At 45.3% G+C, this 72,089-nt stretch overlaps 1 protein-coding gene across 1 annotated transcript; it reads right to left on the bottom strand.

Annotated features, from left to right (window-relative positions):
* Positions 1 to 16,597: 16,597 nt before the first annotated feature.
* On the bottom strand, positions 16,598 to 49,657 carry LOC309558582 (uncharacterized protein; the record flags this gene model as incomplete). Its single annotated transcript, XM_082261659.1, has 4 exons — positions 16,598 to 16,722; positions 35,210 to 35,250; positions 39,395 to 39,802; positions 49,632 to 49,657. The coding sequence occupies 4 exons, from the start codon at positions 49,655 to 49,657 to the stop codon at positions 16,646 to 16,648; spliced, it is 552 nt and encodes a 183-aa protein (XP_082117785.1). The 3' UTR covers positions 16,598 to 16,645.
* Positions 49,658 to 72,089: the final 22,432 nt, after the last annotated feature.

Below are 72,089 nucleotides of genomic sequence, written 5' to 3'. Positions count from 1 at the left end.
AGCAGAGACGCCGATTTATACCAGGAGGTTTTTATCTTGCAGCTGTCCCTTTATGTATATACAAGCGGACACGCTCCTATCCCTCGTCATCTATAGGAATGCCTAGTTTGGTCTCCCAGTAAGCGCGGTCAGATCACAGGCTAGCAGGAGGATCACCATTAGGCATATAGAGGTGAGATTACATGATCTTGAGCATAAAGATTACAGCATCTAGGTGTCCAAATAAAGTGTTCCACGTGAGTCAGATCGTTTAAGCTGGAGATAGGGCCAGAAAGGAAACAAAGGGATGTTCGAAATCTCCCCAGCTCTGCCAGCCTCAGAAAGTACCCTCTATGGAAAAATGTTTGGCCAACACCTCTGTGTAGGACCATATATTAGCCAGGAAGGCTTTGGGTAGTCTTGGAGGGAAGTTCAGATTACCTGGACAAAGGGCAAAGTTTAGAGGACACCGCGTAAGAGTCACAAGCTCTGTCAAAGGTAGAGTGGTCCTTATAAGTGGGTGCGAGAGAAGAGCTGATGGCACGTTTTCTGGGGACCCAGAGTGCCAAACTCACGTCAAGCCCTGAAACTAAATTTTCCAAGCCAGCTCACCCTTCGCAGTGAGCCTGTACCTTCCAATCCACCACTTGGGTCAGTTGTAAAGCCCAGTAATATCGCTGTAGGATCTGGTAGGCCAATACCCCCTTTAGACTTGGGCAGCACCAGCTTTGCCCAACTAGTCTGCGTGGATTTGTTATTTCACTAGAAAGCCAGACACGTTGCCTTGTAAGAAGCAAAGAAAGAAGGTGGCAGAATCAGAAAAGTTTGTAGTTTATAAAGGAGGTGTGGAAGGACGATCATTTTTAGAATAGACGCATGCCTGGACAAGGAAAAGATGGGCTTATTTCACCAGTGGGAGTCCCGTCAGACGTCATGAAGTTCTGAAAGGAAGTTTCTAGTGTAGAATTTTGATAAGTCCACAGGCAGTGGGTGGTATTTCCAAGTAAGTAATGCTGTCCACTTTCCAATGGAAGGAAAAGTTAGCCCGACATTGCTTAACTATTCCAGATGGGAGAGAGACATTCAGGGCACATTATTTGGAATAGTTGGTTTTAAGGTTGGCGAGGAGGTTGAAGTGTTCAAGGTCCTGACTAAGATTTGGCAAGGACGTCAGAGATGAAGAAAGGAACAGAAAAACATCATTAGCAAAAGCTGCAACCTTGAATTCTCGGTTCCTTACCAGCACCCCTTTAATATCAGGATTCATCCGAATACAAGGTAGCATAGGTTCTAGGGTAAGTATATTTTAAAAAAGTGGACAACGGGCACCCTTGTCTGGTGCCGTTATGGATGTCGAAGGTGTTCGATAGGTGGTCATTAACTCTGGCTTTGGCTCTGGGATTTGCATAAAGGGACATGACGAAGGCCCGCATGGTCGGCCGTAGCCCCAAAGCCCCCAAAACTGCTTCCTTATAGTCCCAGGCCACTCTATCAAATGCCTTCTGTTGGAGGTAAGTCCAGGGGTTGCTCACCATAACATCATATTTTATATTTTAAAAAAAAATTGGGTTATATATTTTGTTTTGTTTTTTTGCATTAAAATTAGTTAAAGTGGAACTATATTGGATAAAGTAAGGGAGAGTTTTATCCCTGTAGTGTATATTTTTTCTGTCTTTGTCCCATTTGGAAGATTTACTTTCACTTCCTGTCCCATAGCCATAACAGGAAGTGGGAGGATATTCCTGCAAATTAAGGGAATTTCTTGGGGACCCCCAGGTTACCGGAACTAGTGTCCTCATTGGAAGATTTCCCCTCTATTACTTTTCTGGGGACAACCCAAAATGTGGGATTTTCCTTACTTTCCATTTTAATGATAATGGTAAACAGGACAAATAGAGGGGGTGAATTTCCTTAATGAGGGCACAGGCAGCAATAAGAACTGACAGGTTTTCTAATCCATCTCCACTCTGTCCAAAACTAACAAAAAATGGAAATTGAGGGGAAAGAAGGAGAGAGAAGAAAAAAGAGAAAAGAACAAGGGTATAATACAAAAATAAGATAGAAAAAAGGTAGCTGCCTGGGAGTTAGCGATTCGCAAATGCCATTTAGAAATGCAGAATTCAAACGCTCCTAGTTAGGAGACAGCTGGTGCCCCACAAGATCCACAGAAGGGGTTCCCCACCTTAGTGCATTTAGCAGGCCAAGGATGAGTGCTGCCCCTTAGATTGGCTGAACCCAGATGGACGCTACACAAGGCAGAGGTAAGGAGACACGTCTTCTGATCACTGACCATAAGGCATGAGGAACAAAAAAAAGAATGATGGGGGGGGGAGGGGCTTTACCTTTTCATTTTATAATATTCACTGTCCTAAGGAGAGAAGTGTCTGAGGCGGGGCTTATCACAGGTATGCTCTCATAGAGGTACCAGGAAAAAGTTTTGCCTTTAGTTACACTTTAAAGTGTATTTTTTCCCAAAACAAATAGCGTTTTAAAAATCGCTGCACAAATACCGTGTGACAAAAAAAATTGCAACACCTACCATTTATTCTCTAGGGCCTCTCTAACTGCGGCAAGGTGGCTCAACTGTGTGAATCAACGTACCTGTACATCGCTCGTGCCCGCGCCTGCCGACCCGGCAGTGATCGGATTCGTTCCATAACCGATTACTCATAAGGTTCAGGCCAATGATTTATGACCTGGACCTGCTGATCGGTACTGGCGAATCACAAAATGTCCTGTGCCTGTGTAATTTAAACACAGGCACAGGAAATTATACAATCTCCTATCCTGGAGCCCTTTTCAGTTTCAGCGAGCAAGGAGAGAGCATCACCAGTGAGTACACAAGCACTACACTGACACTAGTTCACATAGGGCACATTTTTCACCCCCTAGTTAACCCTTTCACTCCCTGTCACAGTATCACTATATACAGTGTACAGATGTTTGATCACTGTATTAGTGTCACTGGTGACTCCAGTTAATGTGAGCAGCAGTTAGTGGTAGTTAGCGGCAGTCCCAGGTAGGTTTAGGGTCCTGCCATACATTCTCTAATAACATTTTAACCCTCTGTTCACCCCCAGTCAACCCCTTCACTACCCTGTCACAGTGTCATTATTGCAGCGCACAGATCTTTTCTCTAATTACTGTATAAGTGTCACAGGTGACGTCAAATACCGTCAGTGTTAGCATCAATCCAGGATAGCGTCAGTTTGCCCGCCACATATTCCGTAATCCATTTTAACCCTTTGATTGCCAGTGACACACACACTAAACACCTCCATTATTAGTATAATGCCAGCACCTGCATTTAGCCCTTCCACCCAGCCCCCAAGAAGTGCAGTATCAGCAGATCACTGTATATTCCGATACACAGCACACAAAACCACAGCGTTAGCAGAGTCAGGCCTGACATGCCATTTTTTGGTAGTGGTTCAAACAGTCCTTGACAACCAGGTGCTTTTTTACCTGTAAGCCTCACTAGGTACCTATAAATTTATTGGCCAAAATGTCCAAACAGAGGTACACTAATGAAGAGGCCTACACCAGGGCTCGACAAACCCCGGGCGCCAGGTCGCATTGGCGACTAGAATTAGCGACCTGGCGCCTGGGGTGCACTGCAAGAGGTGTCCTGTCCCTTTTGCGCCCCCCCCAACCACTCACCGAGTGCACGGACTTCCGCGCCTTTCCGAAAATTGAAGCCGCGGCTTTTCGGCCTTCTTCAGTGAGAGAACGGGGAACTGGCGCCCTCTTGTGGTGGCCGGGAGTTTGACAAGCAGTAACTAATGGCTGTTTCCCCTGCCTGTCCTCAATGCCTGCCAATCTCCTTCCCCAAGAGGAGATGAGAGGAAAGTTTTTGCAGGCTTCATCTCCCTGTCCACTTACCATTGCTTAAAAGGTAAGTGGACAGGGAGTGTGGTTATTATTATTAATAATTATTATTATTTTTTTTTAATTATTAAAAAAAATAATTATTTTTCTTTTTCTTTTTTTTAATTATTATTAAAAAAAATATTTTTCTTTTTTCATATATAATCTTATATTCTTATTTCATAATATAATTTTTTTTTTCCTCATCGCCATGCCACAGCCAAAGGCCCCTTTCACACGGGCTGTCTGATCAGGTCCGCCTGTCAGTTTTTCAGGCAGACCTGATCGGACCCTTCAGTCTCCTCTATGGAGCAGTAATCTGCCGCCATCTGATCCTGTCTGCCAAAAACAGACGGATGGTGGTTCTATTTTCTATCCATTCTCATGATCGGATCAGATGGCATCGGATGGAAACAGACAGACAGTCTGTTTCCATCCGATTGCGCTATAGAGGAGAGTGGGGTTCTAGTCGTCTTTATGTGTAAATTTAGTATGTTATTTTTTTGGAAATAAAGCTTGGTTGTTTGTTTAAAAAAAAAAAAACTGGCTCCTAACTTTTTAAGCTGGCTCCTAGATTTCAGGAAAATTTGCCAAGCCCTGGCCTACACGATGCTGAGCTTGACCGAGAGTGACACTGAGAGTGTTGGGGAAGCCTCACTGTCAGAATTAGGCTCAGTAGTCAAACCTGTAGAGAGCAGCGGCACCCTGACAGATAGCTCTGATGACTGAGTAGTGGTCCCTGCTAAGGTCAGGTGTACCCGACCCCGTTCTTCTGTAGCTGAGTTGCAACAATCGCATGTTTCTTGTATGCAGCAGAGTGTCGGTACTAGTGCTGCTCAACCCTCTGGTGAACTGGCGAGCACCAGCGGCCTAGTACATAGTGAAACCAGCACTGCAGTAACACTTGGTGACGTGACAAGTGTCATAAGTGCAGTTCAAGCTGGTGCGGTGGCCAGCACAATTAGTGTCCCGCAGCCACCAATAATTAAAAGACAAGCCCTTAGAGCTCATTGTGTCCTTCCTGATGCGCTTCCAAACCCTGATTGGGAGCCCACCACTTCTGCAGTGTCCGTACTTCCCCCCCCCCATTCACTGACCAACCTGGAATTCAGGAGGAAAAAGCCAATTTTTCTCCCCTTGGTTTTTATGAGCTGTTTTTTTCACGGAAGATCCGTACAGATCTATTGTGGACCAAAGCCGATATATGCCAATCAATTTCTTGCCACAAAACCCTAATTTGACACTTGCCAGAGACTTTGCATGGAAACTTATCACTGTTTTCCAAATTTAGAACCTTTCTGGGCCTATCCCTCATCATGGGCATTACTAAAAAGAGTGAGTTGCGGTCATATTGGTTCACTGACCCAATTCATCATATGGACGACCAGGACAAGATATAAGCAAATCCTTCAGTGACAATGAACTCTGTTGTCCTCGGGGTGACCCTGGATATGACCGGCTCCAGGAATTCCGGCCCCTCGTAAATCACTTCAACCAAAAGTTTGCAGCCTTTTATACATCCCAACAAGCTGTCTGCTTTGATGAGTCCCTGATTACATTTTCTGGCCGCCTTGTTTTCAAACAGTTCTCCCCAGCAAGCGTGCCAGATATGGGGTCAAGATGTATAAGCTCTGTGACAGGGCAACAGGCTATACAGTTAGTTTCCAGGTTTACGAGGGAAAAGATAGCAATGTGTAGCCCTTCAACTGCCCAGACTACATAGGGAGTAGCGGCAAGATTGTTTGGGACTTGGTGTCACCCTCATTCGGAAAGGGGTACCATTTATACATGGACAATTATTACACATTATTACCTTTTTGATTCTGTAATTGGTGCATGTAGCACCGTGTGACCTAATCACCAGGGCTTCCCCAACAGCTTGTAGATTCCCTACTTAGATGGGGGGAGAGAGCCTGCTTGAAGTGTAATAAATTGCTTGCAGCGAAGTGGAGGGAGACACAGAATGTTTTCGTTCTGTCTTCCATTCACGCAGATAGGACAGTCCAGATTGCAATGGCGACTAGTGTTGTTGAGAAGCCCTTCTGTGTCCATGACTACCACCTTAACATGGTAGGGTTGGATTTCAATGACCAGATGATGGCGTCGTACTTAATTGCCCGTAAGGCCAGACGCTGGTACAAAAAAGTGTCTGTATACTTATTCCAATTGGCTCTGCTGAACGCTTATGTGCTATACTCTTCGCCATATATTTTTTTTACACTTTCCTTGGCAGAGATTTCTTCATCCACATCAATCGATGTGAATGGAGGAATCTGTTATGTTCTTTTTTTTTTTTTTTTGGCTGAACGAAAAATAGAACATTGCATCATTAGAAGTGGATGGATGGTGGGAGGTCTAATGGTGGGCATACCACACACTTTCTGGCAGAGATTTCTTTATCCACATTGATTGATGTGAATGGAGGAATCTGTTAGGTTCTCTTTTTTCGTTTAGCCCACATGAAAAAAAAAGAACCTTACAATATATGCCCAACAAAGACCAGCAATGTATTGGGACTTTTTGTGGTCATACCGGGATAATAAAACAGGTGTATTATCCTGCTCCCTAACCTAATGTGTCTCTCACTTCTAACTGGTGAGGACTGCAACCAAATAATTGTGTTCCCACAACTGCAACTAAATAAAATCTAAAATTTTGGCTGTGCTTTTCCGTGTGCAATCCAATTCATGTTTTTAAACCAAAACCTTACTTTCAAACCGCAAAACTGCTTTCATTATTCAGTGACAAACTTTCTCGTGTACAATAAAATAAAACAAATGTGAAAGTCCCAGATGACTAAAGTTCAATTAGTAGTGCTTTTCTTCTTTCAAATATTTTTCCCTTTTAAATGTGCTTCTCATATCCCGCAGTTTTTCCACCCTCACTCTTGTGGATTTCAGTTAATACAATTGTCCAATGACTCCCACCTCCTTTTACCTCTGCTCTCACCTCCAGTTTAGACCAGCTTTCAGGTCTAAAATTACCTTCCCCTGCCGGGGTTAATTCCAGCTCCTCAGCTGTTCAATCTCCTTCCACTCTCTCTTCACTGAGCTGGCTTTGTCTGGACTTCCTTTCCTTCACGTCCCCTCAGTATAAAAGATACACTCCCATTGTGTAGTATATAAAGGTTTCATATTTATTGCATAATATCCACTTACATTAAAACTTGAGACAGTGCACTTTAAAAGATCCTCTGATGGGGCAGCAGCTTCCGCAAGCTCTTGTATGCTACACAAACACAGTCCTCTGTCATCCGATTCCTCCCACGCGTAGCGTCACGATCACCTGACTTCCTCAGGGAAGGCAGTGATTGGTTTTCTGGGTCCTGTATGTGACTGGACTGCCAAAAAGTCTCACACATGGCGTATCCCCATACTCAGGAGAAGCAGCAGAATATATTTTGGGGTGTTATTTCACATATAGCCATGGCATGCGTGAGCAATATATCATTTAATGACAACTTTGTGTAAAAAAAAAATTGTCAATTTGTGCCAAAATATAAAATATTCCATGGACTCAACATGTTTCTCAGCAAATAGCTTAGGGTGTCTACTTTCCAAAATGGGGTAATTTGGGGGAGTTTTGTGCTGTCTTGGCATTTCATGGTCTCTGAAACTGTGATAGATAGTGAGGAGTGAAACCAACAATTTTCGCCCTTAGAAAGCCTGAAGGCGGTGATTGGTTTTTGGGGTCCTGCATGCAGCTAGATTGCCAAAAAGTCTCACACATGGGGTATCCCTGTACTCAGGAGAAGCAGCAGAATGTATTTTAGGGTGTAATTCCACATACACCTATGGCATGTGTGAGCAACATATTTCAATGACAACTTTGTGTAAAAAAAAAACAAAAAAGGGTTTTTTGTTTTTTTGTCATTTTTCAAACACTTGTGACAAAAAAGTTAAATATTCAACATACCTCTCAGCAAATTCCTTGGGATGTCTAATTTCAAAGGGGTAATTTAGGGGGGGTTGTACTGCCCTGCCATTTTAGCACTTCATGAAATGAGATAGGCAGTCAGAAAGTAAAAGCTACGTAAATTCCAGTATATACACCATAGTTTGTAGACGCTATAACTTTTGCGCAAACTAATAAATATACACTTATTTAATTTTTTTTTTATCAAAGACATGTAGCTAAATACATTTTGGCCTAAATGTATGACAAAAATTGAGTTTATTGGATATTTTTTATAAGAAAAAATAGGAAATATTTTTTCGTTTATATAGCAGAAAAAAAAACCCAGTGGTGATCAAATACAACCAAAAGAAAGCTCTATTTGAGTGAAAAAAAGGACATCAATTTTGTTTGGGTATAGCATTGCATGACTGCGCAATTACCAGTTAAATTTGTGCAGTGCCAAATTGCAAAAAATGGCCTGGACAATAAGGGGGTAAACCTTCGGGTCCTTAAGTGGTTAAAAAAGATATAATGTTTGCGGGTTCTAAGTAATTTTCTAGGATATAGGAGAGAAATGTTAGAATTGGCCTGGGCTGAAGGTAGTTTATTGAATCTCCTGACCTTCACACTTGTCAGGAAGAACAGAACCCACGGAATCACTGTGCCAGCCATAGAACTGGCATTGTCAGAAGAGTTCAGCAATGGCTGCCCCAAATTTGTCTCAGAATAATATTATTTTTTTTATAAATAAATGCTCCTGCAAGTGGTAGTATTAAAAAAAACTGCACTATGAAAATTGTGTCCATAATAACTCTTATTTATCATCACCACATGTCCTCGGTCTTCTGGGTTGAGTTACACTGGGTAAATACTGAGGACATCTTGTGGACTGAGGAATGACTGCACTCAGTGCTACTCTCTGCATCATCCTAAACCGTCCAACGCCAGGAGACCAAAGAAGTAGAGGACCAGGACTGGCTTTAAAACATCAGAAAAGTGTAAGGAAACAAACAAAACTTAAGAAAAAAATATTTATTAGATGGAACAATATATATTTAATGATATCTTGATGAACATATGTAGATCAATCATATTTATTCAGCATAACCTATTCAAAAATAGGTATAGGATGACATTGGAAGCATAGACAAGCAACATTTGAGATATATATATATATAGATATACTCTGCTAAATATATTTTATTTAAAATAAACTATGGCCTAATTTTCTTTCAATAGTTCCACTTTAAATAAGATTGCTTCTATTAAAACTCCACATCTAATAGGCTCCTACTCAGCTAGAAAAAAAAAAAAATAATAATTTATGAAGTTGCTTCATTCTCTTCATTTGATCTGTAATAAAAATGGGATAAGAAAAAAATGTATAAACTGTATGTGTGTACCATCATTCACTTTTCTGGGACTAGGATTTAAGTCAGCCTTTCTCTACCTTTGAACCCCAAGGAACCCCTTGAAGTAATTTTCAGACCTCCAATGAACCCCTGTTAGGATCAGTCCATCGGATGTCATTGCAAAAATGCCCCTCATGTTGGTGGTGGTAGGTGGGAGGAATGCCCCAATTTCAGGATGGCCAGAATGACACCCTTGCAGTCATGCCACTGGCTCTGCAAAGTGGCATTGTACCTGGAACTATGCAGGCATCATCGGATGGGAGGTCACAGCTCAAGGAACTCCTAGCCACATCCTTAGGTACCCAGGTTGATAAAGGCTGACTTAAGTAGTACTATGAAGAATGCCCCCCCCCCCCCTACCGGGTTGCCAGGATGACACCCTTGACGTCATGCCACTGGCTCTGCCAAGTGGCATTGAACCTGTAACTATGCAGGCATCATCGGATGGGAGGTCACAGCTCAAGGAAACCCTAGCCACCCCTTGAGGAACCCTAGGGTTTCATGGAACCCTGGTTGAGAATGGCTGACTTAGGTAGTACCATGTACAACACAATTTCAAGAAGAAAAGGACTTGCATGCCAAATTACAGTAAGTAAATTTGGTAGCCTACATTCTTTGTTCAAACTCAAATTTTTTGGATTTGGACAACTTATTTGCACTGAATCTTACAAATTTTCCCAAGCACACTTAAAGAGCACCATTGTTTTCCTTTGCAGGCGGCCATATTGTGGGTAAAATAGGTGTTGCAAGAAAAGCAGCATATAGACAGAGAAGCTTTGGATGAATGCAACTGCCATTATCAGCTGCTGATCTGCATGGATAGAAATATGGGTGAAATGGGGACATGTGATCTTTCATTAGTCCTAAATAGGCTTCTCCCTCAGCCAGCGGTAGGCTAAGAAAACTATCATATCATACATAAAGCCCCACAGTAATATGTGGGCACTTCTCAGCTGAACCCAGGCTGCACATTGGAATGTGCAAGGCATGTCCAAACATCGACTTTCTAAAAAGCCTAAATTTGCATAACTCCCCATGTGGTGGTACAGACGTATTTTAAGCTAACAATGATGTGGGTGACCACACTTTCTGGTGCCTACAGTAATACAAAAAAATATGTATATATTTTTATTGCTACAACTTTTTACATGTTCAGTATGAGGCAGGTGTACTTTAAATATGGTAGCACGGGGGTCTCCAAACTACGGTCCGTGGACCACATCTGGCCACCTATTAGATTTTATCCAGACCACAGCTAGGGTTAGTGGCAGATCCTTGGACTCAGTTCACAGATTCAAAATTCAGAATAGAGGACACTAATGTAATAGGGGATTCTGATGGAGACACTAGTGTAAGGGGGGACTCTGATGGGAACCCAGATATAAAGTTGGAACTCCAATGGGGACCATGATATAAAAGGGGGTCTCTAATGAGGGCCATTATGTAAGAGGAGACTCTGATAGGGACCATGATGTAAGGGGGAATCTAATGGGAATCAAGGTGTAAAGGGGAACCTTGCTGAAGACCATGAACATGCCGTCAGCATGGATGCTGAACAGTGTGTTCCCTTTATATGAACATATTCCTTCTATTTGACTTAATCCACAGATGATCCTTGGTAGCTATGTGTTTTTTGAACCTTGTGTGCCTTGTACTTATGATCTATTGGTTTTTTTTTTTCATTTTCTGATGGAGATCATGATATAAAGGGGGTCTCTATATAGGGCCATGATGTGAGAGGGGATTTTAATGTGTACGTTGATTTAACCACTTTACTACCGGAGGATTTTGCTGTCTTACGTCCAAGCCACTTTTTGCGATTCGGCACTGTGCGAATTTAACTGACAATTGCGCGGTCATGCAATGCCGTACCCAAACGAAATTGACGTCCTTTTTTTCCCACAAACAGAGCTTTCTTTTGGTGGTATTTGACCACCTGTGCGATTTTTACTTTTTGCGCTATAAACAAAAAAAGAGCGAAAGTTTTGAAAAAATAACAAAAAATAACAATATTTTTTTTATATGAAATTACCCCAAAAAAATGTAAAAATCTAATTTTTTTATCATTTTTGGCCAATTTGTTTTCTGCTACATATTTTTGGTAAAAAAAATCGCAATAAGCGTATTTTGATTGGTTTGCGCAAAAGTTATTGCATTTACTAACTAAGGGAAAGATTTCTGTCATTTTTGGTGTTTTTTTTTTTTTTAACGAGTAATGGCGGCGATCTGCGATTTATTTTGCGGGACTGCGACATTGCGGTGGACAGATCGGACCCTTGACTGACATTTTTGACACTTTTGGGGGTACCAGTGACATTACTGCAGTAATCAGTGCTATGAATATGCACTGTTACGGTAAAAATGACACTGGCAGGGAAGGGGTTAATTTTATTGGAGAGGGAGGGGTTAATGTATGCCTGGTGCTTACTGACGTGTGTGGGGGGAGGTGACTGAGTGACACAGGGACAGATCGCATGTTCAGCTATGCTGAACCCTGCAATCTGACCCTGCCTGTCACTTAGGAGATCCGCCCGCTTTGTTTACACAAGTGGGCGGATCTCCAGACTCGATTCCCCAACGATCGGGGAAGAGCGGCAGTGATCACCGCCGCTCCTCCCCTGGCCCGACTCCTGCTGTGACTGAATACAGCGGGAGCGCGCCTCCAGGGCCGGTCCGAGGCGGGTGCACGGGGTGCATCGCACCCAGGCGGCGCGAGCTGAGGCGCAGGAGGGGCGCCGAAGCTCCAGTGACAGTGCCGGTGTTCTAAAAGTTAATACACAGCTGACAGAGAGGAGGCAGCAGGACTGGTTGCTTAGCTGGGAGGAGGCGGGATGGAGAGAAGACATTCTCGGGTCTGAGAGGAGGCGGGACGGATTGCTTAGCTGGGAGGAGACGGGACGGAGGTAGAGAAAAAATGTAATCAGCAAGCTCTGCATTATTACAATTATGCTCGACCTCCGTCCCGCCTCCTCCCAGCTAAGCAGTTCGTCCCGCCTCCGCCCCGCCTCCTCTCAGACCGAGGATGTCTTCTCTCCATCCTGCCTCCTCCCAGCTAAGCACTTCATCCCGCCTCCGCCCCGCCTCCTCTCAGACCCGAGGATGTCTTCTCTGCATCCCACCTCCTCCCAGCTAAGAACTTCGTCCCGCCTCCGCCCTGCCTTCTCTCAGACCCGAGGATGTCTTCTCTGCATCCCGCCGGCGCCTCCTCCCAGCTAAGAACTTCGTCCCGCCTCCGCCCCGCCTCCTCTCCGTCCTGTCTCCTCTCAGCTAAGTAATCAGCAGTCCCGCCTCCTGTCCTCTCTGTCAGCAGTGATGTAATGGTGCCGGCGGGGCGCCATTTTTAAATCTAAAGTAAACTGCAGTGGCCCAGCAATGGCGCGTGCCTCTCATCACGGCCAGGTAAGACCCCTCCACAGCTTCTGACCACCTCCCCCTGTAGCATGCCCGCAGCCTCAGACGTCTCCCCCTGTAGCATACCCGCAGCCTCAGACGTCTCCCCCTGTAGCATGCCCGCAGCCTCAGACGTCTACCCCTGTACCATGTCCGCAGCCTCAGACGTCTCCCCCTGTACCATGCCCGCAGCCTCAGACGTCTCCCCCTGTACCATGTCCGCAGCCTCAGACGTCTCCCCCTGTACCATGCCCGCAGCCTCAGATGTCTCCCCCTGTACCATGCCCGCAGCCTCAGACGTCTCCCCCTGTACCATGTCCGCAGCCTCAGACGTCTCCCCCTGTACCATGCCTGCAGCCTCAGACGTCTCCCCCTGTACCATGCCTGCAGTCTCAGACATCTCCCCCTGTACCATGCCCGCATCCTCAGACGTCTCCCCCTGTACCATGTCCGCAGCCTCAGACATCTCCCCCCTGTTCCATGTCCACAGCCTCAGACATCTCCCCCCTGTACCATGTCTGCAGCCTCAGACATCTCCCCCCTGTACCATGTCTGCAGCCTCAAACATCTCCCCCCAGTACCATGTCTGCAGCCTCAGACATCTCCCCCCTGTACCATGCCCGCAGCCTCAGACATCTCCCCCCACTGTACCATGTCCGCAGCCTCAAATATCTCCCCCCTGTTCCATGTCCACAGCCTCAGACATCTCCCCCCTGTACCATGCCCGCAGCCTCAGACATCTCCCCCCTGTAAAATGCCCGCAGCCTCAGATATCTCCCCCCTGTACCATGTCCGCAGCCTCAGACATCTCCCCCTGTACCATGTCTGCAGCCTCAGACATCTCCCCCCTGTACCATGTCCGCAGCCTCAGACATCTCCCCCCTGTACCATGCCCGCAGCCTCAGACATCTCCCCCACTGTACCATGCCCGCAGCCTCAGACATCTCCCCCCCCCCTGTACCATGTCCGCAGCCTCAGATATCTCCCCCCTGTTCCATGTCCACAGCCTCAGACATCTCCCCCCTGTACCATGCCCGCAGCCTCAGACATCTCCCCCCTGTACCATGCCCGCAGCCTCAGACATCTCCCCCCTGTACCATGTCCGCAGCCTCAGACATCTCCCCCCCTGTACCATGTCCGCAGCCTCAGACATCTCCCCCCCTGTACCATGTCTGCAGCCTCAGACATCTCCCCCCCCTGTACCATGCCCGCAGCCTCAGACATCTCCCCCACTGTACCATGTCCGCAGCCTCAGACATCTCCCCCCCCCCCCCCCTGTACCATGTCCGCAGCCTCAAATATCTCCCCCCTGTTCCATGTCCACAGCCTCAGACATCTCCCCCCTGTACCATGCCCGCAGCCTCAGACATCTCCCCCCTGTAAAATGCCCGCAGCCTCAGATATCTCCCCCCTGTACCATGTCCGCAGCCTCAGACATCTCCCCCTGTACCATGTCTGCAGCCTCAGACATCTCCCCCCTGTACCATGTCCGCAGCCTCAGACATCTCCCCCCTGTACCATGCCCGCAGCCTCAGACATCTCCCCCACTGTACCATGCCCGCAGCCTCAGACTTCTCCCCCACTGTACCATGTCCGCAGCCTCAGACATCTCCCCCCCCTGTACCATGTCCGCAGCCTCAGATATCTCCCCCCTGTTCCATGTCCACAGCCTCAGATATCTCCCCCCTGTTCCATGTCCACAGCCTCAGACATCTCCCCCCTGTACCATGCCCGCAGCCTCAGACATCTCCCCCCTGTACCATGCCCGCAGCCTCAGACATCTCCCCCCTGTACCATGTCCGCAGCCTCAGACATCTCCCCCCCTGTACCATGTCCGCAGCCTCAGACATCTCCCCCCCTGTACCATGTCTGCAGCCTCAGACATCTCCCCCCCTGTACCATGCCCGCAGCCTCAGACATCTCCCCCACTGTACCATGTCCGCAGCCTCAGACATCTCCCCCCCCCCTGTACCATGTCCGCAGCCTCAGACATCTCCCCCCCTGTACCATGTCCGCAGCCTCTAACCATCTCCCCCTGTACCATGTCCACAGCCTCTAACAATCTCCCCCCTGTACCATGTCCACAGCCTCTAACCATCTCCCCCTGTACCATGTCCACAGCCTCTAACCATCTCCCCCTGTACCATGTCCACAGCCTCTAACCATCTCCCCCTGTACCATGTCCACAGCCTCTAACCATCTCCCGCTGTACCTTGCCCGCAGCCTCAGACATCTCCCCCCTGTACCATGTCCGCAGCCTCAGACATCTCCCCCACTGTACCATGCCTGCAGCCTCAGACATCTCCCCCACTGTACCATGCCTGCAGCCTCAGACATCTCACCCCTGTACCATGTCTGCAGCCTCAGACATCTCACCCCTGTACCATGTCTGCAGCCTCAGACATCTCCCCCCTGTACCATGCCCGCAGCCTCAGACATCTCCCCCACTGTACCATGTCCACAGCCTCAGACATCTCCCCCCCCCCCCTGTACCATGTCCGCAGCCTCAGACATCTCCCCCCCCCCCTGTACCATGTCCGCAGCCTCAGACATCCCCCCCCCTGTACCATGTCTGCAGCCTCTAACCATCTCCCCCCTGTACCATGTCCACAGCCTCTAACAATCTCCCCCCTGTACCATGTCCACAGCCTCTAACCATCTCCCCCTGTACCATGTCCACAGCCTCTAACCATCTCACCCCTGTACCATGTCCACAGCCTCTAACCATCTCACCCCTGTACCATGTCCACAGCCTCTAACCATCTCCCCCTGTACCATGGCCATTTGGTGGGCACTGATAAGGCTGCATTTGGTGGGCACTGGTAGGCTGCATTTGGTGGGCACTGGTAGGCTGCATTTGGTTGGCACTGGTAGGCTGCATTTTGTGGGCACTGGTAGGCTGCATTTGGTGGGCACTGATGAGGCTGCATTTGGTGGGCACTGATCAGTCTGCATTGATCTCTTGTATCAAGTCTGCAGTCTCTGACCATCTCCTGTTTGGGGGCTCTGTCTAACAGACTCTCTAACAGATGCCCTCTCTGTGTCCATTAGATAGACCCCCCTCCAGTTCCCATTAGAGTACTCTGCTTCTCTTACTGTAATTTGTTTATTGTTAAGAGATCGCGGGAGTGTCCCGCGGTAAGGAAGACATCTTAGGGGAGCATCTCTGTGTTTGAGCCATTGCCATAGAAACATTTGTAAAGGGGAGGAGTTAGTAAGATGACTACGCCCACGTGGGGGCGCCAGAAAAATTTCTGCACCCAGGCGCCTGTGACCCTAGGATCGGCCCTGCGCGCCTCCGGTGGCGTGCGAGCGCTGCCCACAAGGGGAGGAGTCCAGCGACGTAGGTCTACGTCGCTGGAAGATAACGAGCCACTGTGCCGCAGTAGCAGCAATGTGAGCGGTCGTTATGTGGTTAAGAGGGGACTTTAATGGGAACCATGGGGTAAAGGAGAACCTTGATGGAGATCATGATATAAGTGGGTCTCTGATGGGGACCCTGATATAAGGTGGGGACTCTAATGAAGATCATGATAAAAGGGGGGTCTCTGATGTGGGCCATAAAATGAGAGGGGGGTTCTGATGTGTACATAGATGTAGGAGGAGACCATGGTGTAAAGGGGGACTCTGATGGGAACCATGTTGTAAAGGGGAACCTTGATGAAGACCATGATATAAAAGGGGACTTTAATGGGGACCCTTCTATAAGGTAGTGATGGAGTTCTCAATATAAGGGGGGGTCTGAGGGGGGACCATAATGTAAGGGAAGGCTCTCATGGGGACCATGATGTAAGAGGGAACCATGGCGTAAAGGGAAACCTTTGAGGGGATCATGATATAAGGGGGGCTCTGATGGGGACATATTTTTTACTAAAGTCCTTTCTCTTTTTTTTCTAAATCATATCATTCTGATTACAAAAACATTCAAGTAAAACATGTTCATTCATTTTTAATTCTGTTATTTTTTTTTTCAGCCCATGACAATTTGTAAAATATACACTGTGGCCCTCATACTGAAGAGCTTGGGGACCCCTGTGGTAGCTTAACACACTGGCAAGAGAGAAAATGAGCACAAAATAGAAGAATTGGACAAATCCTTCTCAGATGATTCCAAACTGGGACAGTTCATGCAACTCCAGGTGGCTGAATGCCTCCCAAGGGCATATAACCGTGATATCTGCAAGATAATGAAACAAAAAGCCATCACTATTTAAACAAAATATCAGTTTGTGATTCAGTGGTTTAACTAATTAAAAGCAAGCATTGATCCAGAAATTTTCCTCTAAAATGCTAACTTCCTGGCTGTCATACATACCTTAACTCAAGTCCTTTCTGCTTGAATTATGTAGAGTAATGTTCTCACGGTGCGCAATGCTGAGTCAACTTTATCTACATTCCAGTTTAGAAATAGGACCGTACAGCTGTGCTCAATCCTGTTTTTATAAACCACACTTGTCAAGAACTGCTCCTGATTTCAGGAACCAATCAGAGTGGGTCCTTATGGTGGTTGCATGAGGTTTGTTTACAAACAAACCTGCATGGATGCAGCTGTCACTGTGCTTTGCACAAAGAGAGGTGCAGTGACAGCTGAAGCCAGCAGACTGCCTTTGTTACAGTCAGCAAAAGAAATGAATGTAGCAAGTTGAAACAACTGGATCAAAAACATAAGTTTAAGCCCCGGTTCACACTGAGGCGACCTGTGAGGCGACCTGGTCGCCTCACAGGTCGCCTCCCATAGAGAAGCTGCGGACCCGCTCTAATAGGAGCGACACAAGTCGCTCCGACTTAGAAATAGGGTCCGGAGCTTCTTTGGGGCGACCAGGAGGCGCGTCGCCCCGATGTGAACGGGGCCTAAAAGAACTTAAAATGCAAATTATATTTAAAAAAATGCATTATTGTCCACTTGGCAGCTTCTGCTAAGACAACATAGCAAATAAAATACTTATAGATTTTTAAAAAATGTGGAAAATATTTAGGTTGGTTAATTAGTCAATGAGTTATTGTCAAGCTCTGACTATCCCCATCTGCATATTTGTTCCAGGTTAGCCACCCAAAATACTGCAGGTGAGCATAAGAGCCAGGCAATTAGTAATTTTCAGAAGGCAGTCAGCCCTTTTACTCCTTTTAATGACAGGTCAACTTTAAATGTTACAGGACAATAAAATTTACTTAGCTGTGCCCCCGGTCCCACCACCTTCCGTGGCTTGCCCGGGTCTCCCGTCCTACTGGGAGACAGAGGCGTACCTAGGGTCTCCAGCGCCCTTGGCGAGGAGCTGTATCGGCGCCCCCCGTGAGAGAGAGGGTTTGATAGTTACCCTAATTCCGAACCACTTTTTTTGGGATCCTTTCTTTGGGGTACCAAGCACATTATTACCTTACCAACAGGGTGGAGCTACACTGTTGAAGTACTGTTGGCGGTGGAAACGCAAGCCTGATCAAGGTGTACCGTTCCGAACCGTACTGAACTGTACTGAACCGAACCGTACAGCTCAGTGGAAACGAGGCAAAATTGAAAGTGTTTAGGTCTGACCCAGTGGTGGGATTCAAAAATGTTAGTAACCAGTTCCGACTTTCCCAGTAGAATGACCAGCGTGCCCCCTTTCAATGCACAGTGACCAGTGTGCCCCCTTTCAATGCACAGTGACCAGCGTGCCCCCTTTCAATGCAGAGAGACCAGCGTGCCCCCTTTCAATGCACAGTGACCAGTGTGCCCCCTTTCAATGCACAGTGACCAGCGTGCCCCCTTTCAATGCAGAGAGACCAGCGTGCCCCCTTTCAATGTACAGTGACCAGCATGCCCCACTTTCAATGCACAGTGACCAGCGTGCCCCCCTTTCAATGCACAGTGACCAGCGTGCCCCCCTTTCAATGCACAGTGACCAGCATGCCCCCTTTCAATGCACAGTGACCAGTGTGCCCCCTTTTAATGCAGAATGACCAGCGTGCCCCCTTTCAATGCACAGTGTCCAGCGTGCCCTCCTTTCAAAGCAGAGAGACCAGCGTGCCCCCTTTCAATGTACAGTGACCACAGCATTGCCCCCAATCATTACAGAGTGCCACAGAATTGCCCCCAATCATTGCAGAGTGCCACAGCATTGCCCCCATTCATTGCAGAGTGCCCACAGCATTGTCCCCAATCATTGCAGAGTGCCCACAGCATTGCTCCCAATCATTGCAGAGCGCCACAGCATTGCCCCCAATAATTGCAGAGTGCCCACAGCATTGCCCCCAATAATTGCAGAGCGCCACAGCATTGCCCCCAATAATCGCATTGCCCCCAATCATTGCAGAGCGCCACAGCATTGCCCCCAATGATCATTGCAGAGTGCCACAGCATTGCCCCCAATAATTGCAGAGCGCCACAGCATTGCCCCCAATGATCATTGCAGAGTGCCACATCATTGCCCCCAATAATTGCAGAGCGCCACAGCATTGCCCCCAATAATTGCAGAGTGCCCACAGCATTTCCCCCAATCATTGCAGAGCGCCACAGCATTGCCCTAATAATTGCAGAATGCCCACAGCATTGCCCCCAATCATTGCAGAGTGCCCACAGCATTGCCCCCAATCATTGCAGAGCGCCACAGCATTGCCCCCAATCATTGCAGAGAGCCACAGCATTGCCCCCAATGATCATTGCAGAGCGCCACAGCATTGCCCCCAATCATTGCAGAGCGCCACAGCATTGCCCCCAATGATCATTGCAGAGAGTCACAGCATTGCCCCCAATAATTGCAGAGCGCCACAGCATTGCCCCCAATCATTGCAGAGCGCCCACAGCATTGCCCGGAATCATTGCAGAGTGCCCACAGCACTGCCTGGAATCATTGCAGAGTGCCAGCGTTCCCCCCTCGAGACCCGTTTACTTACCTCACGGACGGTCATCATGGCAGCTCCTCTTCAGTTCGGCTCCCCGCGTCTCCCCACGTCTCCCGCCTCCTCGGCCAATGGCACGGTGTTTGCCTTTCGGCCAATCAGGAAGCGGGAGGACCCGCTCCCTGATTGGCCAGGAGGAGGATCCTTGTGACAATAGGCGAATTTTCATTCGCTATTGTCACAGAATGGGCGGGCTCGGCCTCGGGGCGCACTGCTCTGCTGCTCCCCGGCCGCCAGCTTAGAGGGATTCAGCCGGTTCTGCGAACCGGCTGAATCCCACCACTGGTCTGACCTCATATTATATGGTTTTGGTAAATCTAAAGGAAAGGGTCTAAAGAAAATTGTATAGTGTGTATCCAGCTTTGCTCTACATAGTTGAAGGTAAATCTAATGGAAATCTACCAACAAAAGTTGTATAGTGTGTATCCAGCTCAAAGCCTCGTACACACTCGTCGAAAATCGGCAGGGAATTTTCGTCCAACGACCGATCTGCCGATTTTCGGCTTGTTAGTATGATGCTTCCGACAACCGACTCCAACTTTTCGGCCGAAAAAAATCTGGTGTGCAGGCTATAAAATTTTTGTCCTCCGTCAAAACACGTCCGATTTCCGTGCAGTCAGTACAGATTTCGACAGGGAAAAATCTTATGAGCAAGTCTGGGCATGCTCAGAGATGAAAGAACACAAAGAAAGCAACCCAACACATGACATCACTTCTGAAGTAGAATTTTGTCGGGCGAGAAAATTCGTGTGCAGTCTAGAGCACATTCCAACCAACAAAACACCACTCTGGACAAAAGACGGACGATCGGTCGGCCGATAATCGTTGCGTGTGTACGAGGCTTTAATCTCCATCTGCATCTACATTTGTTATCAAAGAGAAAAAATAAATAAATAAATAAATAAATACTTGGTAAATGAGGCCTATAGCATTTGGACTGCAGCTGGAATTCAGGTGCTCCCTAAAAGCATCATCATTGTTTCTGACTATCATATCCTTTGATATTCAAAAGATGGCCTGTAAGCATATTTTCAGAGAGTTATTTAAGAAGAAAAAAGTAAGCAAAAAGAAAATGGGTGATGGGTATGAGGGTATAGCTTGGCAGTAGAGTATTTTACTGCAGATCAAGCAGTCCCTGGTTCAATTCCAGGTGCCCCCTTTAAAGAAGAAGTTCACTTTTTTAATAAAAAATAATAAATGCACATTTTTTTTTTTTTTTGCAGTTAAAAAAATATGCATTTACTATTTTTTTTGTAAGAGCCTGGAATCATACGGGCAGGCAGTTTCACGAAGACAGGAAGCTCAATGAACTACTCGAGCATCCAGTAGTTGAGAACTACAAGAAGACAGCCACAAAGCCTGTTGGTACTTGTAGTTCATTCATTCACAGGGACCTGTGAATCAATGACGTGGCTTATGTGGGCAGGGTCCCGTAAGGCTGGGCTCTTTTCAAATAGTGAGAGCAGGTACAGAGAGAAGATCCCCAGCCTGCTGTCATGGAGGGGGGGGGGGGGGGGGAGGATTGGGGAACAGCTGCAGGTTCCGCAACATGTTACATGTTCCACCCTAAAAACGGAGGTGAACTTGTCCTTTAAAGCAGGGGTCTCCAAACTTTCTAAACAAAGGGAGTAAAAAAAGGTCCTGAAGTCAGTGAGAAAAGACAATGCTCCATCATTGGTGTCATTTGGGCACAATTGTGGGTGTCATTGTGAGGAATTATGTCCTGTCATTGGGAGAGATTGTGCCCCATCGTTGGTGTCATTGGGCCCGATTGTTGCTGTCATTGGGAGGAATCATTTACCCCATTATTGGTGTCATTGGCAGGAAGTTTGCCCCATCATTGGTGTCATTGGGAGGAAGTTTGCCCCTTCATTGGTGCAATTGGATTAATTTTGCCCCATCATTAGTATCATTAAGTCCAATTGTTGGTTTCATTGGGAGGAATTGTGCCCCATTGTTGGTGTCATTGGGCCCAATTGTTGCCATCATTGGGAGGAATTTTGCCCCATCGTGCCCAATTGTTGCTGTCCTTGGGAGGAATTTTGCCCCATCATTGGGCGGAATTTTGCCCCATCTTTGCTGTCATTGGTCTCAGTGATTGTTGCCATTGGGGGGAAGTTTGCCCCTTCATTGGTGCCATTGGAAGAATTTTGCCCCATCATTGGTATCATTAAGTCAGATTGTTGGTTTTATTGGGAGAAATTGAGCCCCATTGTTGGTGTGTGTGTGTGTGTGCGCGTGTGTGTGTGTCTCGCGGGGGGGGGGGGGGGGTTTGCCCCATTGTTGGTATCAGTGGAAGAAATAGTGCCCCAAGGGCTGGATAGAAGCAAGCAAAGATCGTCATTGTTTGTGTCTACCAGATTACATCCTTTGAGTTTTGTGTCAATGGGCGGAATTTTGCCCCATCATTGGTGTCATTGGTCCCAGTGATTGGTGCCATTGGGAGGAAGTTTGCCCCGTTATTGGTGCCTTTGGAAGAATTTAGCCCCATCATTGGTATCATTAAATCCGATTGTTGGTTTTATTGGGAGAAATTGTGCCCCATTGTTGGTGTGTGTGTGTGTGTGTGTTTCTCGGGGGGGGGGGGGGAGGTTTGACCCATTGTTGGTATCAGTGGAAGAAATAGTGCCCCAAGGGCTGGATAAAAGCAAGCAAAGATCGTCATTGTTTGTGTCTACCAGATAACATCCTTTGATTTTTGAAAAAGCTTGAGAAAAACAAGGAGGTCTAGCTTAGTGAATGAAACAGGATCTACGAATGGAGGGGGCAGACCTATCAATCATCCACCCTTCCTCCATTCATAGATTCGGTTTCATTAATAGAAGCTGTAGTATGGCTTATATGAGTCGGGCAGCTTGGTGGACATAGTCGGGCCCTCTTGATGTGGGCCTGCGACAGCCCCTTAGATGTATATTAACCCCTGCTGCACCAGAAGATGACGGCCGTGGGGGGTGGCCAAAGTTGGGGTATGTTCATGGCACTCATTGGAACCAGAGGAAGTGGCATGAATCATAAAACATTTTTAACATTACAGAACAAGCCCAGTTGAATGTGACCAACTACTGCTAGCTATGTTAGCACAAATCAAAAAAATTGCACGGACCGTTCTCAATTGTATTGTTCAAAAAAAAAACAGTTCAGTGGCTGCCATTGCTGATTACTCAAACCATCATCAATAAAACAAAAAGAACATTTGCCTTCACTTAATCCACTCCCCCGCAGGGATTGCTTTAAAAAGGAAAAAACTCTTATCTATTTTCAGCAAGCACATTCTGAGTTATTATTACAATGTTTCAATAAAAAATTAATCGACTTTCAGATTTGTGTACACACGCTGGATCATCGTCTTAGTATTATATACTATGCAGAATGGTGGATTCTCTCTCCTGAGTCCGCCTGTATTACACGGCAATCACTCAACCTCTCTGACCAACAGCTGCTGGGATAAAACGGCTGATTCACTAAAGGAGCCGACAAACTTCACAGAATCAGTTGTGCTACTCTTTGCTTCAATTATCCAATCATAAGAAAAGAAGATTCCGGTTTCCTTATTTCATCTGCACGTAAAGTGTATTGTTCTCAGGCTGTCAGACCTGACTGGTAGGCTAAAGCTGGATACATACTATGCAATTTTCTTTAGATTTTTTCCTTTACATTTATCAAAACCATATAATATGAGGTCAGACCTAAACACTTTCAATTTGTATGCAATCAGGCCGGACCTTGCACTACAGAGTTGAAGGTGAATATAAAGCCCCGTACACACATACCGATTGTCGGCCGTAAATATTCGGCCGACGACCGATCGGCCGATTGTAGGCTTGTTAGTATGATGCTTCCGACAGCCGACAGCGCATTTTCGGCCGAACAGAATCTGTCATGCAGGCATTAAAATTTTTGTTGGCCAACACCATTGTTCGCCAGTCAGTACAGAATTCGGCCGACAGACAGTCGATTAGCAAGACTGGGCATGCTCAGAAAAGAAAAAAGACAAGGAAAGTTAACCATCACATGACATCACTTCTGCAGTCGGCTGTTGTTGGCCGACAAAATTCGTGTGCAGTCTTTTGCAGTTTTCAACAGACACGACAGCCCTGGACAAAAGACGGCCGATCGTTCGGCCGATGATCGGTACGTGTGTGCGGGGCTTAAAGGAAATCTTACAACAAAAGTTGTATAATGTGTATCCAGCTTTACACTGAGAAAGAAAAGCTGCAAAGCACAGCTGCTGCGCAACACTGCAAATCAAGAGCTGTGTCTTCTCCACATGTACAGGCGCGTCTCATAAAATTAGAAAATCATCAAAAAGTTAATTTATTTTAGTAATTTATTTCAAAAAGTGAAACTCCTATATTATATAGATGCGTTACACACAGAGTGATATATTTCAAGCATTTCTTTCTTTTAATTTTAATGATTATGGCTTACGGCTAGTAAAAACCCAAAATTTAGTATCTCAGGAAATTAGAATATTACATAAGACCAATAAAAAAAAAAAGAAAGGATATTTAATACAGAAATGTTGGCTTACTGAAAAGTATGTCCATGTACAGTATAGAATGCACTCAATACTTGGTCGGGGCTCCTTTTGCATGAATTACTGCATCAATGTGGCGTGGCATGGAGGCGATCAGCCTGTGGCGCTGCTGAGGTGTTATGGAAGCCCATGCTGCCCCCTCCCCACATCCCCCCCCCCCCTCCAACCTCCCACTTTAAAGTGTTACTAAACCCAGGAGCCTGCAGTCACTATATCTGGTCTCCTACAGTACACAGAACATGGAAATTTAATTATTTTAGTAAATATAAACTGCTAAATACATTTTCTCATCTCTTGTGACTTCTATCAGTCTGGTTAAAGCTTGTAGGAGGAGTTTGCATTCTTCTCTGATTATCTTATGAGGCTGAAGCCCTCTGTCTGGACAGTTCTGATTGGCCCTGACTGTGCTGATCACATGCACCCTCCCAAGAAAAAGAAAAAACTGTCAGCAGATGGATTGGGGACTGTGGAAGAAGGGAAGGATTAGAGAAGACAGGATCAAACAGCCTTTTCACACAAGGCGGAGGATTAACCCCTTAGGCTCCACAGTGAGTAGAACAAGCATGCTTTACTGCATATACAGACTGATTTTACTGTTGTGGGTTTAGAAACACTTTAAAAAGATCATACACATGGCTGTGCACATGTCGCAGCCGTGATGTTGTGCTCCGTGGCCTCAACAAAACTCAAACAGCGTGGCACTTTTGGTGGGCGCTGCTGCTGCCAAATGTTACTAATGCAGTGCTTTGTAGCTGTGCCGTGATTGGGATGCGGTAGTAGGGCAATTATAGGGTTAAATCAGGCAGTAAAAGGCCAACATATTGCCTCCTCACTGCCTGTCGAATACCTCTAAAGAGCAATCCAAGCGTGGATCACTTTTCAAAGGAGCAGCAGTCCCTGCCACTTGTGAACGAGCCCTTGAATTCAGTGGCGTACCAATAGGGGGGGCGGGGGGGCGGTCCGCCCCGGGTGCCACACATTAGGGGGGTGTCAGGGAAGATCAGGGTGACACCCGGGGCCGGCCGCCAGACTGCTTCCACCGCGGAGGAGGAGGAACTGTTTAAAGCAGAGAGGATGTGAGAGACTCACTGTCACTCCCGAGCCCTGAATACACAGCGATCGGCGCTGCCGCAGTTTACTATGCTGGTTAATGAGAAGGTGATTGGTTGCTAGGACCGCCTATCAACCAATCACCTGCTCATTAACCAGCATAGTAACTTCTGCAGTTCCCGCCGAGGCGCCGATCGCTGTGTATTCAGGGCTCGGGAGTGACAGTGAGTCTCTCACATCCTCTCTGCTTTAAACAGTTCCTCCTCCTCCGCTCTCCTCCTAAAAAGGTAGGGCGGGGGGGGGGGGGGGGCTTTGTATTGTAAAGGGGTTATTTTGAGGGGGGCGGGGGGGCTTTGTATTGTAAAGGGGTTATTTTGAGGGGGGGGGGTGACTTTGTATTGTAAAGGGGTTGTATGGGGGGGGGGGGCTTTGTATTGTATAGGGGTTCTATGGGGGGATTTATTGTAGAGGGGTTCTATTGGTGGGGGCTTTGTATTGTAAAGGGGTTATATTGGGGGGCTGTGTAATGTAAAGGGTTGTATGGGGGATGGGGCTGTGTAATGTAAAGGGTTCCAATGGGGGGCTGTGTAATGTAAAGGGGTCCAGGGGTAAGGGGGCAGTGTAATGTAAAGGGGTCCAGGGGTAAGGGGGCAGTGTAATGTAAAGGGGTCCAGGGGTAAGGGGGCTGTGTAATGTAAAGGGGTCCAGGGGTAAGGGGGCAGTGTAATGTAAAGGGGTCCAGGGGTACAGGGGCTGTGTAATGTAAAGGTGTCCAGGGGTAAGGGGGCTGTGTAATGTAAAGGGGTCCAGGGGTAAGGGGGCTGTGTAATGTACAGGGGCTGTGTAATGTAAAGGGGTCCAGAGGTAAGGGGGCTGTGTAATGTAAAGGGGTCCAGGGGTACAGGGGCTGTGTAATGTAAAGGGGTCCAGGGGTAAGGGGGCTGTGTAATGTAAAGGGGTCCAGGGGTAAGGGGGCTGTGTAATGTTAAGGCGTCCAGGGGTACAGGGGCTGTGTAATGTAAAGGGGTCCAGGGGTACGGGGGCTGTGTAATGTAAAGGGGTCCAGGGGTAAGGGTTCTGTGTAATGTAAAAGGGGGTCTCCATACATTTTACACATGACACCTCAATGTTCGTTGCCTGGGGGGGGGGTGCCAGATATAGGATCTGCCCCGGGTGCCAAATGCTCTAGGTACGCCCCTGCTTGAATTTATTACTTACAAACGTATCTAAATAAATGCAGACTATATACTTTGCTGCTTTTGTGTCATTTTTATGTTATTATTGCAGTAACCAAAATCCACCACTAGGTGTCAGCCTCATCCTATAAAATACAGCTGTTGGATGTCATCTCATGCTAAGGTGTACAGTAAACCCCCCTCCATTGCGGGGGTTACGTTTCGGACCCAGGCGCGAAAAGTGAAATTCCGCGAAATAGAAAAACCCTATTAAAATGCATTGTAGGCATGTTTTTTTTACTGTCACTGTACTTGTAAAAGCATTTTAAGGTCTTTAAACACACTTTTAAAACAATAGAAACTCATTTAAACACATAAAAGATACTGAGAGACATAGCAAGAGCTATGGAAAACACAAAAATATTTCATTTTTAATGATTTATATAGTAAAATAACATTACAAAAAAAAACGCGAATTACCGGGACCGCAAAAACTGAAGCGTGATGGAGCGGGGGATTACTGTATTGCTCTTGCTTTGAACCTTGGCATGTCTTTCAGCAGGGATGTGTGAATCTGCCCAGGTTTGATTTGTGGCCACTTTAGGGAAAGAATCCAAAACTTTCGGAAAAATTAGAACTTTTTCCTGAGCCCAACTGAAATCTTTAGAGGTGGTGAATCTTGATATTCAGTTTGTTCCTTTTGTGGGACTAATAAACTTGGACACTGCAACACAGAGGAAACCTTCAAACAACTTTCTGGTCTCAGGGAACCCTTGCTCTAAATGACTATATGTACAGCTCATGATACATTAGTAGTGTGATGGTCAGTGGGAAGACTGCTCCATACACTTGTGGTCATTGGGAAGAATTACACCCCAAAAAGGTCATTGGTGTCAGTGAGAACTTGGTGTCAGTGAGATCTAAGAGGCACACATTGCTCAAGGAACCCCTAGCAACCTCTGGAGGAACCCTAGAGCTCCACGGAATCCTGGTTGAGAAACCCTGCATTAACCTCTAAATCAGTGGTCTCCAAACTGCGGCCCGGGGACCAGATGCGGCCCTTTTCTTGCTTTTATTTGGCCCTTGGGGTGTAATTCCCTCCACCTACACCCACATAGGGGTACAATTCCATTCAATGGTACCAACAATGGGGCACAGTTCTTCCCAATGACACCAATAATGGGGCACAGTTCCTCCCAATGATACCAACGATGGGGCACAGTTCCTCCCAATGTCACCAACAATGGGGCACAGTTCCTCCCAATGTCACCAACGATTGGGCACAGTTCCTCCCAATGACACCAAAAATGGGGCACAGTTCCTCCCAATGACACCAACGATGGGGCACAGTTCCTCCCAATGTCACCAATGATGGGGCACAGTTCCTTTCAGTGACACCAAGGATGGAGCATAGTTCCTCCCAATGTCACCAACAATGGGGCACAGTTCCTCCCAATGTCACCAATGATGGGGCACAGTTCCTTTCAGTGACACCAAGGATGGAGCATAATTCCTCCCAATGTCACCAACGATGGGGCACAGTTCCTCCCAATGACACCAATGATGGGGCACAGTTCCTTTCAGTGACATCAAGGATGGAGCATATTTCCTCCCAATGACACCAATAATGGGGAACAGTTCCTCCCAATGACACCAACGATGGGACACAGTTCCTCCCAATGTCAGCAACGATGGGACACAGTTCCTTTCATTGACACCAAGGATGGAGCATAGTTCCTCCCAATGACACCAAGGATGGAGCATAGTTCCTCCCAATGACACCAATGATGGGGCACAGTTCCTCCCAATGACACCAAGGATGGAGCATAGTTCCTCCCAATGACACCAACGATGGGGCACAGTTCCTCCCAATGTCACCAACGATGGGGCACAGTTCCTTCCAATGACACCAACGATAGGACATAGTTCCTCCCAATGACACCAACGATGGGGCACAGTTCCTCCCAATGTCACCAACGATGGGGCACAGTTCCTCCCAATGACACCAACGATGGGGCACAGTTTTTCCCAATGAAACCAATCATAGGGCACAGTTCCTTTCAGTGACACCAAGGATGGGGCACAGTTCCTCCCAATGACACCATTTTCTACTTTCAATTGCCACAGGCTGGCCCCCCTAAAGTCTGAGGGACAATAAACTGGCCCTTTGCTTAGAAAGTTTGGAGATCCCTGCTCTAAATTATTATTTTATTTTTCCTTTTGAAAAGCCGGTAAGGAAAAATATTGGTGGGAAAAAAAATAGACTTGGGTTCAACCAATCATTTTCTGCGTATTAATTCTTACTTTCCTATGTAACTTGGTGTGTATAGAGCGATCCTTTGCCCACATACTTTATGCTCCCTCTTTCTCATATGAAAATCCTGGGAGGTTTGCCAGTGAGCTGATTCGTCTGGGCAGTAAGAGGTTAATACACATTTAATTTTATTAGGTAAGTAAATCGGGATTATGCTCTCTCGTCATCATGTTCCGATGGCACTAATCCTTATTTTCTTGTCTATGGGGAGATGCATGGGAGGGATAAGGAGCTTATTTTTAACAAAAATCCTCTTACACGCTGTGCATTTTGTCAGCAAAGAATAAAACAATGGATATCGGAGACCAAAAAATCCTCACTGCTACCCAGTCTACCAAATTCTTAGTCATGGTTGTGGCTCTGACAGGCAAAACGTCTACAGGTGATGTCACCTGACGATGAGCGTCGATATAATACCAGGAGTGTATTCGAAAAATACACTACATTACCAAAAGTATTGGGACGCCTGCCTTTACACACACATTAACTTTAATGGCATCCCAGTCTTAGTCCGTAGGCTTCAATATTGAGTTGGCCCACTCTTTGCAGCTATAACAGCTTCAACTCTTCTGGGAAGGCTGTCCACAAGGTTTAGGAGTGTGTCTATGGGAATGTTTCACCATTAGGAGAATGGGCAGACTATTCTATTTGAGATGATAGAAAGGCAAAAGTAACTCAAATGAAATAAGCACTTACTACAACCAAGGTATGCAGAATACTATCTCTGAAAGCACAACACATCGAACCTTGAAGCAGATGGGCTACAGCAGCAGAAGACCACACCGGGTGCCACTCCTGTCAGCTAAGAACAGGAAACTGAGGCTACAATTTGCACAGGCTGACCAAAATTGGACAATAGAAGATTGGAAAAACGTTGCCTGGTCTGATGAGTCTCAATTTCAGCTGCTACATTCAGATGGTAGGGTCAGAATTTGATGTAAACAACATGAAAGCATGGATCCAGTATCAACGGTTCAGGCTGGTCTGGGTGGTGTAATGGTGTGGGGGATATTTTCTTGGCACATTTTTGTGCCGCTTAGTACCAACTGAGCATTGTTTAACCACTTTACCACCGGAGGATTTTGCTGTCTTACGTCTGGGCCACTTTTTGCGATTCGGCACTGTGCGACTTTAACTGACAATTGCGCGATTGTGCGACGCTGTACCCAAACGAAATTTACGTCCTTTTTTTCCCACAAACAGAGCTTTCTTTTGGTGGTATTTGATCACCTGTGCGATTTTTACTTTTTGCGCTATAAACAAAAAAAGAGCGTTTATTTTGAAAAAATAACAATATTTTTAACATTTTTTTATACGAAATTCCCCCCCAAAAAAATGTAAAAATCAAATTTTTTTTAAATTTTTGGCCAATTTGTTTTCTGCTACCTATGTTTGGTAAAAAAAATCAGAATAAGCGTATTTTGATTGGTTTGCGCAAAAGTTATTGCGTTTACTAACAAAGGGAAAGATTTCTGTCATTTTTGGTATTTTTTTTTTAACGCGTAATGGCGGCAATCTGCGATTTTTTTTGAGGGACTGCGACATTGCGGCGGACAGATCGGACCCTTGACTGACATTTTTGACACTTTTGGGGGTACCAGTGACATTACTACAGCAATCAGTGCTATAAATATGCACTGTTACTGTAAAAATGACACTGGCAGGGAAGGGGTTAATTTTATTGGAGAGGGAGGGGTTAATGTATGCCTGGTGCTTACTAACGTGTGGGGGGGGGGAGGTGACTGAGTGACACAAGGACAGATCGAGGGTTCAGCTATGCTGAACTCTGCAATCTGACCCTGCCTGTCACTTAGGAGATCCGCCCACTCTGTTTACACAAGCGGGCGGATCTCCAAACTAGATTCCCAGACGATCGGGGAAGAGCAGCAGCGATCGCCGCTGCTCCTCCCCTGGCCCGACTCCCGCTGTGACTGAAAACAGTGGGAGCGAGCCTCCGGCGGCGCGCGCGCGCCGCCGAGGGAGGGGAATGTCTGGTGACGTAGACCTACGTCGCCAGAAGATAACGAGCCACGGTGCCGCAGTAGCAGCACAGTGAGCAGTGGGGAAGCGGTTAAATGCCACGGCCTACCTGAGTATTGTTGCTGACCATTTCTATCCCTTTATGACTACAGTGTACCCATCTTCTGATGGCTCCTTCCAGCAGGATAATGCACCATGTCACAAGGCTCAAACCATCTCACCACTGGTTTCTTCACCATGACAATGAGGTCACTGTACTCCAATGGCCTCCACACTCACCACATCTCATCCAATAGAGCACCTTTGGGATGTGGTGGAACAGAAGATTTGCATCATGGATGTGCAGCCAACAAATCTGCAGCAACTGCGGGATGCTATCATGTCACTATGGACCAAAATCTGAGGAATGTTTCCAAAATATTGTTGAATCTATGCCATGAGGAATACAGGCAGTTCTGAAGGCAAAAGGGGGTCCAACCCGATACTAGCAAGGTGTACCTAATAAAGTGGCCAGTGAGTGTATGTCTCTCAAAAGAAACAGAAACTCCAAAAAGCGTAACCCAAAATTATTTACATTATAAAACCGAATGAAAATGACAAATCACACGATTACTCACTAATGCACAAATAAACTATACTGCCATTCAGACATTCTAGGGGCTGCCTCATGTAGAATGGAAGTGATGCTAGAGACGCAAACCATGATGATGAAGGTAAGTCCCAACCTATTTGTTCTGTCATTCTGACACCATGAAGTCAGGATTCAGGCCTGACTAAATTACAGGGTCTCCTTGTGTGGAATCGTAGGAGTGCCAGAGAAGCACAACATGATGAGTTAGGTTGGTTCGACCCTTTGTGTTTTGTCATTACGACTTCATCACAAGCATTCCCGATGAAGTCAGGATGACAAGATATATACTGTAGGTATCCTTGTGAAGGCTTGTAACAATGCCAGAGACACTCAACATGATGATGAAGGTTAGTCCTGATCCATGGGCTTTGCCATTCTGACTTCAGCAGCATTCCTTATGAAGTCAGAATGACAAATCACATAGGTCCCCATTGTAATAATGCCAGAGAAGCACAATATGATGATGATAGTTATTCCAAGCTTATGCTTTTCATGATTCTAACTTCATCACAAGTGTTCCTGATGAAGTCGGGATGAGTCTGACAAAACTAATATACATACTCGTATAGGATTGCAGGGTTGCCATAGATGCACAACATGATGGTTGGTTCTTCCCTACGCTTTTCCCATTCTGACTTCATCAGCAGAATTCCTTATGATGTAACACAGTGTTGTTTTCAATGTTTCTCGCAATGTCTTAAAGTTTATGTCAGGGCACAATAAGGAAAAAACATTTGCATTACATCCCTCCAATACGTGCCACCATATTTTATCCCTTTAAAGACCCTGCAGAAAAATACTCCCAACTTACTGTTTGTGCTGGCACTGACATCCCACTCAGCATTGTCAGCCCTGCCGGCCGGACTACAGATCTCTTCCTATTCCCCTTCTCTCTCTGTCCTATTCCTCATGCATACATTCATTTCTTTCCAAGCAAAACAATGCTGCTGCAAGGGTCATTGCTACGATTGTGAAAGACCTGGGGAACCCAGAAGAAAAACAATGGTGCAGTGCACCTAGCATTGTGCTAACAGTCGGAGGAGCTTAATTATGCACAGCTAACCTGAGCCTACTTGCATATATGCCACAGTCCTTGTACCCATAAAATATGGATTATGTAATGTATAATCTAGAATGCAGGGGTCAGCAGTATGTAATGTACTTCCAAGTGTACAGTTTGCAGGGGTCAGGAGTATTTAATGTACAGAGTGGACAGGTCACGTATGTGTAATATACAGTGTGCAGGGGTCAGGAGTATATAATGCAGAGTGGATGGACCAGGCATGTGTAATGTACAGTGTGCAGAGGTCAGGAGTATATAATGCACAGAGTGGATGGGCCAGGCATGTGTAATGTACAGTGTGCAGGGGTCAGGAGTATATAATGCAGAGTGGATGGGCCAGGCATGTGTAATGTACAGTGTGCAGAGGTCAAGAGTATATAATGCAGCGTGGATGGGCCAGGCATGTGTAATGTACAGTGTGCAGAGGTCAGGAGTATATAATGTACAGAGTGGACTGGCCAGGCATGTGTAATGTACAGAGTGCAGGGGTCAGGAGTATATAATGCACAGAGTGGACGGGTCAGGCACGTGTAATGCACAATGTGCAGGGGTCAGGAGAAAATATTGTACAAATGCAGCAGGGGTCATTAGTATGTAACACACAGAACGCAGGGGTTAGAGGTATGTAATACACAGCATGCAGGAGTACATAATGCACTAAGGGCAGGGGTTAGTAGTATATAAGATGGAATGCAGGAGTAAGTAATGTGTAACACACAAAGTTCAGAAGTCAGAAGCACAGAGTACAGAGGTCATGAGAAAGTAACACACAGAGTTCAGGAGTCAGTAGTATGTATAGCTAAGAGTTCAGGAGTCAGTAGTATGTAATGCACAAGTACAAGGTTCAGTAGCACATAAAGTACAGAGTGTAGGGGTCAGGATTATGTAATGAAAAATGTGTAGGGGTCAGGAGTATGTGATGCACAAAGTACAAAAATCAGTAGTGTGTTTATCTCCTCCTAAGTACAGATCCCCAACACCCTAAGAAAAACCACTCCTTCAACTCCCCAAGCAAACATCCTAGCCCCTATTGCCCCCCTCCGAGGCAAACCTCTCCTCTTCAAGAAATCCTTCTCTCACAAACCCCAGTCAGCAACCCCCAGAAGAACCTCCCCTTCGCAAAACATGACTTAGTATTTGGTGGCAAAACTCTTGTTGGCAATCATAGATGTTTCTTGTTAGTTGGCAACCAGGTTTGCACACATCTCCGGAGGGATTTTGTCCCACTTCTTTTTACAGATCCTCTTCAGGTCATTAAGGCTTCAAGGCTGACCTTTGGTAATTCAAACTTTCAGCTCCCTCAACATATTTTCTTTGGGAAATAAGGCCACTCCAGGACCTTAATATGCTTCTTCTTGAGACAATCCTTTGTTGCTTTGGCCGTGTGTTTTGGGTCATTGTCATGCTGGAATACCCATCCATGACCCATTTTCAATGCCCTGGCTGAGGGAAGGAGGTTCTCACCCAAGATTTGACAGTACCAGACCCCATCCATCATTCCTTTGATGTGGTGAAGATGTCCTGTCCCCTTAGCAGAAAAACACCCCCAAAGCATAATGTTTCCACCTCCATGTTTGACGGTTCATTGATGAAGCACACCATGCTCCTTCACCACACCATTCGTGATTCCCCTTAAGCAATGAACACTCGCCAGAATAACTTTATACTCTGCACCTTTAAGAATAATAATCGGACCCTGGTTCTGGTTCCACTACACCGCCCACTTCCAGAGAAAGCTAAACCTTCTTCCTGTTAGTTTCACTCCATCTTGTGGTGTTGTTCAAAAATTAGAATCAAGAACTCCAATTCACAGTGACATCCGCCACTCTCAAACAGCTGATTGGTGGCTCCCGGATGGCGTGTACGGCATTCAGGTGTTCTGACCACGTGCTCCCTGTCATGTACCTGGGTGTCCTTTAACCAGGAGGTTCCTAGTTTTGCAGCCTGCAACCTTACCCGTTGTACCACAGGGAAGCTCTTGAGTCTTTGCAGTATTTTTCCAGCCTGATCCATTGCTTTGGACTCACTAGCCCCACCTGCTGCCAGCTGCGAACAATGTACAATTTAACCAGCCCATAAATAGCAGCACTTCCTGTTACTTAGTGCCCGTTTGTTTGGATTATCTCCCTGGGTGTGCTGTATGCTTTTTGACTGATTATCGTGTATGAACTTTTGCCTGAATTCTTGACTCTCCAGCCTGCCAATTTCGTACTTCACCGCCAGCTTGTGTATGACCTCTGCCTGCCTGACCATTCTTTGGATTTCGTTTGTATACCGCTTTGCCCGATTTGTTGCTGGCCCAACCTCTCTGACTACGTTTTCACCTGAATCCTCAGCAATCAACTCCACTTTGGACTTTACCTCACAAGTACCTAACACTCACGCCCTGATGCGTTTCGTCATCACGACGTCGACTTCGATCCATTGAACTATTAATTAGTCAAAAATCTCCTTGGAGATAATAAGAACTGTATGTAGCGCTGCTAATGTGTTTTTTTCTTCCGGTGGATTGGTTCCTTTGGGGAGTGTAACACATGTGGTATTGATCATGTATTTTACATGACTCTGAAACCTGATATCAGTTAGAGTTATCGAGTTTCAGATTCATATATATTTCATGATTGTGGATTTTATATTTATCTATTCTTTCATTTGTATTTTTAATGTCTTTATATATTCTTATTCTTATATTAACAGAAGAGAAGAGCACACAGGCTCTGGTTCAAGGCTAAAATCATATTGAACATTTGGACACTTTGTGTAGGTCACCTGTGGTGTTAGTTCAAGTGCTGACATATATGTGTATACATTATATCATATTGCGGCCCTCAAGAAGGGGGCGTAGTGAGGCCCCTGAAATGCGTTGCCTATTACATTTACCGAAAATAATTTCAACATTTTGGTGTGGCAATCTAATCTTTTGATCCAATCAGCCAAGTAGATAGCAGCCTGCACATTTCTCTCAGTTCTGGTTTTCCTTAAGCTGATCTTTTTAAAAAATCATTTTTTTTTTAAAGCACAGATTACCAATATCTCACCTGTTCCTAGTCCATCCATCCCTGGAATTTCGTCTCCAAAACTAGTTTAATAAAAAAAAAAGGAAACCAGTGTGAGTAGAAAAAAAAAAAAAACATACCCACATATTTTTTTAAATAAGTTTGGAGTACATGGACAGTTTACATTTAGTCTCACACACACTAGTGGTCAATATGTATGTTTTTTAGATTGTGGGTGGAAAAAGGAGCCATTTCATGGTCATGTGGAAAATCAAACCCACATTGCTAACTAATGAAACTTTCCTGTTTTTTATATTTTATGTCACATAAGTGAGTTTGGGGTGGAGGAACATGACTGGCCTGACCTCAACCTGATAGAACACCTTTGGGGTGAATTAGAGCGGAGACTGAGAGCCAGGTCTTCTCATCCAACATCAGTGCCTGACCTCACAAATGCGCTTCTGGAAGAATGGTGAAACATTCCCATAGACACACTCAAGAGTTGAAGGTGTTATACAGCAAGGGGAAAAAGTATTTGATCCCCTGCTGATTTTGTAAGTTTTCCCACTGACAAACAAATGATCAGTCTATAATTTTAATGGTAGGTTTACCATTACCAAAAATATCGAGATAAATGCATTTCAAATAAGTTATAAATTGATTTGCATTTTAATGAATGAAAAAAGTATTTGATCCCCTATCAATCAGCAAGATTTCTGTCTCCCAGGTGTCTTCTATACAGGTAACAAGCTGAGATTAGAAGCACTCTCTTAAAGGGAGTGCTCCTAATCTCAACTTATTACCTTGTATAAAAGACACTGCAAAGAGTGGGCCAACTCCACATTGAATCCTACAGACTAAGACTGGGATGTCATTAACCTCCCTGGCGGTATTCCCGAGTGTGGCTCGGGAAATTCAGTGCCATTAGCGGTAACCTCTAGACACACCTGGAAGAGGTTACTTATCTTGTCCTCAGGATCCTGCGATGTATTCCGGCAGTGTACGGCGGCCAGATCTTCGGCCTGATGCTGTGTGCCCCGGTTTCCGTTCCCTGCGAGCGTAGCGTCGCAGGGGGGTGGAACCAGTGGCAAATTCAAAAAGTAAAACACACAAACACACTGATATATTGTAATCCTATTGAATTACATTACTAAATAAAATAAATTGACCTTGGCTGCAGTTTTACTGTACGTTATATATATATATATATATATATATACAGTGCCTTTGAACTATATTCGGCCCCTTTGAACTTTTCAACCTTTGGCCACATTTCACACTTCAAATATAAAGATATAAAACTGTAATTTTTTGCGAAGAATCGCAACAAGTGGGACACAATCATAAAGTGGAACGAAATTTATTGGATATTTCAAATTTTTTAATTAATAAAAAGCTGAAAAATTGGGCGTGCAAAATTATTTAGCCCCCTTAAGTTAATACTTTGTAGCGCCACCTTTTGCTGTGATTACAGCTGTAAGTCGCTTGGGGTGTGTCTCTATCAGTTTTGCACATCGAGAGACTGAAATTTTTGCCCATTCCTCCTTGCAAAACAGCTCGAGCTCAGTGAGGTTGGATGGAGAGCGTTTGTGAACAGCAGTTTTCAGTTCTTTCCACAGATGCTCGATTGGATTCAGGTCTGGACTTTGACTTGGACATTCTAACACCTGGATATGTTTATTTGTGAACCATTCCATTGTAGATTTTGCTTTATGTTTTGGATCATTGTCTTGTTGGAAGACAAATCTCCGTCCCAGTCTCAGGTCTTTTGCAGACTCCATCAGGTTTTCTTGCAGAATGGTCCTGTATTTGGCTCCATCCATCTTCCCATCAATTTTAACCATCTTCCCTGTCCCTGCTGAAGTAAAGCAGGCCCAAACCATGATGCTGCCACCACCATGTTTGACAGTGGGGATGGTGTGTTCAGGGTGATGAGCTGTGTTGCTTTTACGCCAAACATAACGTTTTGCATTGTTGCCAAAAAGTTTGATTTTGGTTTCATCTGACCAGAGCACCTTCTTCCACATGTTTGGTGTGTCTCCCAGGTGGCTTGTGGCAAACTTTAAACAACACTTTTTATGGATATATTTAAGAAACGACTTTCTTCTTGCCACTCTTCCATAAAGGCCAGATTTGTGCAGTATACGACTGATTGTTGTCCTATGGACAGAGTCTCCCACCTCAGTTGTAGATCTAGAGTGATCATGGGCCTCTTGGCTGCATCTCTGATCAGTCTTCTCCTTGTATGAGCTGAAAGTTTAGAGGGGCGGCCAGGTCTTCGTAGATTTGCAGTGGTCTGATACTCCTTCCATTTCAATATTATCGCTTGCACAGTGCTCCTTGGGATGTTTAAAGCTTGGGAAATCTTTTTGTATCCAAATCCGGCTTTAAACTTCTCCACAACAGTATCTAGGACCTGCCTGGTGTGTTCCTTGTTCTTCATGATCTCTGCGCTTTAAACGGACCTCTGAGACTATCACAGTGCAGGTGCATTTATACGGAGACTTGATTACACACAGGTGGATTCTATTTATCATCATTGGTCATTTAGGTCAACATTGGATCATTCAGAGATCCTCACTGAACTTCTGGAGAGAGTTTGTTGCACTGAAAGTAAAGGGGCTGAATAATTTTGCACGCCCAATTTTTCAGTTTTTTATTTGTTAACAAAGTTTGAAATATCCAATAAATTTCGTTCCACTTCATGATTGTGTCCCACTCGTTGTTGATTCTTCACAAAAAATTACAGTTTTATATCTTTATGTTTGAAGCCTGAAATGTGGCAAAAGGTCGCAAAGTTCAAGGGGGCCGAATAATTTCGTAAGGCACTGTATATATATATATTTCGTAAGGCACTGTAATATATATATATATATATATATATATATATATATATATATATATATATATATACATATGTGTATATATATATATATATATATATATATATATATATATATATATATATATACTTTCACTTATTTATAGTTATTTATTATATTATAATTTATAATTTTGTGTTTCCAACTTTATCATACCCGAGATGTTATAAAGAAGAATGCACAGTAAAAAAAAAATCATATGTAAATAGTTGGTTTGGGCTGCTCGTCCTTAAGAATTACATACAAAATAATTGTACTGCTTTCAGCACCTAAAATCTGAAATAATCATACCGCCAGGGAGGTTAAAGTTCCTGTGTGTGTAAAGGCAGGCATCCCAATACTTTTGACAATATAACACACACACACACAATTATTTTTAATTCAAGGAATAGGATTCAAAGCAGTCTTGCTCAACCTTTTATTTACCCAAGAGGAACCCCTACAATTATTTTCAGGTCTCAGGGAACCATTACTAAAACCAATTCATTGGGGTCTTGGGTCTTGGAGGACTGGAGCAACGTCATGACTTCCTGTCTAGGGCGAAAGTAAACATTTTTTTTTTTTTATCTTTTGCTTTTAAAGGTAGAGAAGAGATTTGGGGTCCTATTGATCCCAGATCTCTCCATAAAGAGGTCCTGTCATCCCTTATTTCTATTACAAGGGATGTTTAAATTCCTTAAAATAGGAATAAAAGTGCAAAAATTAATGTGGCTGTGGAAAGATAATAAAAAGATAAAAAATAAAATAAATTAGAAAAACAAAATTAAAGTGCCCCCATGCCTCCGCAAAAGAGCAGCACACATATGTAAAAACTGTGTTTGCACCACACATGTGAGGTATCGCTGCGCACATTAGAGCAAGAGAAGTAATTCTAGCACTAGAGTAACCTGTAAAAAATGTTAAAGTGTCGCCTATGGAGATTTTTAAGTATTAAAGTTTGTCGCCATTCCAAAAGCGTGCACAATTTTAAAGTATGACATGTTAGGTATCTATTTTCTCTGGGTAATGTTATCTTTTATATTGTACAAAAAAATTGGGTTATGTATTGTGTTTTTTTTGCATTAAAATTAAAAATAAAAAGTGTACTTTTTCCAAAAAAATTATGTTTGAAAAACCTCTGCGCAAATATATTGCAGCGATTTCCATTGTATTCTCTAGGTTCACTGCTAAAAAATATATACAGTATGTAATCAGTATAATTGATATGTGTAGGCAAACCACAGGTTTAATGCAACACAACTAATGGACAGACAAAACAAAAACATGCAAACACTATGGAAAATGCATACCTTAAAAAAAAAAAAAGAAAAAAACACCTTGAAGCGTACACTTTTTTTTTTCTTACCCTAAAACTCCCCTTTTCGGAGGTTTGCTTTTAAACTCTTTGGACTTCCTCTGTTTAAATCTTGGAGCTTTCCTGGGAGTCGGCCCTGTTTTGGCTTTCCCTTCTTGGACGTCCAACATTGTCGTCAGCTCATTGACTTCTATTGAATCGCTTGGCCCAGCTCCTTCTGAGGCATTCTCTTCTTCGGCTTTCTCAACTCCTGCCTTGTCCCCTTTGTTGGCCTCTTTTGCGTTGGCATCAGCTTTTGCCCCTTCATCACCCCTGTCCTCTGTACTGCCTTCCTTGGTTTGCTCCAGGATGGATCGCGATGGTGTCTGGTGTGCCTGACTGATAATATCTGTAATGGATATGGCTGGTTCCACCTTATGATTTTCATCGTCCTCTGGCTTATCTGAGGGTGTTTTAATCCTGTAAAAGGGAAAATCACCCCTGTAAACATCAAAATTTCTAGAAGAATTGTACAATATTATGTATAGTATATACAGACTCAGTATCTCACAAAAGTGAGTACACCCCTCACATTTTTCTAAATATTTTATCATATCTTTTCATGTGACAACACTGAAGAAATGACACTTTGCTACAATGTAAAGTAGTGAGTGTACAGCTTGTATACCAGTGTAAATTTGCTGTCCCCTCAACATAACTCACCACACAGTCATTAATATCTAAACCGATGGCAACAAAAGTGAGTACAACCCTAAGTGAACATGTTCAAATTGGATCCAGTGAAAGTGTCCAAATGGGCCCAAAGTGTCAATATTTTGTGTAGCCACCATTATTTTCCAGCACTGCCCTAACCCTCTTGGGCATGGAGTTCACCAGAGCTTCACAGGTTGTCCCTGGAGTCCTCTTCCGCTCCTCCATGACGGCATCATGGAGCTGGTGGAGGTTAGAGACCTTGCGCTCCTCCACCTTCCGTTTGAGGATGCCCCACAGATGCTCAATAGGGTTTAGGTCTGGAGGCATGCTTGGCCAGTCCATCACCTTTACCCTCAGCTTCTTTAGCAAGAAAGTGGTAATCTTGGAGGTGTGTTTGGGGTCGGTATGTTGGAATACTGCCCTGCCACCCAGTGTCCAATGGGAGGGGATCGTGCTCTGCTTCAGTATGTCACAGTACATGTTGGCATTCATGGTTCTCTCAATGAACTGTAGCTCCCCGGTGCCGGCAGCACTCATGCAGCCCCAGATAATGACACCCCCTCCACCATGCTTGACTGTAGGTAAGACACACTTGTCTTTGTACTCCTCACCTGGTTGACACCGTCTGAACCAAATAAGTTTATCTTGGTCTCATCAGACCACAGGACATGGTTCCTGTAATCCATGTCCTTAGTCTGCTTGTCTTCAGCAAACTGTTTGTTGGCTTTCTTGTGCATCATCTTTAGAAGAGACTTCCTTCTGGAATGACAGCCATGCAGACCAATTTGATGCAGTGTGGGGCATATGGTCTGAGCACTGACAGGCTGACCCCCCACCCCTTCAACCTCTGCAGCAATGCTGGCAGCACTCATACGTCTATTTCCTAAAGGAAACCTCTGGATATGAAGCTGAGCATGTGCACTCAACTTCTTTGGTTAACCATGGTGAGGCCTGTTCTGAGTGGAACCTGTCCTGTTAAACCGCTGTATGGTCTTGGCCACCGTGCTGCAGCTCAGTTTCAGGGTGTTGGCAATCTTCTTATAGCCTAGGCCATCTTTATGTAGAGCAGCGATTCTTTTTTTCAGATCCTCAGAGAGTTCTTTGCCATGAGGTACCGTGTTGAACATCCAGCGACCAGTATGAGAGAGTGAGAGCGATAACACCAAATTTAACACACCTGCTCCCCATTAACACTTGAGACCTTGTAACACTAACGAGTCACATGACACCGGGGAGGGAAAATGGCTAATTGGATCCAATTTGAACATGTTCACTTCGGGGTGTACTCACTTTTGTTGCCAGCGGTTTAGACATTAATAGTGTGTTGAGTTATTTTGAGAGGACAGCAAATTTACACTGTTATACAAGCTGTACAATTACTACTTTAAGTTGCAACGTGTCATTTCTTCAGTGTTGTCACATAAAAAGATATAATAAAATATTTACAAAAAGGTGAGGGGTGTACTCACTTTTGTGAGAAATTTATATACATACATACATACACATATACACACACACACTATATTGTCAAAGTATCATGAAACCTGCTTTTACACGCACATGAATTTTAATGACATTCCCAGTCCTAGTCCGTATGGTTCAATATTGGGTTGGCCCACCCTTTGCAGCTACAGTGAGGGAAAAAAGTATTTGAACCCCTGCTGATTTTGTACGTTTGCCCACTGGTAGTTTTATTTTAACAGTGAGAGACAGAATAACAACAAAAAAAATCCAGAAAAATGCATTTCCAAAATATTATAAATTGATTTGCATTTTAATAAGTGAAATAAGTATTTGACTCTTCGCTAAACATGACTTAGTACTTGGTGGAAAAACTCTTGTTGGCAATCACAAAGGTCGGGCGTTTGGCCACCAGGTTTGCACACATCCCAGGAGGGATTTTGTCCCTCTCCTCTTTGCAGATCCTCTGTAAGTCATTAAGGTTTTGAGGTTGACCTTTGATGGCTCGAACCTTCAGCTCTCTTCACATATGTTCTATGGGAACATACATAAGGCCACTCCAGGACCTTAATGTGCTTCTTTTTGAGCCACCCCTTTGTTTCCTTGGCTGTGTGTTTTGGGTCATTGTCATGCTGTAATACCCATCCATTACCCATTTTCAATGCCCTGGCTGAGGGAAGTAGGTTCTCACCCAAGATTTATTGTCCTGTCCCCTTAGCAGAAGAAAACCCCCAAAGCATAATGTTTCTACCTCCATGTTTGACCATGAGGATGGTGTTCTTGGTCATAGGCAGCATTCCTCCTCCAAAGACGGTGAGTTGTTCCCGAAGAACTTGATTTTGCTCTCATCTGAACACAACACTTTTACCCAGTTCTCCTCTGAATCATTGAGATGTTTATTAGCAAACTTAAGACAGGCCTGTACATGTTCTTTCTTGTGCAGGGGGACCTTGTTGGCGCTGCAGGATTTCAGTCCTTAACGACATAGTGTATTACCAATTGTTTTCTTGGTGACTATAGTCCCAGCTGCCTTGAGATCATTGACAAGATTCTCCCATGTAGTTCGGGGCTGATTCCTTGCCATTCTCATGATCATTGAAACTCCACCAGAGGAGATATTGCATGGAGCCCAAGACCGAGAAGATTGATAGTTATTTCTCTTCGTACATCACGGGACATAGAGCCATAAATCATAACATATGGGTTATATAGCCACCTACAGGTGAAGGACACTGGCAACCAATCAGATGCCCCCCTATATAACCCCTCCCACTCAGGAATTGCACAGTTTTTTCGCCAGTGTCTAAGGGCTCTTTCACACAGTTCGTTCGTCAGACGGACTCAGTTTATCCCCCGCTGAGCAGGAGGGTGACAGCTGTTCTCAGCGCTGTGTGCGGAGACACAGCTTTCAGGTCCCCATGCATCTCTATGGGGGAATCGGATGGGAACGGATCATCAGTCCATTCTCATCCGATCCAATCCGATCCGCTGGACGGATAGAAAATAGGGTTTCTATCCGTCCAACTTTGACGGATCAGATTGGATGTCAGCGGACATGTCTCCGCTGACATCCGATGCCCCATAGACACGCATGGGGTGACCGTTCATATCCGCCAAAAAAACGGACAGGCTGATCTGAACGGTCCGCCTGTGTGAAAGGGGCCTAAAGGTGATGGTCACTGTGGAGAGTCTCTCCACATTTCTCTTGAACAAAGAAAGAAGATATGCTGCATACCCCAATCAAAGATCACTGAATCTAAGGGGTTAGCTATCAGATCTATCTAAAACAGTCAATGGACTAAAAAGATGGTACCTGAGCCTCGAGAAGCAGATACGAGGTTTTGCCTGTAATGATGTCCTTTTTAGGCGCTGGACCATGGGATCCAGACCCTTGGAATACCAAATCCCAAAGGCGCTCCATGCAGGGTGCTCTACAGGTCCAAGGCCGTGACCCACTAAACCAAGGGGACCCTGTCTTTGAAGATCGCCAAGACAAAGCTCTTCGTGATGGGTGAAGATTGGGTTCCTGTTTTATACAGAATCCTGCAACAGGACTGGTGAGTCCAATTTAAAATATTTACACATACAGAAAACCTTGAGACCCGGTTCCCACTAGCGCGACTTGTCACGCGACTTGGTCGTCTGACAAGTCAGGGTGGGTCGCCTGCCATAGATTAGCACAGGACCCATTCTAATAGGAGTGACACAAGTCGCTCCGACTTAGAAAAAGGGTCCTGTACTACTTTGGGGCGACCTGGAGGAGACCTGCATAGACTTCAATGATATGAAGTCCGTGCATGTCGCGCTGAGGTTGCGGTGCACAGGTCGCCCCAGCAAGTAGCGTCGCCCCTATGTGAACGGGGTCTGAAGGTAAAAATTGCTGGCATAATTGCAGATTGTAAATATTTTATGTTTTTTCCTTTTAAAAAGATAACAGAGACCGAGTCCCATGTCAGTCTCTGCACGAGATTATGGATGTTAAGTCTAGGCAAAATACATCTTGTTAAGCATTATTTCTGTGCTTGTTTTTCTGACACACTGTTTTCACCCTGTGCTGATTACTTGAGAGGTTTAAGCTGTGAAAACCCAATGCGTGCATGAGACTGTGGATATTAAGCTATGCAAAATACATCTTGTTGAAAGCTCTGGCATTTCCTCAGGGATTAAATGTTCTATTTATATCAATTGTGATTATATGAGCTTGTGCAGTTTTGGGATGTTGCAAAGTTTGTTTAAACATTATTTCTTTGCTTATTGTTATCACACTGTTTTCTTGCCCCGGGCTGATCACCTAAAAGGTATCAGCTGTGACAAACAAAATTTAGCCTAAAGCCCCGTACACACGTACCGATCGTCGGCCGAACGATCGGCCGTCTTTTGTCCAGGGCTGTCGTGTCTGTTGAAAACTGCAAAAGACTGCACACAAATTTTGTCGGCCAACAACAGCCGACTGCAGAAGTGATGTCATGTGATGGTTAACTTTCCTTGTCTTTTTTCTTTTCTGAGCATGACCAGTCTTGCAAATCTGCTGTCTGTCGGCCGAATTCTGTACTGACTGGCGAACAATCGGCCGTTCTGGTGTTGGCCAACAAAACTTTTAATGCTTGCACGACAGATTCTTTTCGGCCGAAAATGCGCTGTCGGCTGTCGGAAGCATCATACTAACAAGCCTACAATCGGCCGATCGGTCGTCGGCCGAATCTTTACGGCCGACAATCGGTACGTGTGTACGGGCCTTAAGCTGCTCTCACCCCATGTGGTTGCTGTTTTCGCCTTGGTGCATAAGCGCCCGCATGTTTGTCTCCTCCCTTGATAGCGTGTCTGTGGCGAAGGCCTATTCACACACGCGCGCAAAAATATTCGCCTTTAAGTATAGGCGTATGCCGCATTAAGGGCTTGTTTGAACGCAATTGGTGCATGTGGATGCCATATAGCACACCACGCATGTGCAGTTCAGCTTACATGGGCGATTTAGAAGGAACTGTTTCCAACACGCTAGCCTTTGCTGAGGCTGAAGGGGACACAGAGAAGCAGCAGCTGGGTTGCGTGAGTCACTGTGGGTGTATGATTACTGGCACGAACAGGTCCGGTATCTTGGGATAATCAGTGCTGATAAGCTGTACAAGCTTGGCACAAGCCTTGGGTACACTGAAGTTAGTAACTCAAGTTGTCTTGCTATAAACCAGTGCTTGCCCCAAAGAGGGCTGGGGGGGGGGGGGCACAGTTGGAAGAAGCACTGTGATGCCACCGTCAGGCCTTGCTTCCTCTGTGTCTACTCCCCCTGAACAGCCAGAGGTGACTAGCCAATCTGTGTCATTACGGTTGTCAGGCATAGTAGCTACCCCAGGTGCTTCCCTCGCCACCTACGTCACTAAGGACAATTTGGCATCGGCATTAGCCAGCCTTGAGGGTAAGATTGCTGACATGACTGCAGCATCACACAGAGGGAAGAAACATGATAGATCCCCCTTATCTGAGCCATCCCCTGAATTCAGTTCAGAATTGAGCAGAGGATCTGGAAGCAGTAGTTGATAATGACCCTATAGAAGGTCAAGCTGAGGTTTCCATTTCTGGGGAGTCAGGGTCAGAGGAATCTCTGTCAGCCTCTCAAACCCAGAGATTGTTGGTTCAGTCTCTTACTGAAATGGTCCAGTCTGGACACAAATTTCTTCCCTTAGAGACGGCTGAAGTTTCCTTTTCCTCTCTAGGCTCATTGCGCCTTCCTCATAGTCCTCGGACGTTTCCCATACATCCGCTCGTGGAGCAAGAAATGTATATGATTGGGACAATCCTGATAGGATTTTGTTCCTCCTAAAAGGTTTTTACTATTGTATCCTATGGAGGAAGAAGTTTACTAAGAAATGGTATATACCCCCTGTGAATGCTGCCATTTCTTCGGTTAACACGAGGTTAACCTGCCCTGTGGATAAAGATCACGTTTTTAAAAACCCAGCAGATAAGAAATTGGAATCTTTATTTAAAGCCTCCTTTGAGGTTGCAGGATCTGTGATACAACCAGCAGTAGCGGCCATAGGAGTTTGTCAGTCTTTAAAAGACCGAAGCGGGTGTCAAAGACAGTTCTTTCTTAGTCTATTAGAGTCTGTGGAAGGTCTGTCATATCTACCTCACACTTTATGTTTCACAGTGAGTGCTCTTACGGACTCCATAAGGCAAATGTCACAAGTTGCTCTGATGACAGTGCATATCCTTTGGTTAAAGAGCTGGTCTGTGGGATTACCATGTAAAAGTTACTTGCTGGCTTCCCTTTTTCAGGCTAGAATGCCTTTTCGGTGATGATCTGGATAAGTATATCCAAAAGATCACGGTGGGGGGGGGTTGGGAGAGTACGTTGCTGCCTGTAAAAAGGAAGAGCAAGCGTCCTTCTCTTAAGATCCCCAGCACTTATACTACCAGTGCTTCTAATTCCAGACGGGGGCGACGGAGGCGACAGGGGCGACGGCCTCAACCATCTTGGTCAAGAACCAAGCCTTCAGGGCAGGGTCAGAAAAAGCCCTGGGCCCAGAGATCAGCCAAGTCTTTCTCTAAGCCTACTCTGTGAAGGGGCGCCCCCACTCACTTGGGTGGAGGAAAGGCTGCTGCAGTTCTCAAAGGTTTGGGTGAAATCGATCCAAGACAATTGGGTTATCTCCACCATTTTGCAGGGGTACAAACTGGAATTTCAGGAGTTCCCGTATCCACGGTTTTAAGCATACCAACAGATCCCCAAACTGAGCGGGGATGTGAAACCTATTCTGGATCTCAAAACTCTAAACCAGTTTCTGAACGTTCGTACTTTCCGTATGGAGTCAATTCATTCAGTCATAGCCTCCCTGCAGGGAGAGGTATTTCTAGCATCCATAGACATCAAGGATGCATATCTTTACGTGCCTATATTACATTACAGGCTCATCAAAGGTTTCTATGCTTTGCAATAGAAAACTGTCATTTTCAGTTTGTGGCCCTGCAGTTAGCCATAGCTCAAAGAGTGTTCACAAAGATCCTAGCTCCAGTATTGCCTATTCTAAGGTCCTGAGGGATATCTGTAATAGGATATCTGGACGATCTATTACTAATAGAAAGATCGGCTTTGGCTCTAAGCCGAAATGTCCAGACAGTACAGTTTCTAGAACGTCTGGGTTGGATACTGAGCTTGGCAAAGTCAGCATTAAAGCCGGTCCAGTGTCTGGAATATCTGGGTCTTCTTGTGGACACAGTACAGGCAAAGATATTCTTGTCAACAAGAAAGGTCACAGACCTGAAGGATCTGGTTCGGTCCGTAGTAAGGCTGAGATATCCTTCTATACGTCTTTGCATGATGTTACTAATGAAGCAGGTGTCCACATTCGAGGCAATTCCCTATGCTCAATTCCATGCCAGACCCTTACAGAACAACATTCTGTCGACATGGACCGGAAGGGTTCAGTCTCTGGACAGGTCCGTGTCTCTGGTACCAAGAGTACATCAGAGACTAAATTGGTGGTTGTTGACCAGTTATCTGGAGAAGGGGAAATCCTTCCTTCCAGTGACTTGGAAAGTGGTGACTACAGATGCCAGTCTCTCCGGCTGGGGAGCAGATCTGGAGGAAGCCACTGTCCAGGGGAAATGGCCTTGGGTAGAGAGACGTCTCCCCATTAACATTCTGGAAATCCGAGCAGTCAGTCGGGCTTTGAAATACTGGACGCCCAGACTTCAGGGGCCACCTTGTCAGGGTGCAATCCGACAATGCCACAGCTGTGGCTTATATCAACCATCAAGGAGACACAAAGAGTCAGTCAGCCCAGAAAGAGGTGGATATCATCCTATCCTGGGCAGAGAAGTTTGTGCCATGCCTGACAGCAGTTTTTATTCCAACCATAGGGAACTGGCAGGTAGATTTTTTGAGCCGTCAACAGATGTTTCCAGGGGAATGGTCCTTACATCCCAATATTTTTCAATCAATCTGCCTACGCTGGGGGGGGGGGGGGGGGGAGTCCCAGACGTAAATCTGTTGGCATACAGGTTCAACAACAAGTTGAAGAGATCCACTCGCAGTTGGAGTGGATGCTTTGGTGACTCCTTGATTTATGCCTTTCCTCCGGTGCAGCTGATACTGCATCTGTTGCGTAGGATCCAGCTGGAGGAGAAACCAGTAATTCTGGTAGCTCCAGCATAGCCAAGGAGGGTTTGGTATGCACAAATCCAAAGGTCTTGGGCTCTTCCACTGCATCCGGGCCTACTCTCTCAAGGTCCGATATTCCACCCTGCTGTACAGTCTAGCTTTCCTTCAAGCAGGGGTAGATATGAAATTAGCCTTGAGCACTATTAAAGGGAGCGAATTTCAGCCTTATCGGTTTTCTTCCAAGAACCGATAGTTTCCCATTCGTTGGTTCAGACCTTCGTCCGGGGAATGTTAAGTTTGCTTCCGCCTCGGAAGCCATTGTGTCCTGGGGACTTAATTTTGGTGCTGGCAGTTTTACAAAGACAGCCTTTTGAACCTCTGAGGCAGGTTCCCCTGGTTCTTATGACCAGAAAACTGGTCTTTTTGATTGCGATAACTTCAGTTAGAAGGGTATTGGACCTCGCAGCTCTTTCTTGTAAAGAGCCATTCTTGATTTTTCATCAAGATATGGTGATTCTACGTCCACACCCAGGTTTATTTTTTTTTCTTTGCCCAAGGTGGTGTCCGCCTTTGATTTGAATCAGGACATTATACTACCTTCCCGTTTTCTAAATCCTCACTCAGAGGAGGAAAAGTTATTGGATTCTCTTGATGGTAATGGGTGCACTTAAGTTTTACTTAGAGAAATAAGCTTGGATTCATAAAACAGAGAGCTTGTTTGTGCTGCCAGAAGGGCCCAGGAAGGGGTTGGCAGCATCTAAGTCTACGATTTCTCAATGGATTTGCCAGGTTATTACCCAGGCGTATGGTTTAGAAGGGAAGGCTCCACCTTTTCCTGTAAGGGCACATTCTACCAGAGGAGTAGGTGCCTCTTGGGCACATCGCCATCAAGCCTCTATGGCTCAGATTTGCAAAGCTGCGACCTGGTCATCGGTGCATACGTTCACTCGTTTCTCTCGAATGCATGTTGGGACCCAGGAGGAATTTGCATTTGACCGCAGTGTTCTGCAGGCAGCGATGTAATCCTTTTTTTTTTTTGGTCGGATGGCGCTATTTTTTGGTGTCCCCCTCCCCTCAGATGCATTGCTTTGGGACATCCCATATGTTATGATTTATGGCTCGTGTTGAAGAGAATAATGGATTTTTTAATATAGACTTACCTGTAAAATCCATTTCTTGAAGTACATCACGGGACACAGAGGTCCCTCCCCTCTTCTATGGGGCCTTTATTGCTTGCTACAAAACGTCCTGCGTGGGAGGGGTTATATAGGGGGGCATCCTTTCTGATTGGTTACCAGTGTCCTACACCTGTAGGTGGCTACATAACCCACATGTTATGATTTATGGCTCTGTGTCCTGTGATGTATTTCAAGAAATGGATTTTACAGGTAAGTCTGTATTAAGAAATCCATTATTTGTCTCTTCCATTTGCGAATAACCGCACCAACTGTTGGCACCCTCTCACCAAGCTGCTTGGCGATTGTCTTGTAGCCCATTCCAGCCTTGTGTAGGTCTACAATCTTGTCCCTGACATACTTGGACAGCTCATTGGTCTTGGCCATGGTGGAGAGATTGGAATCGGATTGATTGATTGCTTCTGTGGACAGGTGTCTTTTATACAGGAAATAGGCTGAGATTAGGAGCACTCCCTTTAAGAGAGTGCTTCTAATCTCAACTTGTTACCTGTATAGAAGACACCTGGGAGACAGAAATCTTGCTGATTGATAGGGGATTAAATATTTTTTTCATTCATTAAAATGCAAATCAATTTATAACTTATTTGAAATGCATTGATCTTGATATTGTTGGTAATGGTAAACCTACCATTAAAATTATAGACTGATCATTTCTTTGTCAGTGGGCAAACTTACAAAATCAGCTTCAACTCTTTTGGGAAGGCTGTCCACAAGGTTTAGGAGTGTGTCTATGGGAATGTTTGACCATTCTTCCAGAAGCGCATTTGTGGGGTTAGGCACTGATGTTGGACGAGAAGGCCTGGCTCGCAGTCTCCGCTCGAATTCATCCCAAAGGTGTTCTATTGGGGTGAGGTCATCCTCAAAGTTGAGAGCATGAAATTGTACAAAATATCTTGGTATGCTGACGCCTGGAGAGTTCCCTTCATTGGACCAGTGCACAAATCAAAGTCCATATAGACTTGGATGAGCAATGTTGGGGAGGAGGAACTTGACTGGCCTGCACACAGCCCTGACATCAATCTGATAGAACACCTTTGGAATGAATTAGTGCGGTTACTGCGAGCCAGACCTTCTTGTCCAACATCAATGCCTAACCTCACAAATGCTTTTCTGAAAGAAGAGTTAAACATTCCCATAAACACAAAAAAAATGGATAGGTCAGGCAAGGACTTTGAAGGCACCGAAGTAGTTAAAATATATAAACATTTTATTAATGAAATGATTAAAAACCATCACAAGATATGGTATATGGGCCCTAAAACAGAGGCATCAAAATGTTAATACAAAACATACAGAGTAAACAATAATGTGGTTATTATGTAGATTATTTATATATACATCACATCTAAAGGATCTCATGAGGGGTGACAGGAGATGAAGCTGCCTTCCGTCAAGATCGATTGATGTTGTTTTCAGGTGGTAAAGAATCATACGTTATTAATGCTCGACATGTTTCGCTAAAATAGCTTCATTGGGAGCTTATAATAGAATACTCTGTATGATATTGTAATTCTGTAGAGCAGGTTAAATGCCAACAAAATAGGGATAACGAAGAAGGTGTGGTATGTATGTGCGGCGGCAGTAACAGGTGTGGAGGCGTTATCCTTGTAGAGGATTACATTTTAGATTGCTTAAGTGCATATCCAATACCATCTTGAGACAGCATTTATGTCTCCAACAACCCGGCCGAGGAGGGGTAAAAGCCGCAGTGTGAATAGACTACAGCATACAAAAATCAGGTAGAAGTACCGAAGGCCTAATGAAAGCTCCTGCGCAACATCATACACCTTCTCCGGATGGGGAACCACCACCATTTTTCCTTTACTTCTATCTGACTGCGCAATTTAGCTTTAATTCCCATAGACACACCCCTAAACCTTGTGGACAGCCTTCCCAGAAGAGTTGAAGCTGTTATAGCTGTGAAGGGTGGGCCAACTCAATATTGAACCCTACGGACTAAGACTGGGATGCCATTAAAGTTCATGTGCGTGTAAAGGCAGGCGTCCCAATACTTTTGACGATATAGTGTAAATGGAGCAACATTTAGAGGAGGCTGATGGTAACATTTGCATAGTGCCTGCTATTACTGACTATTTTGCAACCCCCCACCACCCTTCCCCATTTGGGTCCCGTAGCACTTCTCAGAAATGTAAAGATGCTCAGGCAAGAAGAGTTAATTATAAATACTTATCGATTTTTCCGTTCGCGTTTCTTGAATTTGAAGCCTCCTCCTCCTCCTCCTCTTCCTCCTCCTCCTCCCATATCCTCATCTAGATTCATCTGTGAAAATAGAAAACAGATGTCACATATTACCAGTCCCACCGTCTCAGTGGTTATTAAATAAAGTCACCTCTTAGACACACACACACACACAAACGTTAATGGCATTCCAGTCTTAGCCTATAGGATTCAATATTAAGTTGGCTCATCCTTTGCAGTTATAACAGCTTCAACTCTTCTGGGAGGGTTATCCACAAGGTTTAGGAGTGTGTCTATGGGAATGTTTGACCTTCCGTCCAGAAGCGCATTTATGAGGTCAGGCACTGAGGTTGGAGAGAAGGCCTGGCTCTCAGTGTCTGCTCGAATTCATCCCAAAAGTGTTTTATTGGGTTGAGGTTAGGACTCCGTGCAGGCCAGTCATGTTCCTCCACCCCAAACTCATTTATCAATGCATGGTGTGCAGTCATGTTGGAACAGAAAGGGGTCATCCCCAAACTGTTCCCACAAAGTCAGGAGCTTGACATTGTCCAAAATGTCTTGGTATGCTGACGCCTTAAGAGTTCCCTTCACTGGAACTAAGGGGCCAAGCCCAACCCCTGAAAACATCCCCATACCATAATCCCCTCTCCACCAAATGATTTGGATCAGTGCACAAAGCAAGGTCCATAAAGACATGGATGAGTGAGTTTGGGGGGAGGAAATTGACTGGCCTGCACAGAGTCCTGACCTCAACCCAATAGAATACCTTTGGGATGGATTAGTGTGGAGACTGAGAGCCAGGCCTTCTTGTCCAAATCAGTGCCTGACCTCATAAATGCGCTTCTGGAAAAATGGTCAAACACTCCAATAGACACACTCCTAAACCTTGTAGACAGCCTTCCAAGAAGAGTTGAAGCTGTTATAGCTGCAAAGGGTGGGCAAAACTAAGACTGGGATGCCACTAAAATGCATGTGCATGTAAAGGCAGGTGTCCCAATACTTTTGACAATATAGTGTATTTGTGAATTTTTTTGGAGCACTGGTAAAATTTAATGGCAGGAGAAACTGTATAGGAAAAGCCTATAGGTGGTTCAAAATTGTGTTAAGGTAATAGAGCAACCTCTCCTTTATTAAACAAAAAATTAGAAATCTATACACAGTTGATAGGCAATAGACAATAGTTAAAAGACTGACAACATTGTCAAACATAAAACGCATGCCCGGGTATATAGGACCACATCTAGGTCAACACACTGTAATACCAACATAAATCAAAGGTCACAATTATAACAGGTCAATGGTAAAGGGCAGAGTATATGGGGTCTGAAGGAGTCCCAGGTAACTGTCGTGGTGTCAGCGCTTAGCGGCCGTACAGCTCACAGTTGGACGTCTGGGCTTCTTATTTCCCCAAGTGGACCAAATGAGCTGAACAAGAATTGGTAGGTCACCACATGAACTAAGGTTCCTACAGATGTCAGATGGCATGCTTGGAATGCGTGAGCCGCAGCTGCAATGGACCGGATCTGTAGGTTCTTTCTTTTGCAATTCACTAGTGCAAGTATCTGCAATTCTGTTTAGTGTGAGTGATGGTTTCCGTTTAACCTATGACAGTCTGTGTTGTGCATATAGATACATGCAATTCCTGGTTGAATGAGGCAAGTATATGCAGTGTCAGGTGTGGTGAGTGATCTGATCAAGTTCACACTGGCAATGGATGTAACTGTCAGTTCACGTTAATCTGACGTGTGGACAGGTAGCGCTGTTCCCCGTTGAGGGATAACTCACGGTTCTTTGATCAGCCGCAGAGGGACACAGGTGCACAGTCCGCACTCTTCACTCTGTACGAAATCATCCTTCCTGTGTTGCTGTTTCCCAGCACCAATAGATGTGGAAGTAGGAACCTTGGTTTAAGGTAGTAGTCTCTGGAGTGGGAGCATCGAGTCAGGGTGGTAGTGTTGGCAATGGGAGCCTCGAGTCAATGTGGTAGCCTCGATATCCAGATCACAGAGTGGTAGTGCTGAGTAGAAATGTATAGAACTGTTCGCCGGCGAACAGTTCCCGGCGAACTTAGCATGTCCGCGTTCGCCGCTCCCGGCGAACATATGCGATGTTCGGTCCGCCCCCCATAAGACATCATTGAGGCAAACTTTGACCCTGAACTTTACAGTCAGCAGACACATTTCCAGCCAATCAGCATACCTCCCTCCCACACCCTCCCACCTCCTATAAATAAGCAAGGGCAGCATCCATCTTAGATCATTCTGAAGCAGTGTGTGTAGTGAGAGTAGGGAGAGCTGCTGCTGCTGCTGCTGCTGCTGTTAAGCTAGGGACAGTTAGTCAGTGTTCCTGGTCTTGCAGTGTTCTTGGTCCACTACTGCTGTAATATCAGCACCCCAAAAAGCCCTTCTAAGGGCTGGTATTTGTGTTTTTTTTTTTTTTTTTATATATATATATATATATATATATACCTAGCGTCCCCAAAAGCCCTTTTAAGGGCTGGTAATTGAGTTGTTTCTTCATATATATATATATCTATATCTATCTAGTGTCCCCAAAAGCCCTTTTAAGGGCTGGTAATTGAGGATTTTTTTATTTATATATATACATATATATATATATATATATAGTGTCCCCAAAAGCCCTTTTAAGGGCTGGTAAGGTAATAGATTTTTTTCTTTATATATATATATATATATATCTATTGTACACTGCAGTTGCCTGCCCGCTGTGTGTGAGAGGCCACAGACCTACCACAGACTGTACTGTGTGCACACCACACTCATTTCGGGTGGCACAGGCACAGTACCTGACATTTTAAAAAATATTTTTTTTTCCTCTGTCATAATTGCAGTGAGTGCTGTGTCAGGTCCACAGAGTGCACTGTACCCACTGCAGTGCACTGCCCACCACTGATATATATACGTTGGCACAGCATCTTGTTGCAATAAATTGAAAAAAAAAATATTTTTTATTATTGCAGTTGCCTGGGCTGCCAGTGACTGTCAGGTCCACAGAGTGTACTGTGCCCACTGCAGTGCCACTGTGTGCCCACCCACCACTGATATATAAGGTGGCACAGCAGCTTGCAAAGTAAAAAAAAAATATATATTTTTTTAAATTGCAGTTGCCTGGGTGCCAGTGACTGCTGTCAGGTCCACAGAGAGTGTACTGTGCCACTGCCCACCCACCACTGATATATAAGGTGGCACAGCAGCTTGCAAAGTAAAATATATATATATATTTTTTTAAATTGCAGTTGCCTGGGTGCCAGTGACTGCTGTCAGGTCCACAGAGAGTGTACTGTGCCACTGCACACCCACCACTGATATATAAGGTGGCACAGCAGCTTGCAAAGTAAAAAAATATATATATTTTTTTTAAATTGCAGTTGTCTGGGTGCCAGTGACTGCTGTCAGGTCCACAGAGAGTGTACTGTGCCACTGCCCACCCACCACTGATATATAAGGTGGCACAGCAGCTTGCAAAGTAAAAAAAATATATATATTTTTTAAATTGCAGTTGTCTGGGTGCCAGTGACTGCTGTCAGGTCCACAGAGAGTGTACTGTGCCACTGCCCACCCACCACTGATATATAAGGTGGCACAGCAGCTTGCAAAGTAAAAAAATATATATATATATTTTAAATTGCAGTTGCCTGGGTGCCAGTGACTGCTGTCAGGTCCACAGAGAGTGTACTGTGCCACTGCCCACCCACCACTGATATATAAGGTGGCACAGCAGCTTGCACTCATAGTACAACAGTAACAACACATTAAAAAAAAAATGACAGGCAGAGGCAGGCCACCCCGCAAGGGCCGTCGTGGTCGTGGTGCTGTGATTTCCTTAGGCCCTAGAATAATGCCCAGTGTTCAGAGGCCACCACAGACCCTGAACTCAAAAAATTCTGAGGCCATAGTTGACACAGGACACCCAATCATCTACAGCTTCCGCTCGGAACCTTAATGCACCATCCTCCTCCAGCTCAGCTTCGGGCACCTCTCAATTTACCACTCGCCAGCCCGCCGGCACCACCACCAACACTAGCACCACAGCCGCTTCACTTGATCCGTCAGAGGAGTTATTTTCACATCAGTTTGAAGAAATAAGTGATGCGCAACTATTAGTGCCAGAGGATGTAGATAACGGGGATATGTCTCAGTCAGGCAGCATTATACACATGGACGTACATTGTGATGATGATGATGTTGTACCTGCTGCTGCTGCCTTTGCTGAGTTGTCAAGTGAAGCGGCTGATGATGACGATGTGTCTGTGGATGTCACCTGGGTGCCTGCTCGAAGAGCAGAAGAAGAGGGGGAAAGTTCAGATGGGGAGACAGAGAGGAGGAGGAGACGAGTTGGAAGCAGGGGGAGGAGGTCATCGCAAGGAGCTAGTGGCGCAGTCAGACAGCATGTAGATTCGGCACCCGGGGTCAGCCAGACAGCACGCCAATCAACGCAAGCTGTTGCCACCACCAGAATGCCGTCCTTGCAAAGCTCAGCAGTGTGGCATTTTTTTTGTGTGTCTGCCTCTGATATCAGCGATGCCATTTGTAACCTGTGCCAAAAGAAACTGAGTCGTGGGAAGTCCAACACCCACCTAGGTACAACTGCTTTGCGAAGGCACATGATCTCACATCACAAACGCCTATGGGATCAACACATGAGTAAAAGCAGCACACAAACTGAAAGCCACCATCCTCCTCCTGGTCCAGCATCTTCAGCCACGTCAACCACTGCTGTCCTCCATGCCCCCTATCAACAACCCGCCCCTCCGCCTCTCACCTCCAGCAGTTCCTGCTCGTCACCTGCCCACAGTCAGGTGTCTGTGAAGGAAATGTTTGAGCGCAAAAAGCCAATCTCGCAGAGTCACCCCCTTGCCCGGCGTCTGACAGCTGGCTTGTCGGAACTCTTAGCCCGCCAGCTTTTACCATACAAGCTGGTGGAGTCTGAGGCCTTCAAAAAATTTGTCGCTATTGGGACACCGCAGTGGAAGGTACCCGGCCGAAATTATTTTTCACAAAAGGCAATCCCCAACCTGTACTCTATTGTGGAAAAGGAAATCATGTCACGTCTGGCACACAGTGTTGGGGCAAGGGTCCATCTGACCACTGATAGCTGGTCTGCAAAGCACAGTCAGGGCAGGTATATAACGTACACTGCGCATTGGGTAAACCTGCTGGCGGCTGCCAAGCATGGAATGCGTGGCTCTGCTGCAGAGGAGTTGGTGACACCGCCACGACTTGCAGGCAGGCCTGCTGCCACCTCCTCTACTCCTCCTACTCCATCCTCTTTGCTAACCTCCTCGGCTGAGTCCTCTTCTGCTGTTGCGTCTTGCTCCACACCAACTGCACCCCCCCAGCTCCCCAGGGGCTATTCCACATGCCGGATACGACAGTGTCACGCTGTCTTGGGGTTGACTTGCCTGAAAGCAGAGAGTCACACCGGACCAGCACTACTGTCCGCCCTGAATGCACAGGTGGATCAGTGGCTGACCCCGCACCAACTGGAGATCGGCAAAGTGGTGTGTGACAACGGGAGCAATTTGTTGACGGCATTGAATTTGGGCAAGTTGACACATGTGCCGTGCATGGCACATGTGTTGAATCTGATTGTGCAACGTTTTGTGCAGAAGTACCCAGGCTTACAGGACGTCCTCAAGCAGGCCAGGAAGGTGTGTGGCCATTTCCGGCGTTCCTACACGGCCATGGCGCACTTTGCAGATATTCAGCGGCGAAACAACATGCCAGTGAGGCGCTTGATTTGCGACAGCCCGACACGTTGGAATTCAACACTGCTAATGTTCGACCACCTGCTCCAACAAGAAAAAGCGGTCAACGAGTATTTGTATGACCGGGGTGCTAGGACAGCCTCTGCGGAGCTGGGTATTTTTTTGCCACGCTACTGGACGCTCATGCGCAATGCCTGTAGGCTCATGCGTCCTTTTGAGGAGGTGACAAACCTAGTGAGTCGCACTGAAGGCACCATCAGCGACATCATCCCATATGTTTTTTTCCTGGAGCGTGCCCTGCGAAGAGTGCTGGATCAGGCCGTAGATGAGCGTGAAGAGGAAGAGGAAGAGTTGTGGTCACCATCACCACCACCAGAAACAGCCTTACCATCGATTGCTGGACCTGCGGCAACACTGGAAGAGGAGTGTGAGGAAGAGGAGTCAGAGGAGGAATGTGGCTTTGAGGAGGAGGAACACCAACCACAGCAGGCATCCCAGGGTGCTCGTTGTCACCTATCTGGTACCCGTGGTGTTGTACGTGGCTGGGGGGAAGAACACACCTTCAATGACATCAGTGAGGACGAGGAATTGGACATGAGTAGCTCGGCATCCAACCTTGTGCAAATGGGGTCTTTCATGCTGTCATGCCTGTTGAGAGACCCTCGTATAAAAAGGCTGAAGGAGAACGACCTGTACTGGGTGGCCACGCTACTAGACCCCCGGTATAAGCAGAAAGTCTGTGATATGTTACCCAATTACCGGCAGTCGCAAAGGATGCAGCAGCTACAAAATAAGTTAAAAACTATGCTCTACACAGCGTATAAGGGTGATGTCACAGCACAACGGGAATCCAACAGGGGAAGAGGTGAAAGTAATCCTCCTCCTACCACCACAACCACGCCGGCAAGGACAGGACGCTTTACAGACGTCTTGTTGATGGAGGACATGCAGAGCTTTTTTTGTCCGATGCATCGCCACAGCCCTTCGGGGTCCACCCTCAGAGAACGACTCGACCGACAGGTAGCAGACTACCTTGCCTTAACTGCAGATATCGACACTCTGAGGAGCGATGAACCCCTTGACTACTGGGTGTGCAGGCTTGACCTGTGGCCTGAGCTATCCCAGTTTGCCATTGAACTTCTGGCCTGCCCCGCTTCAAGTGTGCTGTCAGAAAGGACCTTCAGCGCAGCAGGAGGTATTGTCACTGAGAAGAGAAGTCGCCTAGGTCAAAAAAGTCTTGATTACCTCACGTTTATTAAGATGAATGAGGCATGGATCCCGAAGGGACTGACAGTGGGGGATGCATTTGACTAAAAAAGGCCTGGTGATGACTGAGATGCCTTGGCCTAAAAATGGTCCACACGCTGCTGTATATAATCATTCTCTGCATGCCGGATGACTTACGTGACGTCTCCGCCACCAACTACGGTTCAAGCCGCAATGTTTTAGTGCACTTTCTGCCTTAAAACCTCAATTTTTCAGGCCGCTGCTACAGCAGCGGCTGCAACAATACCTACTTTTTCATGCATGTGTACATGCCTAATTTTTCTGGCCTCTGGTGCTACACTGTGGCTGCAAAAAAACAAAAAACAAAAAAAAAGGCACATACATGTGTCAATTCCCCTTCGTGATCGTTACCTTGTCGTGGTGAAGGGGCTTGCGTATCACAATGAAGCGATCACCTCTAGGATTGTGTTGGCACACCCCAGATGATAAGGTCGTTGCTTCATTGTGTACAGACCAAAAGCGATCCGCAGGATAATTTTTCCTAAAAAAAAACATTCATTTTCTTTCATTCTTTCTGCGGAGCTGGGTATTTTTTGGCCGCGTTACTGAATGCTCATGAACAATGGCTGTAGGCTCATGCGTCCTTTTGCGGAGATGACAACCCTGGTGGTCAGTCGAACCCAAGGCAACATCATCGACCTCATCCCATATGCGTTTTTTCTGGAGCGTGCCCTGCGAAGAGTACTGGATCAGGCTGTAGATGAGCATGAAGAGGAAGAGTTGTGGTCCTCATCACCACCAGAAGCAGCCTTGTCGTTGTCAATTGCTGGACCTGTGGCAACGCAGAGAGAGGAGTCTGAAGAAAAGAAGTCAGAGGAGGAAGGTGGCTTTGAGGAGGTGGAATAACAGCCACAGCAGGCGTCCCAGGGGGCTTGTTCTCACCTTTCGGGGACCCTTGGTGTTGTATGTGGCTGGGTGGAGGAAGAGACCTTCAATGATGTCAGTGAGGACAAGGAACGGGACATGGCTAGCTTGGTATCCAACCTTGTGCAAATTGGGAGTTTGCGGTTGTGCAAATGGACTGACTGACTGTTAAACGGGGAGTTTGGTCTGTCAGAGTTTGGTCTGTCACTGTGAAGCGGGCGACGGGCGTAACCCTTACACTACTTGACCGATAAAACATCATACCTGATCGTATTCACACACTGGATGTTTTAGTGCTGGTTTACACTGCCGCTACCACTAAAGTAGCGTCGCTTCCAGTGCGACTTTGGCGCGACTTAGCGCGACTTAGCGCGACTTTGGCGCGACCTAATCGCGAGGTGACTTTTTATTTGGCCAATCACAATATCATGTTTTGTGACCGTCACCTAATTTCCTTTTCCTGTTTTTTGTTTTACATATTTCCCCATGTGTGCAGTGTTGTCTGTGTCATAGCTCAACTGATAGGCATGTTTGCCTTGGCATATCATATTTCAGCTTGCCAGAAAGAAAAAAAGACAGCTGGAAAGACACTGCATTAGTTTTCTACTAAAAATCATAAGAAAAATGCTGTTTTTTTTGGGTTGTGGACATACTACAGAGCTGAAACTTGACAGGTACACTTTTTAGACCCCCCAGACACTAAATACAAAAAATGACATGCCTACCTAAAAAAATGCCCGATAAATGCCTGCAAGAGAAAAAGACAGCCGCAGAGAAGCCGTATTCCTGAAAATATAAGAAAAATGCTGTTTTTTAGGGGTTCTGGACATGCTACAGAGCTGAAACTTGACAGGTACACTTTTTAAACCCCCCAGACACTAAATACAAAAAATGACATGCCTGCCTAAAAAAATGCCCGATAAATGCCTGCAAGAGAAAAAGCCAGCCGCAGAGAAGCCGTATTCCTGAAAATATAAGAAAAATGCTGTTTTTTAGGGGTTCTGGACATGCTACAGAGCTGAAACTTGACAGGTACACTTTTGTGACCCCCCAGACACTAAATACAAAAAATGACATGCCTGCCTAAAAAAATGCCCGATAAATGCCTGCAAGAGAAAAAGACAGCCGCAGAGAAGCCGTATTCCTGAAAATATAAGAAAAATTCTGTTTTTTAGGGGTTCTGGACATGCTACAGAGCTGAAACTTGACAGGTACACTTTTTAGACCCCCCCAGACACTAAATACAAAAAATGACATGCCTGCCTAAAAAAATGCCCGCTAAATGCCTGCAAGAGAAAAAGCCAGCCGCAGAGAAGCCATATTCCTGAAAATATAAGAAAAATGCTGTTTTTTAGGGGTTCTGGACATGCTACAGAGATGAAACTTGACAGGTACACTTTTGTGACCCCCCAGACACTAAATACAAAAAATGACATGCCTGCCTAAAAAAATGCCCGCTAAATGCCTGCAAGAGTAAAAGCCAGCCGCAGAGAAGCCATATTCCTGAAAATATAAGAAAAATGCTGTTTTTTAGGGGTTCTGGACATGCTACAGAGCTGAAACTTCACAGGTACACTTTTTAGACCCCCCAGATGCTAAATCCAAAGAAATTTTTTATTTTTATTTTTTTTTTAATTTTTCCAATAATTGGCTCTCTATCAAAAAATTATAATTTTTAAGAACTTTTTTTTGCGTGATCCCTCTCCGGCATGCCACAGTCCAGGTGTTAGTCCCCTTGAAACAACTTTTCCATCACTATTGTGGCCAGAAAGAGTCCCTGTGTGTTTTAAAATTCGCCTGCCTATTGAAGTCTATGGCGGTTCGCCCGGTTCGCCGGTTCGCGAACATTTGCCGATGTTCGCGTTCGCCATTCGCGAACCGCGAATTTTAGGTTCGCGACATCACTAGTGCTGAGCGGCAGGATGTCATCAGCCTCAGAATGTGGTCATGTCCACGGGCATGTGGGGTTGATCATATCTACGCGTTTCACCCAGTGGTCACCTGGGCTTATTCAGAGTAGTGTGACAAATTTTCCTTGCCTTAAATAGCATGAATGGTGTCTCCTTAATAGGATATCCTGTGATGTCCCACCTGACCGAATCTTTAACCCATTAACCCCTTGCCGACTGCCGCACGACTATATACGGCGGCGTTCAGCCCCCCCTGGGCAAAGTGACGTACCAGTACGTCACTAGCCCATGAACCAATAGGAGGCGAGCGTGTGTCGCCGGAGGCGCGCTCCCGCCCCCGCTCCTTCTCGGACACTCTGGCGTGAGTGACCAGCGGCTCGGATGTCCACGGTCACTCACGATCGTCCGTTACAGAGGGAGAAAGGCAGGCGGCTAATGTAAACAAAGCCGCCTGTGATTCTCTCTGTGTAACTGCAGAGATCATACGATCCTGCTATTTAGGATCGTATGTCTCTGTGGTTACATGAAAAGCCACGCCCCTTTACAGTAAGAAGCGCGCCCCTAGGGACACATTTAACCCCTGCCTCTCCAATAAAGTTAACCTCTTCCCTGCCAGTGTCATTTTTACAGTAACAGTGCATATCTATAGCACTGATTACTGTAGTGATGTCACTGGTACCCCCAAAAGTGTCAAAAATGTCAGTCAAGGGTCCGATCTGTCCGCCGCAATGTCGCAGTCCCGCAAAAAAATCGCAGATCGCTGCCATTACTCGTTAAAAAAAAAACACCAAAAATGACAAAAATCTTTCCCTTAGTTAGTAAACGCAATAACTTTTGCGCAAACCAATCAAAATACGCTTATTGGGATTTTTTTTACCAAACATATGTAGCAGAAAACAAATTGGCCAAAAATGTTAAAAAATTTTGATTTTTACTTTTTTTTGGGGGAATTTCATATAAAAAAATGTGAAAAATATTGTTATTTTTTGCAAAATTGTTGCTCTTTTTTTGTTTATAGCGTATGATAAAAAAAAATCGCACAGGTGATCAAATACCACCAAAAGAAAGCTCTGTTTATGGGAAAAAAGGACGTTAATTACATTTGGGTACAGCGTCGCACGACGGCGCAAATACTTATAAAGACAGGGAAACACTGATTTTCCAGTAGATTTCATGCACATATCAGTTAAAATAATGAATTTAGTTAGAAGGTAGGTGATGGGAAGGTACAGCACAAATAGAGATATAGGTGTATATCTATCTCACCCCCGTGGCTCAGCATTCTTTCTGAGGGGGTTTAGAAAAAGGGTAGTGTAGGGAGGGGGGGTTGGGTTTCAGTGCTGTTCATTGGAATCAGGGTGTCAGGAATACCTGCAGATTCATTTCAGAGTTCAGGCCCCTGGGCAGCAATGTCCCCAGGCGAAAGATCCATTCTTTCTAACGTTGAAGAAGCACAGTATCAAAATCGCCTCTTCTATTTGATAATTTTAGGGCGAAAAGTCCTTTTACATTTAATCCTTTCAGTTGGCCCTTATGGAACAGCATGAAATGCTGAGCCAGCGGGGACTCATCATCTGTTTTGCCTTGGATACTTGAAATGGAAATTCCCAATGCAAATTTTTAAGGGGCGTTTTCTCTTTTCCCTGTAATATTTATGGCACGGGTACTCTAGTATGTCGAGTACCCGGCTTACGTGGGTAAGACAAAATGCTGCTTAAAAATTTGCATTGGGAATTTCCATTTCAAGTACCCAGTGTAGAGTACCCGACCACAAAGTAGGGAGCATAATATTGTCCAATATGTCTTGGTATGCTGACACCTTTAGAGTTCCCTTCACTGGAACTAAGGGTCCAAGCCCAACCCCTGAAAACATCCCCACACCATAATCCCCCTCCACCAAATGATTTGGACCAGTGCAAAAAGCAAGGTCCATAAAGACATGGAAGAGGGAGTTTGGGGTGGAGTAAATTGACTGGCCTGCAGAGTCCTGACCTCAACCCAATAGAATACCTACCTATGAATTAGAGCAGAGACTGAGAGCCAGGCCTTCTCGTACAAATCAGTTCCTGACCTCACAAATAGGCTTCTGGAAGAATGGTCAAACACTCCCATAGACACTTTTCTAAAACTTGTGGACAGCCTTTCAAGAAGAGTTGAAGCTGTTATAGCTGTAAAGGGTGGGACAACTATGTATTGAACCCTACGGACTAAGACTGGGATACCATTAAAGTTAATGTGCCTGTAAAGGCAGGTGTCCCAATACTTTTGACAATATAGTGTATTTGTGCATTCTCTAGGAGCACTAGAAAAAGTTAATACAAAACTTTACTAATGGGGATCTGTAGACAATGATGTTGACGTACTGAGCGTCTTTTTTTAGTGAGAGCAGCAGTATTTTGTAGACAGACGTGTCCCTTCAGTAGTGAATAATATTTGAATATTGGATATGTCACAAGCCTGCACAGGCATAACAGAGCAAAAGCAATGGCACACACCATTTTCAGAATGTATTATTTCACCGTCTTGCTTTAATACCATTTGTTCACCAGAGAGCTTTAAACGCATATTTTAAATAATCCCCTTAATTCAGTGACAACTGTATACCCTTAGCTTAGCTTTGCCTTTCTGCCAAAGAACTATATGCATTATTGTATACAAAGTACTGTAGCGCTACCCCCTCAGGAGCCGCTGAGTATTCTGGGTACCTCGTTCACTACCGAGTGCTATCCCTGCTGACACCACCAAAATACCTTGGCCAGGCAACTCCCTGGCTAGCACAAAAAGGATAAATACACATACACACTGGTGAGGTAAATGCTTGTAATTCCTGGTAACATTTTAAGCCACCCCCACCCATCCTGCAGGACTGAAAATTTAAATGTTAGCTCCCGAACTGAGAGAATTTCCCTAAGTGAGCAAAGGAAAAGAAGAACAAAACACAGGGCTAGCTCACTTGTGGCTTTTCAGAGAGAAGAGTCAGGGTTCAACTTTCATGGATTTAGGCAAGTAAATGTCCCATAAGGTAGCACAAATACGTGAAAGACTCTTCCGCTGTATAGTTGGGGTCCATACATTGGTGCACAAAACGGATGTAGCCTCTTTAATAAAAAACTGAGATACCCAAGGGATGGTAAGTAGCCAACAGAGCTCCCCTTGAATAGGCAAGAGTCACTTTTAAGGACATAAGATGACCAACAGAGGTTGCTTTAGCAGAAAGAGAGGGAGAGTGTGTCCCTTTAAATTGAGAAGCTAGTTCCTTCCATGGATGGCTTGAACCTGGAAGGAAATGCATGCCGGATTCCTGCCTAAAAGAGATGGCTAAAGGGATAGTCTCTGGTATCCTAAAGACAGTGTTAATATAGGGTTAAGTGTGGTAAGGTGCAGCACTGGATGAGCTATAGCAGCCCTCAAAATTTCCACTCGCCTGCTTGCATTTGGCGAGTGGAAAAAACTTGAGTGTGGGGCTGCCCTGGGGAGATCACACAGACTGGATTTGAATTGCCTGGCATCCGCAATCGCATGTAGTCCTGCCTTCTGGACCAGCTCCTATGATAGACAGCACACTGGTCCAATGCTGGAAATTTGAAGTAGTGTGGCGTCTATCATAGACCCGGTACAGGAGGCAGAACTTCATTTGACTGCGGCCGCTGGGCAATTCAAATCCAAAATTTATCACAGAGGGAGATCCCCACTCTGTGTGATCCGACCAGCTCTCCCCTCTCTTATACCTGTGCACTGGTGAGGCTGAATTGATAGTAACTGATAAGGCTGCATTGATGGGCACTGGTGAGGCTGCGCTGATGGGCGCTGGTGAGGCTGTGCTGATGGGCACTGATGAGGCTCTGCTGATAGGCACTGGTGAGGCTGCATTAATGGACACTGATCAGGCTGCATTGATGGACACTGGTGAGAGTGCATTGATGGACACTAGTGAGGCTGCACTGATAAAACTCCATTGATGGGCACTGATGATGCTGCAGTTGATGGGCACTGATCAGGTTGCATTGATGAGCACTGGTGAGGCTGCATTAATGGGCACTGATAAGGCTGCATTGATGGGCACTAATGAGGCTGCATTGATGGGTACTGGTGATGCTGCTCCGTTGGGCACTGGTGAGGCTGCATTGATGGGCACTGATCAGGCTGCATTGATGGGCACTGATCAGGCTGCATTGATGAGCACTGATCAAGCTGCATTGATGGGCACTGGTAAGGCTGCATCAATGGGCACCGTTGAGGCTGCATTGATGAGTAATGATGAGGCTGCATTGATGAGCACTGGTGAGGCTGCATGGATGGGCACTACTGAGGCTGCATTGATGGGCACTAATAGGCTGGCTGAATTGATGGGCACTGATGAGGCTGCATTGATGGGCACTGATGAGGCTGCACAGATAGGCACTGATAAGCTGCACTGATTATGCTGCACTGATGGGCACTGTTGAGGCTGAATTCATGGGCACTGGTGAGGCTGCATTGATGGGCACCGATGAGGCTATTCTGATGGGCAATGGTGAGGCAGCATTGATGGGCACTGATCAGGCTGCATTGATGGGCAATGGTGAGGCTGCATTGATGGGCACTGGTGAGGCTGCATTGATGGACACCGGTGAGGCTGCATTGATGAGCACTGATAAGGCTGCACTGGTGAGGCTGCATTGATAGACACTGATCAAGCTGCATTGATGGGAACTTGTTAGGCTGCACTGATGGGCACTGGTGAGGCTGCACTGATGGGCACTGGTGAGGCTGCGGTGATGGGCACTGATGAGGCTGCGCTGATGGGCTCTGATGAGGCTATTCTGATGGGCAATGGTGAGGCAGCATTGATGGGCACTGATCAGGCTGCATTGATGGGCAATGGTGAGGCTGCATTGATGGGCACTGGTGAGGCTGCATTGATGGACACCGGTGAGGCTGCATTGATGAGCACTGATAAGGCTGCACTGGTGAGGCTGCATTGATAGACACTGATCAAGCTGCATTGATGGGAACTTGTTAGGCTGCATTAATGGGCACTGATCAGGCTGCATTGATGGACACTGGTGAGGCTGTGCTGATGGGCACTGGTCAGGCTGCATTGATAGGCACTAGTGAGGCTGCATTGATGGGCACTGAAGAAGCAGCAGTGGTGAAGCTGAATTTATGGGCACTGATCGGGCTGCATTGATGGGAACTGGTGAGGCTGCACTGATGGGCACTGGTGAGGCTGCATTGATGGGCACTGGTGAGGCAGCGGTGATGGGCACTGATGAGGCTGCGCCAATTGACACTGATGAGGTTGCATTGATGGGCACTGATCAGGCTGCATTGATGGGCACTGGTGAGGCTGCGCTGATGGGCACTGGTGAGGTTGCATTGATGGGCACTGGTGAGGTTGCATTGATGGGCACTGATGAGACTGCAGTGGTGAAGCTGCATTTTTTTGGGCACTGATCGGGCTGAATGGATGGACACTGGGGAGGCTGCATTGGTAGGCACTGATGAGGCTGCATTGATGGGCACTGATAGGCTGCATTGATGGGCACTGAAGAGGTTGCATTGATGGACACTGATAGGTGGAATTGATGGGCACTGAGGAAGCTGCACTGATGGGGCAGCACCGATAAGCTGCACTGATTATGCTGCACTGATGGCCACTGATAACGTTGTTGTTAATATTTATTTTTTAACTTAATTCTTTATAGAACATTTAACTGTGTCATTTCATGAGGTAATTTATGAGGGCATATTTAGGGGTGGAAATAGAGGTGGGGCAGAGTAGGGGTTGGGTGGGGCAACTGGTGGCAAGTAACTATTAAGGCCTGACTAGTAGCTCGGGACTTGAAATTTTGAGCCCTGGGCTATAGCATCTGTGCTTGAATGTAGAGGCCTGTACTATTAACTGTTCTAAACTCAAGCAACTAGATACAACAGAAATACTTGACGCTATAGCAGCATTGTATGGGTTAGGAACCCTCTCACTTGGTCCTATAGCGCAGCAGGGTGAAGTGATGACCTTCCGGTTGGAGGGGGGCCCCCTTTGTCCTCTGCAGGTAAGGCTGTGAAGATGGCGATGAAGCGAACCATCTGCCGCAGGCCCTGCTAACCTGCCTCCTCAAGATGATCAGCTTTTCTGGTGCCTTTTATGACTTTCTGGCTCGGCCCGATTCATCCTTGGCCTGCATAGATCCACTCTGCTCTCTCTTTCGTGTCCAGCCTCCAACCCCGCCTCTCCCATCTACTCCCGTGTTACCAAAAACTTTCCTTATTAATTGCTCCCGCCTCCTTACCAGCAGGGGAGGACTGGCCCAGGGGGGCAGGTGGGCGATTCAAGTCAACGGTGTATTTCTCCCCAACAGGACCACAGATTTAAAAAAAAAACCTGACAGGGGTAAAGTTTTTTTTTTTACTCCTTTATTTGAAAATGTTATATATATATATATATATATATATATACACACATACAGTATCTCACAAAAATGAGTACACCCCTCACAACTTGGTAAATATTTTATTATACTGTATCTTTTCATATGACAACACTGAAGAAATGACACTTTACTAACACACAGCCATTAATGCCTAAACCGCTGGCAACAAAAGTGAGTAAACCGCTAAGTGAAGATGTCCAAATTGGGCCCAAAGTGTCAATATTTTGTGTGGCCACCATTGTTTTCCAGCACTGCCCTAACCCTCTTGGGCATGGAGTTCACCAGAGCGTCACAGGTTGCCACTGAAATCCTCTTCCACTCCTCCATGACAACATCACGAAGCTGGTGGATGTTAGAGACCTTGCGCTCTTCCACCTTCCATTTGAGGACACCCCACAGATGCTCAATAGGGTTTAGGTCTGAAGACATGCTTGGCCAGTCCATCACCTTTACCCTCAGCTTCTTTAGCCCAGTCTGCGAACGGAGGGGATCACGCTCTGCTTCAGTATGTCACAGTACATGTTGGCCTCCATGGTTCCCTCAATTAACTGTAGCTCCCCAGTGACAGCAGCACTCATGCAGCCCCACACCATGACACTCCTACCACCATGTTTAACTGTAGGCAAGACACTCTTGTCTTTGTACTCCTCATCTGGTTGCCTCCACACATGCTTGACACCATCTGAACCAAATACGTTTATCTTGGTCTCATCAGACCACAGTACGTGGTTCCAGTATTCCATGTCCTTAGTCTGCTTGTCTTCAGCAAACTATTTGCGGGCTTTCTTGTGCATCATCTTTAGAAGAGGCTTCCTTCTGGGACAACAGCCATGTAGACCAATTTGATGCAGTATGCAGCACATGGTGTGAGCACTGACAGGTTGACCTTCCACCCCTTCAACCTCTGCAGCAATGTTGGCAGCACTCATACATCTTTTTCCTGTCCTGTCCTGGTAAACTGCTGCATGGTCTTGGCCACCGTGCTGCAGCTCAGTTTCAGGGTCTTGGTAATCTTCTAATAGCCTAGGCCATCTTTATGTAGAGCAAGAATTCGTTTTTCAGATCCTCAGAGAGTTCTTTGCCATGAGATGCCATGTTGAACTTCCAGTGACCAGTATGAGAGAGTAAGAGCAATAACACCAAATTTAACACACCTGCTCCTCATTCACACCTGAGACCCCGTAACACTAATGAGTCAAATGACACCGGGGAGGAAAAATGGCTAATTGGGCCCAATTTGGACATTTTCACTTAGGGGTGTACTCACTTTTGTTGCCAGTGGTGTAGACATTAATGGTTGTGTGTTGAGTTATTTTTAGGGGACAACAAATTTACACTGGTATACAAACTGTACACTCACTACTTTACATTGTAGCAAAGTGTCATTTCTTCAGTGTTGTCACATGAAAAGATGGAATAAAATATTTACAAAAATGTGAAGGGTGAACTCACGTTTGTGAGATACTGTATGTAAATATTTCAAATTTTCATAGATGCTATTGTTACCTGCACAAATCCCTGTGTAACCAGACATTGCTGGGTCCCTTGTTCTTCTGAGCCCCATGGTAGTTGCATGAGCCATAATGACTAGTTATGCCCTTGAATTTATAATAAACATAAGGGGGAACAGAAATATATACATGCTATATACAGTTCGGGTATAAGGGTTTGCAGGTTTATATTGATGATGGCGCATGAACAAGCATGGACAGCAATGAAAACTTGACAATACGCCTTAACCAAAATTCGCCTTTACATACAGACTTTTTACATAGAGTCAGGTTCGCTTTAAATAATGGATGTGCTGAGCGCTAGCACTACTCATCCAGACACTACCAACCAATCTTTAGACTACACAGCCTGCAAAACCAGAAACCTTTTATTCAAGAAACCCCAAAAAACAATAATAAAAATATATAGACTATTTGTTATGATATGGTCATTGTGAGGGCCTCAGCTAAGAATTCCAAGGTCAGATTTAATGAAAAGATCCCAACTATACCAACAAGTATTCATAATCAGTATTAGGTAAGGCAACTTCAGCTTATGACAAAGGAGACACAGCAAAAGTATTAGGGCTCATTCACATGTGTGGTTGAGGGGCGGTAAAACCTGCGGTTTACCGGGGGTGTACTCATGCCACAGCGTATATGGAGGTATAGGAGGTCAGGCACCGGGTAGGTTTCAGTCCTAAATTTATGGAGAAGACAAGGTTGAGGAGAAATTACGTTAAGACCAAGAAATGGTACAATCAGGGTAAAAATGTCATAGTTGGAGCCAGTCCTTCCAAGATAGAAACAGCACTGTGTTAGCCTAAAGTCCAAGACTGAAACAGGGGTTATCAAACATTGGGGTTAGAGGGCCTGGGTGGTGCTGCATCCCATGTGGAATGATAAATTTATCCCATAAAGAAAGTAGGTTCTGAGTCAAGAAAGGAAGAGCAGTCAGGGGTGGTCTGAGAGATGGAATATATATAGCCTGTTTTTGTCTGACCTACGGTGAAACCAGTCAGATATTCTGGTCAAAATGGCAGCTTTATGATAAAGTTCAAAGTCTGGAAGGCCCAGACCCGCCATGGATTTAGTGGTAGTAAGTGTCCCCAGTTTCAGACGGGGACGAAGGCACCCCCAAAGGAAGTAAAGGATCCGTGTTCGCAACTGTGGGAAAAATACTTTTTGGGGGACTTATGGGGATCGCGTTAAAGGTATAGAGGACACGGGGGAGGATATCCATCTTTAACATACTGTATTAATGTGACAAAAACATGAGAGATGCGAGGGTCGCCAACGGTCCAAATCTTTGGAGACTTCAGTCAGAATTTGAGAGTAATTCAACTGATACAAGGCCGAGAGGTCCCCGGGATACATATGTCTAGAAAAGTTTACTTAAATTGCCGAAAAGTTAAATTCGTCCATGACATTGGGAAGACCTATAATCGGCTGAGTGAGAAAAAGGAGAAGCAGATTTGACTTTATTTGTATAAAAGTCTGGGGGGGACAATTCAAAGAGTAGCCAACTTGTTTTAGGGGTCCAAAAATTACTCCCTCAAACAATGCAAATGGACTAGAAATAACATGGACCTTTACCCCTTTCGCTGCCAGGCCCTGTGCTCCACTTTTAAACTTAGCTGGTCAGGCCCTTTATGTTTATTTTTCCCCTACAGCTTCCAGGGTTTGTTAAAGACCCCCCAAACCATATATTTTATGAAAGCACATGACCAGTAGAATACAAATACGGTGCTACTGATTTTTAGGGCACAATGATATTTGCGCAAATGTTTATACCAATATCAATATTTTCACTCAAAAAACACTAAAATCATTATTAGCAGATAAAAACACAGCACATTTTACAAAATTCCCACTAAATATAAAAGCTAACCTGTACTGAGTTAAAAAATAACCACTATTTATTAATTTTAGATTGCACCTTTTTGCAAAATGGTGAAAATCGAACATACGCAAAATAGAAATCTAGAGGTTTAAATTTTACACTTACTGCTTTCAGAGTTTGTTAAAGACCCCCCCCCCAACCATACATTTTCTGAAAGCACATGACCTGTAAAATAAAAAGAAGGTGCTACTTATTTTATTACCCTGCGATATTTGTGCAAATGTTTATCAAAATAATATATTCGCTAAAAATTATCTAAAATCATTTTTAGCAGATATAAACACAGCAACTTTTAAAAAATTCCTGCTGAATACCTACTAAATATAAACACTTAATCTGTATTGAGATAATAAATAACAAATATTTTTTAAATTACGCCTTTTTGCAAAATGGTGAAAATTGAATGTACACAAAAAAGTAAATAACCACATTCCCCCAAAAATCTGAAGATTTTCATTGTTCCCTTACAGCTTTCAGAGTTTGTTAAAGACCCCCCCCCCCCCCCAAACCATATATTTTCTGAAAGCATAGGATCAGTAGAATAAAAAGGAAGTTGATACAATTTTTTAAGGCCCCACGATAATTGCGCAAATGTTTACCAAAGCAATATTTTCGATAAAAATACATTAAAATCATTATTAGCAGATATAAACACAGCAAAACTTTTACATTTCTGCTAACATCCTACAAAATATAAACGCTTAACATGTATTGAGTTAATAAAAGACAAATATTGGTAAATTTTAAATTGCACCTTTTTGCGAAATGGTGAAAACTGAACGTACACAAACCTATAAATAACCAAATTTCCCTTAAAATCTGGAGGTTTTCATTTTCCAGTTTCAGCTTTCAGAGTTTTTAAAAGACCTACATTTTCTGAAAGCATAGGACCAGTAGAATAAATGGAAGGAGCTACTGATTTTTAAGGCCCTGCAATATTTGCGCTAATGTTTACCAAACAATATTTTCGCTAAAAATGCACTAAAATCATTATTAGCAAATAG

This window comes from Pelophylax lessonae (genome assembly GCF_965119305.1).
Source record: "Pelophylax lessonae genome assembly, chromosome: 6".
Classification (NCBI taxonomy): domain Eukaryota; kingdom Metazoa; phylum Chordata; class Amphibia; order Anura; family Ranidae; genus Pelophylax; species Pelophylax lessonae.
Note: the sequence above shows the minus strand (reverse complement) of the source record. Positions and strands in the feature narration are given on the sequence as shown.